General features: G+C 40.1%; 1 protein-coding gene and 1 long non-coding RNA gene across 3 annotated transcripts; one reads left to right on the top strand and one right to left on the bottom strand.

Annotated features, from left to right (window-relative positions):
* Positions 1–16,757: 16,757 nt before the first annotated feature.
* LOC136009194 (uncharacterized) lies at positions 16,758–32,970 on the top strand. 2 transcript variants are annotated; one of them, XR_010610387.1, is made up of 3 exons: positions 16,758–16,839; positions 24,312–24,389; positions 32,901–32,970. It is a non-coding gene; the product is annotated as an uncharacterized LOC136009194 (long non-coding RNA). The 2 variants fall into 2 exon arrangements; XR_010610386.1 differs by lacking the exon at positions 32,901–32,970 and adding an exon at positions 28,895–29,016.
* An 11,917-nt stretch (positions 32,971–44,887) lies between these two features.
* Positions 44,888–53,977, bottom strand: KLF6 (KLF transcription factor 6). The gene is made up of 4 exons (XM_065666750.1): positions 53,454–53,977; positions 50,019–50,592; positions 48,195–48,318; positions 44,888–47,765 (listed from the first exon to the last, which is right to left on the bottom strand). Exons 1-4 carry the CDS (start codon positions 53,553–53,555, stop codon positions 47,714–47,716), a joined length of 852 nt encoding a protein of 283 aa, XP_065522822.1. The 5' UTR covers positions 53,556–53,977; the 3' UTR covers positions 44,888–47,713.
* Between the last annotated feature and the right edge of the window lie 18,112 nt (positions 53,978–72,089).

The following is a 72,089-nucleotide window of genomic DNA, read 5'->3' as shown; positions in this document are numbered from 1 at the left end:
CACAGCAGAATCCCACAGACATACTAGAAACTCCCTGATTTGTAGACGGACACTTTCCAAACTCCCAAGCATTTTAAAACTGCAGGTTCTTGGTCTCTGGTCAACAAGGTGACAAAAAAGCATGCAAAGGAAGCTTAACAGAGACATTTCTAAACTGCTCTGAGACTGTCTGAAGTCTTAGATCAAGCAAGACTTAGAGATTTTTGAAAACAAAGGTTCCTAATGTCTTATCTTACCCTTACTGTGATATCAGGAACACCTCAATTTTCAGGCCAGGTGGATCCTCCAGCAAGTTCTCCTTACGTATCAGTGTCCCTTTACGCAGCACAGCACCCTGTCGTTAAGCAACTTTTGTTCTCTGTGCTTATACTCATATGGACAGTAATTTTAGCCTAGATCAGATCTTTCCCAGATCCTTCCATACTCCATAGTAGCGTCTGTATAGAAAGAATATTTTTCTACAGGGGTGGGCCAACATGTGAGAGGCGGTCAAAAGCTCTTTTCATGCCTTCTCAGTGTTGACCTTCAATAAAGCTTCAAGAATCTTCCCTGTGTAGACCAGCTGCCTTAGCTGAATTCAGTGCAAAATGTTAATTCAATATAGAGACATGCCAGTCTGTCACAGCAGTAGGATCAGTGCTAGTGGAAGGAAAGAAATGAGGAATCTGATTTGGATTCTACTCTTCTGCAAGCTGCTTTTCCAAATGCAACGTCTCCTATTTCTGGTGTCTCTTACAAGAGCAGGATCAGGGTATTTTAGCTGAAGTCAGTAGTCACTTGATATGTAATCTCTTCTAAATATACCGTTTCCAGTGGATTCTGAATTCTGACTTTTCCAAATCAATCTTGTTTTGTGCGATCTCTTGTTTGCTGTCTGTGGGTCTAGCCTGTGAATGTCATGCAAGAGAGAATAGTTATTCAAGCGTAAGCGCTCCATTAGCTTGCTTAATTCTTGCTTCTTTTTTCTTGTGATTATCGACAAAAAAACCTACATATCCCAATGGAAGAAACATAATGAATAAATAAATTATCAACTATACAAAATAGATTTAGTACAGAAGCAGTTCCTTGGCACTGAACAAATACAGTTGTTCTTTCTATATAGCAATGTTTCAATAGGAGAGAGTGATCTAAAGTAAAACAACTGATTAAAAAGTACTCTTCATGTGACTTTTTCAAGGTGTACTACTATCATACTGTAATTTTATGGTGATCTTTGATTTTCTTTTCATGATGTTTTATTTGACACAGCTGATGAAAAAAATCCATATATATTGAACATTGCACTGTGATTGAGTCTGATGTCAAGCTGCAGCCATCATCTCAAATTTTGTCTCTCTAAGGGTAAATGCCCATAAACAATATTTGATGTTTAAAGCTTCAGACTCAGTTTGATCTTGCAAATCAAGAAAAACCCTTGGGTGTTACTGCCTCCAGTTAAAAAAGAAAGGGCTTTTTTGTTAATTACTGTGGGCTTTCACCCAAGAACAGAAATATTCCTTAGTTTTCCTTGCAGAAATAGTAGTTGAGCACCTCAGAGAACACTCGGCGCTGATCAATAAATTCCAAGGATGGCCTTATATCATAGGAGTACCCCAGTGGTGATGCATGATCCCCAGGTGGTTTTCCAACAGTCAGGACTGTGACACTGTGACTGTGTCATCTGATTAGGAGCAAGACTGCACTGGCTGCAATAGGGTCAAGCTGGCAGGTGGTGTTGCTGCTGAACTTTCAGAGTTGCTCTGGGGTTCAGATTCATAGTCACACTGTACAAACAAAGAGCAAGTGAAACCTCCAGCAAACTTTTGTTAGCACCTTCTTTAGTTTTTCTTTCCAAGCTCTTCCTTCCCCTGTCTTGTAGTTCTTGGTGAGATTAGGATTTTATCAGCTCATTTAGTAAGGAAAATTTGTTAATTCTGATGTTATGGTACACCTTCCATGTCATGGATACAGAAACTGGAAATTAAGTTATTTGCCTAAAACCAAGCAGTCAGTGTCAAAATAAAGATGGTTGTCACCTATCAGGTTTAAGTATCAGAAATCCATACCATTCACTGTAAATGACTTATCATCTTTCTTGGCCTTTAAATCTAGTTTTCTCAGAATGCTTTTTTTACAGGGATCCATATATTTTCAATATATATGTAACTGTGAGTCCTCAGAAGGAAACTACAGGAAGGTCTTGAAGGAGGGAGATGACTTGTGAGCTCACTTTGTACAGAAGCCTAAAGATAGATGGTATTCACCACAGTCCTAGCATCACAATCCTGACAGTTCAAATTGCACTCCTATCAAACAGATTGAGTTTATTTATCATTATTCATGCAATCAATGTCTTTTACCAGGTCTGTGCCTCCATTGTTATTAGCTGTTCTCAGGTCTTGGACTTGTTAAAAGGGGGAATAAATGTAATTCATGGTATTGACTGCAGGTGCCATGGCTATTCTGTGCACAATTATATTATGATTATCTTAATAATTAATAAGTCCATCTATGTTCCATAATAGCATCACTGAGAATCTTCATGATCAGAGAGTTATGTTGTCTTCTTGCCCTCATGCATATGACACATAACAATTAGTCCTTGGAACAGTAAGTCTGTGTTATGTATAGCTGGCTTAACACGCTTGTCTAGATGCTGACCTTACTTACAGCAAATTAAGATAGGAACAGCTCCACTATGGAGAAAGAGTTGTAGGAACAGCTCTTAATAAAGTACAGCATAAATAATAAAGAGGGGAGAACAAGGAAGAAAAAGATTGACAGGACAAACTAATTTGCTCAACAAAGCTCTGGCAAAGTGAGAAGCAGAAAACAAAAGACAGATCAGCACTGAATGAGAACTGCTATGGGTCCCTTTACAAAGATGCTGGGATTTTACTCTGCTTCACCTTGCAGAACCTTAAGAACTGTTGAAAATATCCATAGCAGGCACAGGCCTTACTACCCCACATGTTTCAGTTGTATTATTGGAAGCAGCAAGCTAAGAATTATTTGCAGATTTGAGAAGATTGGTGGAAAAGTCTAAATATCAATGTGTTGTAAAAGAAAAAAAAAAGATTAAAAGATTTAAGAAGAAAAAGTGTTACTGAATAGCAGCATATATACAATTTGAGATAAATTTGTTGCCAGCGGGATGTGGGCTTTTATTGTTTCAGGGCTGGGTTTTTTGTTTGTTTGTTTGTTTGTTTACATGCACATGTTATTCTTTTCCTATATTAGATATTTGGGAGTGTCAAACTTGCCATCGTAGACCAAATATGTGGCTTAGAATCAAATATCTGGTCTGATATTGTATATTGCTGCAGACATGTAATGGTCACAACCAGTACCTGAAGACACAGTACAGAGAAACATAAAACAAGTAATCCAGAGAGAATAAGAGGAAAAGCTATTAGGCAATACCCCATGTCAATACCACACATGTCAATTCCTCCCTCTCTGAGAAAGTGCTGTCGCCGAAATGTTACTGTTCCCACTTAGGACTCACTTACTGCTTGCACTTAGGACTAATTCAGCAAATCAGTGACATGCATTAAGTCAATGGGGTTTAAATATAAGTTTAAGTGTTTTCCTGATTTAAGTCTTTATGTCCTTCTAAATGGTTGTGTAATTCCAATACTTAAGTACAGAGGAAATCCATCAGCATAATGGACAGCAAAACTGGACTAAACACAGAACAAACCACAGTGATCCCAAAATCAACCAAAGAGAAGAGAAACAGATCTACTATGAGTAGAGAGCAAGAAGATTTCTGAACCCATGAAATAACAAAAGATGGAAATACAGTCCCAGTGATCTCCCTGGAGAGACATCTAAACAAGGGAAACAAATTATGGTGTAAAATTCATCAGATAATTTAAAGAGCTAAAGGACTTTAAGAACAAATCAGAAGAGCTAATCTAAATATATATATATTTTTAAGGATAAACCATGAAAATGTGAGGAAGCTAAAGAGCAATTAAGGAGGAAATTTATAAATATATATATATGAAAGAACCTAAGTGTATTCTTGGCACTGATCTCCTTTTACTCCAAAGGGTGCTTGCATGTAACAGGCTCCTTATCTATCCAAAGAGGTCTCCTGGCCTTCCTGCTGCACTTCCTTTTAGTTGGCATGCAACACTCCTGAGCTTGTAGCAGTTGATCCTTGAATACCAATCAACAGTCTTGGGCACCCCTGCCCTCTAGGTCATGTATCTGTGATACCTATTATATCATATCACCTTAGATGTGTGCACATCTCTGATTCCTCTTGTTTGTTCCTCATACTACAGGTGTTTGCATAGAGGCATGTGTGTCGAGCTGCACTTGAAGCCGGCTCATTGGCTGGAGTGGCTGAAATATCTCTACATAACTCTGAGCATTTATTATAGGTACTGGCAACTGACTGGGAGTGTTGGGTTGGAATGATCCCCCTCTCCCCCAGTACTTCTAGTTCAGAGCTTTTTTGACCAGCCTGGCAAGCCTCCTACCGAAACCACTCTGGTCAGACCATCTCCATCAGCCTCCAGTAAACCTGGCCTCCTAAACAGAGTCTCAATCCTTTTAAAATTTTATGTTAGTGATATAAACCTTTGAAAGGATCTGGTAGTGGCTATTGTTAGTAACAAAATATTGCACCAAACAAAAAATTGGTCTGCTTTTTAGAACAATTCCAAAATATTTAAATTGTCACTCATCTTGTGCACCATGTTGGCATTCTTAATGTCAACTATATAAAAAAATAAAAAATAATTCAGAAATAACAACTTAATGTTGTAAAACCATAAAGAGCAAATAAGATTAGAAAAGCCATTTCCTTTAGTGGGATTTGTGAGCTAAAGGTTAACTTCCAATTAGAGTTTAAAAGGAAGAACTTTTATTCTGCATTGGTTGAGGCTTTTAGCAAATCACATTTATATGTGAAGAACGTTTGTATATTTCCTAATAATTTTCCATTGCATTAAAGGCTGTAAGCATGCTGCTAGAATTTGTACAGCCAATTTGGACATAAGATATTATCAGATGCTATTGCTTTGCAACTGATTGGAATCATGTTACTCTTCAGTTGCCAGGTAAATCCTATTCGCCAACCTTGTGCTGCTACATGTAAATAATATTCAGTAGAGGAAGATTAATTCCTGTGTCACATTCATATCGCAGCAAAACAGCAATAATAGTATTGCATTAAAAATAACATAAAAGAAAAAGATAAATAGTGCGAAACAATAACCGACATATTTAAATAATAGCAGGCCCAAGGGATTAAGTAATACTTTGCATTTTTATAGAGCTTTCAATATAAGGATCTCAAAACACTTCACAAACATTAACAAAATAAGCCTCCCAACACTCTTTAGGTAGGAAAATGTTATTATCCTCATTTTACAGATGAATAAGCTTCTTTATGAGGAAGATAAAGCCAAGCGAAGTTCCCAAAGCCACAAAGCATGTCAGAAGCAGAATTACTAAATAGGCTCCGTGCTTAGATTACACAGAGTGTAGACAGAGACCTTGACAGATAGATGAGAAGCCACCTACTGCCTTGAAAGACAGGTCACATGTTATGCAGTCACCATCTTAATGAAAATTGTAAACATGAAAAAGCTAAATTTTCATTTCTGAAGTCAAAACTAGACTGTAGTGAGAACCTGCCATCACAGTGCCTCCAAAGACTGCCCATGGAATCTCAAGGCAAAGCTTTACTCATTGTATGGTTCACAGCATACATACCCCAGGGGACCTATCTTGAATTCACTAAAGGCTTCTCCCACACTGCCCACACTGCTTTAATCTGCCTCACATGAACCCAAATTCCATTTTTGCCAGTCTGCAGATTCTTTTTCCTGTTTTCAATTGATAAAAAATAGTCTTTTTTCCTGTCGGTGATGCATAATTCAGAGTGGGTGCAAGCAGACCATGAAGCAGATGGGGTTTTTTTCTTCCTGTACATACCCTTCTCTCAAATGATCTGTTGATAATAGAAATTAGTTTTACAGATAAATACGGAAATTTATTCTACAGGTTTAACTGCAAAATCGCTATGAAACTTGGATGATATCTGATCTAGTAGAAAAGATAGGAAATAGCTCATATCAGATATCAAGTGCCCAATTCTGAAGAGCAGTTGTACAGAAAAGTTTGGTTATCTTGTGTTTTCACAGCTGTAATAAAGCACAGAACCTGACTTCTGGCATAAATAATGGCATTAAATTGCTAGAATGAAACTAATAAAAAAAAAGTCAGATCCAGGTGGTTTGGAGGTTTTTTTGCAGGGTAAATAAGAATAAGCAGCTGGGGCAATTCCTTTGGGGCCTGCTCATTTTAGGTGCAAGAGAATATGGAGAAGTTAAGAAATAAATGTCTTCCCTTCCCCTTTACTCTGATTGATACAGTTCCCACTGTCACTGCTGCTCAGTCACTGTCAGGGCAGCAGAAGCTTCAGTAATACCACCAGAAGAAAGAGTGTGTATATATATATCTATTTATACTACTGCTATATATAGATACACATATGTATGTATCTATCTGCAAACTAAGCTTTAAAGGCAGGGTCACAGGAGCTCTCAACCCCTTCTCTGATATCTGATATTCTAACCACCTTTCACAGAAGGGGAAGTCTGACCGTTCCAGGCATAGTTGCAGAGGAACCCCTGAAAACTCATGTTCCTAGATGTGCTCATGTCGGCTGCTCACATGAGGAAGTGGGTTTTCACAACAGATTTAAGCAAATCTAACAAACTCCATTAAAAGGAATTATCAGAAGAACAGAGTGCTTTTCAGCCTGATCCATACCTATGGCACAGTCACTGAGGACACATGGCCAGAAGCAGAGATGGGGACAAGAACATCTCTTTACAAAGCAGCCCACAGTCATAAAATGAGGTGAAATAGACAGAGATATGTGCTCATCTATAGGGATATGATATAATAAGTCTCACAGAAACACAGTGGGACGGCTCCTATGCCCGGAGTGTTGGAATGGAAGGTTGCAGGCTCTTTAGAAAATACAGGCCCTGCAGAAGCAGAAAGGGAGTTTCAATTTATGTCAGTGATAGGCTGGAGAGTATGGAACTCTGGCTGGGGACAGGTGAGCATACGACAGAGAGTTTGTGGATCAGGGTTAAAGGGAGAACAGCGATGGGGGACATTACTGTGGGGATCTGTTACAGACCGCCTGATCAAGAGGAACCTGTGGATGAAGTACTCCCCAGACAGATATGAAAAACCTTACGCTCACAAGCTCTTGTCCTCATGGGGGACTTCAATCACGCTGATACCTGTTGGAGGGACGGTACAGCACAGCTCAAGCAATCCAGGAGGTTCCTCAATTGTGTGGAAGACAACTTCCTTCTGCAAGTAATAGAGGAGCCGACAATGAGAGGTGCCATGCTTGACCTTGTGCTCACCAACAGGGAAGGGCTGGTTGGAAATGTGATGCTCCAGGGCAGCCTTGGATGCAGTGATCATGAGATGGTCGAATGTGAGATCCTCAGGACAGTGAGAAGAGCGTGCAGCAAGCTCACTGCTCTGGACTTCAAGAGAGCAGATTTTGATCTCTTCAGGAATCTGGTTGGTAAGGTTCCATGGGATATAGCCCTAGAAGGCAAGGGAGGGCAAGGCTGTTGGTTGATATTCAAGGATCACCTACTACAAGCTCAGGAGTGTTGCATCCCAACTAGAAGGAAGTGCAGCAGGAGGGCCAGGAGACCTCCTTGGATGGATAAGGAGCTGCTGAGGAAAATTCAAAGGAAAAAAGGCTTATAAAAGGTGGAGGCAAGGACAGGCAGCCTGGGAAGAATAGAGGGATGTTGTCTGGGAAGCTAGGGACCAGGTTAATAAAGCTAAGGCCCAGTTAGAATTAAACTTGGCTAGGGATGTGGAAGATAACAGGAAGGGATTCTATAGGTACGTAGCAAATAAAAGACAGACTAGGGACAACATGGGTTGTCTCTGGAAGCTCTCAATCAGGAGAACTGACTAACCTGGATTTGGGGAAGGCTGAGGTTCTTAAAGACTTCTTTGTCTCAGTCTTCACTGGCAAATGCTTTGACCACACCACCCAAGTCCTGGAAGGCAGATGCAGGGACTGTGAGAATGAAGACCTTGGGCCCACTGGAGGAGAGGATCTGGTCTGAGACCATCTTAAGAACCTGAATGTGCACAAGCCCATGGGACCTGATGAAATCCATTTGTGGGTTCTGAAGGAGCTGGCAAACAAAGTTACTAAGCCACTGTCTATCATATTTGAAAAATTCTGGCAGTCAGGTGAAGTTCCCAGCAACTGGAAAAATGGAAATATAACCCCCATTTTCTAGAAGGCGAAAGTGGATGACCCGGGGAATTACAGACCAGTCAGTCTCACCTCTGTGCCTGGCAAAATCTTGGAGCAGATTCTCCTGGAAAGCATGCTAAGGCACATGAAAAACAACAAGGTGCTTGGTGACAGCCAGCATGGCTTCACTAAGGGGAAATCCTGCCTGACCAATGTGGTGGCCTTCTATGATGGGGCTACGGAACTGATGGACAGGGGTAGAGCAGTTGATGTCATCTACCTGGACTTGTGCAAAGTGCTCGACACTGTCCCACACAACATCCTTGTCTCTAAATTGGAGAGATATCAATTTGATAGATGGACCACTCGGTGGATAAAGAACTGGCTGGGTGGCTGCATGCAAAGAGTTGTGGTCAATGGCTCAATGGCTGGAGACCGGTAACGAGTGGTGTCCCTCAGGGATCGGTGTTGGGACTGGTCTTGTTCAACACCTTTGTCGGTGACATGGACAACGGGATTGAGTGCACCCTCAGCAAGTTTGCCGATGACACCAAGCTGTGTCGTTCAGTTGATACGCTGGAGGGAAGGGATGCCATCCAGAGGGACCTTGACACTCTTGTGAGGTGGGCTGATGCCAACCTTATGAAGTTTAACCATGCCAAGTGCAAAGTCCTACACCTGGGTTGGAACAATCCCAGGCACAGCTACAGACTGGGCAAAGAAGAGATTCAGAGCAGCCCTGTGCAGAAGGACTTGGGGGTGTTGGTTGATGAGAAACTGAACATGAGCCGGCTTCAGTGTGCTCTCGCAGCCCAGAAAGCCAACCGTATCCTGGGCTGCATCAAAAGGAGCGTTACCAGCAGGTTGAAGGAGGTGATCAAAACTTAAACAGGGGAAGTTTAGATTGGATATAAGGAGGAAATTCTTTCCTGTTAGGGTGGTGAGGCACTGGAATTGGTTGCCCAGGGAGTTTGTGAGTGCTCCATCCCTGGCAGTGTTCAAGGCCAGGCTGAACAGAGCCTTGGGTGGGATGGTTTAGTGTGAGGTGTCCCTGCCCACGGCAGGGGGGTTGGAACTGGATGATCTTAAGGTCTTTTCCAACCCTAACTATTCTATGATTCTGTGAAAATATTTGCAAAGCTACAGTCTCATTCTCTGAAGGGCTGTAAGACCTTTTCCTCACCCATTCCTTGGCAATTTCTCATATTTAGGAAAATGTCCTACTTCTTAGACTTATTTTCAGTACACACATACCTATATGGCATTCTCTACTCTAGCTTCAAAATCCCTTGAGAATGTTTTTCCTTCCTCTGGATGAAATGATGGACAAAGGCAATAACAAATTTCTCATGACATAATGTTTTCATTAAGTAGCACAACTGTCAAACAGTTCGTTCACCGACTATTTTTGACTCAAGAGAAAATATATTTACTCTGACAACAACAAAAGCCAGTGTTTAAAAAAGGTCTGACAGAGTAGATATATTTGCATTTTATTATTTTTGCAGAAGGATACTTTTTTCAAATTGTCAAAAAGCGTGCAATATTCTCACAGTGTAGAACACTAGGCATGGAAAAGCTTCCTAAATCAAAGTTTCTTAATAGAAATACTGTTCTGAATAATCCATTGTTTTCTTACTAAGTCACTATTCCAGTAAAAAGCCTCCAAAACTGCAATTTCTAGCAAAAAAGAAGCAGGAGCAGTACCATCATTACTGATTACTTTTTTCCTTCAACAGTGAAGAATTATGGCATGAAAATTTCCATAAAAACCTGAATGAATGAATAAATGAATATATGTATATATGTATATATACTGAAAACAAACAAGCTCTGACTCATGTTAAAGGAAGGAAATAGAGGAAGTCTGATGACGAACAAAAAATCTGAAAGAAAATCTTCCTGTACATCTGATGTGCATTTGAACACAAAGCGTTTTTTTCGTCTCTGGGTGCAGGGATCTATTATTTTCATCAATACACACTGCAAGACCTCAGCATGTGTGAGAGACTCAGTTATCCAATCTTACATGCTATAAAGTTTCTCCAAGGTCAGGAATAGAAAATACTATTGAGGCCACCAGGGAACTAGCATAAGAAGCTCACTGACATTGAAGAAACAATCTGTAATCCCAAGAAACTGTCATGTCCATGTCATATCTAGCATGAAAGTAGTGGGATTAAAAAGCCAGAAGATTTCTACATGGAGAGAGAGCAGCTGGAGCCATATTTTCAAGGGGATTTTTTTTAAATACTGATTCCTAATGCTCCACAATGAACATACCTCTTCCCTCAGCATGCCATTAGCTCAACACAACTCCAGCTGCTGATAGTACCCTGACCCCAGCTCACAGCTGGAAGTGAAGTGCAAACAAAGAAGGAAAGAAACTAAAAAAAAGAAGGAAATGTTGTTCTATAGGTTTGTGCTGAGTTTGTCTGAATGAAAAGAGAACCAAATCAATGGCTGTAAAAAAACCCCTATAGCTGGACAGAAAGAATGGAAAAGAAAGGAGGTGAAAAGAGTAAGAAGGAAACGGGTTTAGTCTAGAACCAGCTGTAGAGTTATGCTGAATCCCAGGACCAAGCATGGTCTTTTATTACTACTAAAATATAAATATATAAAAAATACTAAAAAAATAAAAGCATAAACCCAAACCCATATTTTTTAATATTTTATATTTTTTGTTGCTGGTAGTATCAAACTGTGTGGAGAAATCAGCACTTTGGAAGGGAGAGCCACCCTGCAGGAAGGCATGGACAGGCTGGAAGAGAGGAGTAACAAGAACCTTATAAAGTTCAACAAGGACAAATGTAAGGTCTTGCACCTGGATAAACACAATCCAAGTGCAGCACAGGCTAGGATCTACCTGTCTGTGGAATAGGTTGTGGAAAAGGACCTGAGGATCCTGGAGGACAACAAGCTCAATATGAGTGTACAGTCTGCTTCTGTGGCAAAGAAAGCCAACAGGATACGGAGTTGCATGAACAAAGGCATCGCTAGCAGAGATAAAGATGCCATTTTCAGTGCTTGTCAGGCCACATCTGGAATACTGTGCTCAGTTTTGGTCTCTGCTGTACAAAAAATATGTGGACAGGCTGGGGAGGGTCCAGAGAAGGGCTCCAAAGATGATTAATGGACTGGGAAACCTGCTGTATGGGGAAAAGCTAAGAGAACTGTGTTTGTTCAGCGTAGAGAAAAGAAGGCTCAGGCGAGACCTTATCCCCATGTCCGAGTAATTAAAAGGTGGCTGCAAAGAAGATGGATACTTCCTTTTTACAAGAAGACACATGGAGAAGATGATGGGTAATCGGTACAAGTTACTCCTGGGGAGATTCCAGTTGGACACTAGAGGAAAATTTTCACAGTGAGAGCAGCCATTGCAAGAATATCCCCAGGGAAGTGGTGGATTCCCCAGCACTGGACACTTCTAAGACTTGTCTGGATAGGGTGCTGGAACATCTAGTCTAGACAATGCTTTTGCTACCAAAGGTTGATCCAGATGATCCTTGAGGTCCCTTCCAACCTAGTATTCTATGATTCTATGGAATACAAATATATATATATATATATGTCTGCATACACATATATGCACACATATAGATATAGAGATGTTAGGTAGGTAGATAGGTAGACAAATAAAAATCGAAAAAATACATGAATTTGTAGTCAAGAACAAATGCAGTCTGCCAGGTTAGGAGTGGATCTTCACCAACAAAGAGCTTCACCTAATGCCCCCCCAAAATATAGTTTCAGGAGATCAATTAACTTGGATTTTTCCTTTTGCTATTGGAATCTATTAGCGTTTTATGCGTATGTGTTGAGTATTTGGCTTATTTTCAGGATGGAAATCATTTCCCTAACTTGTTTCAGAAGGATGGCTGTCTGAAAAGGCCTGGCTTTAACAAAGATGGGGAAAAGGATGTTGAACCATCTGTTTACATGTTGTTTGTGCTTATTTTGCACCTGCAAAAAGAACTCTGTTCCCATGCTTGCCCAAAAGTGTACCAGACCATAAACAAACAGTTACATGAAGAAGAATTAAAAAATGAGCTAAAGTCTTTGTATTTTTAGGAGGCTAACAAACATTAGCCCAAAAGCCAATGAATTACAAGCACTGCAGATGATAATGGAGGAAACCCCTAGCTGCATCTAGGTCATATCACTGTTAAACAGATATCAGGCCTATAACCAGAAATCATCACCGTGTAAAAAATACAGAGCATTTAATCTAGAAATTCATTAGTTTCACCAAGCAAGTATGGTGCATGGAAAAGACGTACTTAGGGAAGGTCACACAGGGTGTAGAGGTGAAACTTCATTGACCCGGGCAGAGGTTTCTCTACTTACAGTAGTGAAGCTTCTGGTCTAGTTTTACTCTGTTAAAACTCCAGTACTTACTTCACCCAGAGTCTCTTCACTCATTTTGGCATTCACAAGAGCAAACAATGGGGGAAAGGGCAGTATTTATGAGCCGCCTGAATTATAGCGGGAGGATGATATAGTTATAGGAGATCTGACTCTTCAATAAAGGCAGCACGACCTGCTAAGATTCATCTATGAATGGCTATTTGTCATGTATGAAAGTGAAACATTTGAGGACTGTCAATGTTGCGTTCACAACAGCCACAAGGGCAGGGAGACATACAGCTTTTAGGCCTTACCTTGACTGTAGGAACTCTTAAATAGCATTGACTGTCATCAATTTGGGGTTTTTAATGGTGCAGTATTTCTGATTATATTCAGAAAAAGCTCTTGTCACATTCTGTTGGACCAGGTCTCATGCTCTACCTACGTACAGATATTTTGCTGGGGTGTTTGGCTGTTTTCTATCAAACAGTCATAAAACTGACTGGTATAAGCTACCCCATCTTATAAGCAGCTGAGTAAAATCTCAAAACTTGTCTTCTTTGCTTAAGAAGTTATTACCTGTAGGCAAATAATAGATTTGGACTAATCGGAGGTAATATAAAGCACTGAATAGAAGACATGTTAGGATTACTGTGAGGTGAGCTATGTGCAATCAAGACACGATCACCGACATTAAGTATTTTACCTTGCAGTAAAAATATAGTCTCATGTTTGATGAAGAACCCCTTGGCAACAACCACCAAGGAAAAGAAAAAAAGGCTGTATCTAGTCTATTTATGAATTAATTAGAATATTAAGTAATGATGGAATTTAGCAACTTAAATGACAAATATCCCAAGGCTCCCCCCCATCCATCCCTAATACCGTTTCATTGTTTCAGCCTCCAAGAAAAACAGGATGCAATATGCCTTTTGTCTATGATAAAGTTTCCTAATACAGTACAGTAATGCAATTTATTTTCATACAGCATCCTGCATATAAAATATTACATAACCCTTTATGAGAAGATAATGCATTACAGACTCAGGCACATTACTGCCTTGCAGGAAGAAACTGAAGGATAATGTTGTGGGAAAGGATGGAAGAAATACGACCTGAGGTACAAAAGTAGTTAAGAAATAAAGTAGTAAACGTGTATTCTCCTTGTGCCCTTATTATCTGCATGAGGCTAGCTTTAGCAGAGAGCAGGTCAGTGTTATTGCAGATGCAGTGTAACACAAAGTGTGATGTACACATAGGAAGGGATGTTTCCTATCCCATGGGTTTATTCTATAAATAGATATGAAGGATGACAAGGTGAATCATGGTCATATCACATGAATTCCCCAAGATCAAACAGGGAGCTTGCGGTTCAAGTGTGGAATGAACATGAATGTCAAAAGTTCCAGATGGTGCACTGCCCAAAAAAATGCTTTCCATGATAGATGGACTAAAACTGTAGACTCAAACATCTTACATTGTCTGAGGAGACCCACCCTGGATCCAGATTGTTTCCACTCGGAGCCACCTCTGAGTGTTGAAATGCGAAAGCCTAGAGCAGACAGAGAAAGAAGGCCTTTGTGCAAACTCCAGACTAAAATAAGGAGATTTCAGATTTGAAAACCAAAATTACTTTCAGGAGAATTTGCTTATTATTCGGACTGCTGGAGTGAGAGTTATTCCTGATTCCTTTGAGGAAATATGAGTGAGCCAAAGCTGAGGCTGTGGCTAATCTGAAAGTAGACAGATGGGGAGGCAAGCAGAGTGTGTGAGGTGAAGCAAGTCTTTGGGGGATTGTAAGGAAAGAAGAGAAAATACGCATTCACTCCAAATGAGGGGAAGGCACCTCTAACCAAAGTTGTGGCAAATATTGATAAAGCATAATTATAAAACCTCACAAATTCCAAATTTACAAATGTAAACTCTGACAAACCTTGCCCAGAGAGTTCAATATTACTTTGTGCTCTTCAAATGTGCTTTCTACAGGAAAGGAGTTCTTAGGGAATTCAAACTCTCTGTTGAGACTGTTGTCCTTCCCAGCATTTAGAATTCAACCTTAGGAGAAAAATGGTTAGGGATGTAAAGGAGGGGGAAAATACAGGGACGTGTACAGCTACGGTGTGACTGGCTTCACTACTGTACGGATACACAAGCTACTGAGCATATGTATACCAGTGGGGGAGAGATGAGGATTTTAGACATACTGTTCTCCTTCTGTAAATCCATCCCTTCAGTGTGGTCTGTTTTTCAAGAGCTCAGGGTCTTCTGGGAACTGGGATGATTAAAGCTGGGTTTCTGCCATGGCTTCCTGTGTCACCTTGGACAATATATCTAGGTGTGCTCAAGAGGATGGAAGGAGGCAAACAGGAGCTCCTCTGCCTGTGTTCTGAGCCTGTGGACGTAAGCCATCTCCCATCTGGAACCCATATGCCCACATGTCTCCATGCTGACAGACATCCTCTGCTTCAGGAATGCCCAGATATTATTATGTCTCTTTTACTCCTTCAGCAAAAGTCACTGCCTCAGTAGTAAGCTGCACAGGCGCAGATGCATATCTGTGTCTTGGCCAGTCCATCTCACATTTCCATAGCCTGGGATATGCCTGCTTTCAGTGAGGTTGAAGCTAAGATGCTGAACTGTGAAATGGAGCAGCTGATGCACAAGCACATCTGCTGAGCCAGATGCAGGGGCAGTAATCTCTGCTAGAAGTGTAAAGCAGACAGATGCTGGCAGTAAAGTTTGAAGAGGACACAAGTAGATTCGCCCAAGAAAGACTGTCAAAATCCTAATTAGCTCACTCACAATGAACTAACGCAGCAATGACGCTTCTGCACCAGAGCTGATTCTGGCTGCACCCATCTGTGTAAACATGCCATAAATCTCTCTGATATTTTTTCCACCCATCTGTGAAATGGGACCCTATCACTTTTTATTTTATATTTTATTTTAATATTATTTTCTGTATATGATTTTAGCTCTTCAGGACTTGGTTCTCACTCTAGCCTTGCTCATTACTGTAACAGTGGAAGAGATACTTAATAGCTGTCATAGATGGGTATTCTCATTGAATTCAAAGGGAAAACTGACATTGGCTTTAGTGGGAATCAGAAAGGACATTCAGAAAACCACGAATTAGTCAGTTTATTAAAATTATGTGAATTGTTAATACGATAATGATTCAAAGTGCTGTAACACTGGGAGAGTTTTCAAAGGTGTAGATTTACCCAAGCCTAATCTGAATGTTTATAGATGTCTTATGCACTTATGAAAATGCAAGCATTTCTTGTGCTCTTAGGATAGAAGTATATATATCATAGCCTGCACTTTAAAGAAACTATAGCTTTCAGTCTTATGAACATTAACCTTCTACTCCTTTCTCATGATCCCTCCCACTTCCCCCCTCCATCTTCAGAACTCGAAGATAAATAGTCAAAAAGGATGAAAGCATGGACTGAAAGCTGAAAAAGGACATCAGAGTTGTCCTGGCTTTCTATATAGTTGCTGTTGTTTGAGGTAGGGTTAGGGCAAGTTTTAAGTTTGAAAAAAAGAGAGCAAAGCATTGCAGCTGGAAAGGAGATGACAAAGCAAAGGATGGGGAGCAAAGAGAATGTGGTTACAATGATTTTTTGGTGTGGATACTGCCTGGAGGGGCCTGGGCATATGGATAAATTCTGGATAGGAGGGAAATGTTGGCTGCCAAAGCAAAGTGACAGGACAATAGGACAATTTTTGTGTAAAGACTTTGGTCTGTGCAGTAGTCTCTTTGTCTTTTCTGAAGCTCAGGTTATGGTTAAGTTTGCCTTTAAGGTTAAGGCTGAAAGAAAAAAAAAGAACCTAGAGTTCCAGTTGGAGAGGATGGAAATGGGAAAGGACTGATCAGCTAGTATTGCTGTTGCTGGTCTCTCTAATCAAACATTTCTATATTGGCAGGTCACTCTGCCTGAAATTAAAAACAGCTCCTTATTTCAGAGTTACAGCTTTTTCCTACTCTGAGTGCAGCTTTGAGTTCATGCTCTGGTTCAGCTTGCTTCAGAACACCCAGGGTAAAACATTTGCAGAGTGAAAGTACACTACAATGTGCCCAGGTTTCGCTGTTGCAGTATCATGCAGTTGTTATAAGGCTGACAAGTCACCTCCCTGGAGGGGTCCTGATGGATATTATGTGCTGCAGAAGCCAGTAAAATGTACAGGTAGTCTAAGCTTGGAATCTCAAGAAAAGCCGTACTGAGCAAAAGGTGAGAAAGTTTTTTTTTTCACTGAGTACCATTGATTTTTCAGGATATTGGGCCACCTGCGTGAATATGTAACGGTTCTGCAACAGCACTGAACACAGTAACTTCAGCTGTCCTGGCGGTCCCCAGTCTCATTTGCTCTAGGAGGTTGAAGCAGTTATGAACGGACCACACAAGCACTGACAGTGATCCTTTTCTACTCAGTACAGTACAGCATGAAAACTGAACCCCCAAACAGTTCTGATCAGATAATTAATTCTGTGTTGCGCTGCCTGCATCCTGGTCCAGAATTAAAGTTAGCATGTCTCTTATTTGGCTCTAATCACTATGTTTGCTCTGTACTATTTATTCATATTTGCATCATTTATACAATATTTTGCTTGTATACCCAGCTGTTTTACAGTTAAGGACCTCATCGTACTGAGACAAAAATCCATGCTGCTGGCCCTTGGGAAAACTGGGAAATTAAACTATGTGTGAATAGATTTTAAAACACTGAACTCTATTATACCTTCCCTTCCCGTTGATGAATGACAATGGGGTTTACTTGCTGAATACTTACTTATGAAAGGCCACTGTTTATTAATACCTCCCTGTATAAATATTAACATAGCAAACCTATAGGAAAAATATGTGAAGGGTCATCTTTAAATTGTAAAAAGTCAGGCTATTCAGCACAAATGTCTGTGCTTCATTCTATTTGGAGACTTAAACAGCCTCATCACCATAGTATCTGGAAGGTGCACACAAGTGTGACATGATTAGCATCTGTCATGTGCAGGTCTTTCTATTCCTTCTGCACTCCCTGGGGAAAAGTGTGCAAGGTTTTTTTAAAATATACGATACGTACACCCTGCTGTGTGTTTATATTAGCAAAGGCAAGGTCAAAGATAGGTACTTTACTCCCATCTTTCATTCACCTCATTTTAAAAGACAAGAATGCAGAAAGCAGTGTTATCTGTGCCATATATATATGCTTAGATACTCTGGCACATTAATTGTTCCTATTAAGGATGTGAACAGGGACTGAATAGAAAGTGGTTCAAATGTATTTTATTTCTTAATATGCTGAATATGGCTGCTTGTTCTCATTTCATCTCCTTTCATGGCATTTAAAAGAATAGTAAAGATTTTTGTGGAAAGAAATAAATGTTTCCATAGTCTATGGGTCATTGGTACAATAATAAATGTAATGGTTCCCACACAGCCATTACAGGCTGTTCTGACAATGCGTATTATTAGGCACCTTTTGTCTGTGAGTTATTGCCATGATAGATTGCAACAGCTCTTTTGAACATTTTCTCACATAAAGCAAAACCAGCAAAACTGCCTCAGGTCTCCTTTAGAGGAGGCGCTAAACTTAGGATTCTCCTGTCCCTTTCAGTTTTGTGTGAAATTAAAGATTTGATGACACTTACTAAACATACTTGAGGATGAGCCTGTCACCCCAGACGTTTTTCCCTTCTCTGTGTCCCTCCTTACCCCTTCCTTGGGACCAAACCTTTGCTGTTGGAACAAGGCTGTCCTTGGCTGTTTCCATGACTACTCCCTTAGCTGAAGGAAGGATCTGAAGGAAGGATGCAGGGACAGACGCCAGGATTCAAGGAAATAAATATGCTCCCACCTTCATTCACTCTCTGCTGAAGTGTTGCTGCCTGGTGTGAAGGACACCCCTAAGCTCACAGAGCAAAAGCATCTACAAGATATGCTCCCTCCCTTTTCCCAATTCACCACTACAGGCACACTGGGACCTTTGCTAAGAGATTTATAATATTTCTATTCCTAATTTAATAATGATAACCAATAACAATAGTAATAATAATAGTAATAATAATGTTATTCTTATCCAGGTAGGGGAATATCTGGTTTTGAACCTTACTCTCTTCATCAGGGAAAAAATTTTGCGCAGGGGAAAAATCAACATTTGCAGAAAATCTCAGTGAGCATCAACAGCACAAGTGCTACAATCCTGAGGAATCCTTAGTCCAGTAACTTGTAAGAGGTTTGTGACTAAAAACAACCACCACCCATGACCTACGAACGTTTCATTGCAGAGGATATATTTATGCAGCTGCCACTGTCCCTGTAATCCTGCCAAAGAGAGGAGTTGCAGTGAGAGAATCAGCCTTGGGCTGTGCTGTCATCTACAACTCAATGCAGGTCTCCCCAGTCCTTCATATTTGGCTCTGCCTCTGTCCTGCTTTTCCTCATAGTGTGGCTTTTCCACTATACCAGAGTTAGTGGTGATGGTACAAAGGTTACTGAGCCCCTTGCCCCAGACAACAAGGCAAGATTATGGAGATGTGCGCACGGACAGTGTGCGATGCATTTAATGTATTTTCAGGGAGTGCCTGGATAGTGCTTTAGAGATCAGCTTTAATTGATTTTTTTGGCCAGCCTCAGTAACGGAGGGGAAACATCTCTGTGGGGTAGTTTCTGTTGTTCATTTCAATTGCTTGAAGAATTCTGCATTGGGCTGTTTCTGAACACCAGGTGAACGCAGTGTCTTTTCCTTCCTTTCTCTTCATGCCCCTGCTAATGCATTTTGGCCTTCTATATGCATTCCCTTTGCACCCTTTTTCTCCTAAGATAAGTAGGCAAAACCTGTATGCAGCATTCAAAATGATGCTATCACTGGTTTGTATAAGGACATATTTTCTTTATTATCCTTTTTTTCTTTACTCTGTCAGTCAACCATTGCACTTTCCTGTTTTCAATATGAAATGAACAGACATTTCCATTGAGTTGTCCAGGGAGACCAAATTCTTCCTGAAAGGGTATGACTAATTCAGAGTCAGCCACTATGCTCAAGTCACTAAACGCACCTTTCTCACAGTGCAGTACTGTTTACCTTTCCCTAGCTTAGACTTTGATTTTTTTCTCAAACAGAAATGGAAAGCCAGTCTTGAAAAGAAAAATGAGGGAAACAATGGTCAAGAGATGAGTGATAAGTGGTTAGATCATGTTTACTGTCTAAGAGTAATGAGGTGGGGAGAGAGAAGCACTAACTGTTCATAAAATAGTGAGTCCAATAGATCAGACACTCCCACTTGTCCTGTCTTACACACTTTTTGGGTTGCTACCAGCTTTTATCTTCCACGGACAGCATCAGTGGTAACTTATGCATGACAACATTTCAGAGCCTGCACTTTCATTCTCCTTTCCCTCTTCACTATAAAAAGCTCTTTGTAAATTTATGCAGAGACTTTATCATTCACTGAGTCTTAAAACCAAAAGGTACCTCCCTGCAGGTCATCAGATCCAGGCTTCTTTCAGCTTTGGCATATTACACACTACCCTTCATAAGCTGCTCAAATTCCATATTGCTACTAATGTGTACTTTTGCTCCTGTATCTCTTATCAGAGGGCTGGTGTTGCAGTTTTACTCCTGTGAATAGGTATGAAACCTTCCTACTGCCTATCTGTATTTAGTCTAAGCCTGATGATATGCAAATTTGTGCACCTGGTTGCCATTCAATCTTTCTGCCGACTTGGCAGAAGGAAGAATTTCAGACATGGATAAGGAGTTTATGTGCTCTGAGCAATGCCTGTGCTGTATGTGCTGCGCTGCTCAGACACTTCCATGCCTGTGTCTAATACCAGGTCTTTCTAATTCTTCGATATAGGCAGCTTTAGGGGGCATCAGGAAACCAGCAGCAGAGCTAGAAACTGCTATTTCTAAGCAACAGTACAGCGCTTTGCCCAGTTGTACCTGTTTACAAAAAGTTTACAAAGTAAGACATAGTCTTGACTTCTAGGAATAGGTATGAAATAAATCATAGTAATCAAAACATGCAGCAGTTAGGAAGTGTAAGGAAGTGTACTGACCTATATTATCCCCGTGCTGTCAGGGCATTGTGTATATTTCCTGTTTGAAACCTTTATAGGCTCCTTGTGCTCCCTTGAAGGGACAGAGTCTGTGTCACCATATATCCTTGGTCTCTTGCTACACAAAGCATCTGTGATTTTTCTACAACTTTTTCCAGCTAGGGACAGGTAGAGGCAAGAGACAGACCAAAATCTGTTCCCTAACATTTAAAAAGGTCAGAAAGAGAGAGAAGGAAGAATAAAATGAGGAGAGGAAATAATAATTACTACCTAGTGCAGTTCCCTTTCCAAAATCCAGGCATCAAGGGTAACTATGACAGCTGTAACATTTCCATTTCCTCCTGCTCTATGTAGTGCCACTAGGGCAAGTGAAGGACAGCAGTGGTCCTGGAAACACTGAAGCATGTAAATTCAGTTAGCATGACTGCAAGAAAAAACAGCAGTGAGCTACGAGGGCAAAGAGTGAGATGTCACAGGCAGCCAGCACAGACACAAAGAGGCAGCAGATTTTTGTGCATGATATTTTTGAGCTGGCATTTCCAGTCACATTTCCCTTATGAATAAAGCGGTAGGATGTGCTGAGAACAAAAAAACTGCAAGAAAGAAGCAGAAAGCAGTGTGTCAGCTGAGGGACTGAAAAGTTGCAGTCTCCTGCCACCACCTTTACTACTGCTAAGCACTATCATTGAAATGGCCCTCTCCCTTTTCCTCACTCACTTGCTTTCCAACTCAAGAGATACAAAACTATGCTTTGGGCAGGGGTGCAACCTTAGTGGGCGGAATCACAAAAGCAGACATGGATTGACCTAGTGTGACATAGCTAACTTTCTCATATGCACTGCATAGGAAGGGAAAGGAAGGGAAGGCAAGCCAAGGAAAGGAAAAATTATTTGTTTTAATATAGATATCCAATTCTGTCTCCATCTGAGGTTTTATTCTCCACAGAATAGCGCCCTCTGTGTGCATTTATACTTGAGCTAAAGGAGATCCTGAATGAGGACTTGAGAAATCTGGGTTCTTTCTCTGTCTCTAAAAGAGATTTGCTGGGTGACTTTAAGCAACCTGGGGGATCTTGTCTTAGTGCCTCAGTTTCTCTCCTAGAAAGAGTGATATGTTCTGATATAAGCAACATAAAAATTTTGAATATCACATGTATATTTTTGTGGTGATAGCATTCTGCACCCTGCATATACTCATTCTGTATAAGAATAAATAAATGGCCAATTATACGGCTCAGAAGTTCCTACAATACATTACTCATTCTGAAATATTTTAATGGACTCAAATAGCACAAAAAAGGGGCTTCGGTCTCTGCAAAAACCATCTTCATAAGCAGGCGCTCTCCTGAGATCTCTTTTACCAAAAATATATTTGGCTTCTTCTGTGGACATTTTGAAACATTCCTTGTAAACGATTCAGAAGAGGAAAGCAAAATGAATAGGTGGCCTATATGCTCTTAATGTGGAGCAAGTAATGAAAACACCTCAAACAAAAGTGTACCTTCTTTGCCCCCTTAAAACAAAACACTCAAGGAGGTGAACAAAGGTAAGAAAGAGAAATGACACCCTAACTTAAATTCCCACTTTTAGCAGAAGTTAAAATTCCATGAATTGTCCCATCAATCACCATAGAGCAAGCAAAAGAGTGTCTCTGAATGCCAGCATCTGGTATCCACACAACTCAAGCGAAGGGCAAAACCAGAAGCCAAGCATGGAAGCAGACCGAGAGCTAAAGGAGAAGAAATCATGTCAGCCTTCTTAAACTTCAAATTCAGGTGAAAATAACAATAAAAATAAAAAAAAAAAATCCCTACAAAGAAAACCCAAACAAGAAAAAAAAAAAAAAACAACCAACAAAAAAAACCCAAAACCCAAAAACCACACACACCAGGGGAAAAAGGAAAGAAAAAAAGTAACCAAAAAACCAAACCACGGGAAAAAGGCAGCAACAACAAAGCTGGAAATTCCATATCTGATGCAATATCCTTCAGTGTTACAATGCTGCTAGAGACCCTAATCTGTAGATACTCACTAATGAAAAAACTTGTGGATTGCTTAGATCCAGATATGGGGAATGACTGATTTCCTCCCCCTTTCCTCCAAACTATGCCATGTCTAGGGATGTAGTATTCGGTTTCTTGACTGGAATTCCCAGAAACTGTGCAGTATATAACTAAGAAGCCTGATGATTCCCCATGACTTGAGGACCATTCGGAAGTAACATGTGCCACAGTGTCATTTCATATGAGGGTTCAGCTTGATTCTTTCTGGTTTGTCTTTAGAGCTCAGTAGGGGAAACACAAACCCATAATGGGGAAAAAAAAAAAAAAGTAACTAAAGCCTCTTTTCCTTCACATGTTATCTCTCCTGAGCTTGTGGGGAGCCATGGCTGGGAGCATGGTGTTCAAGTAGGTACACATTGAATGGGAAAATGGATTTGTAAGGCAGTTCTTCAGACAACTGTGAGCTGCCACTGCTCACAAGGATACTGTACACCAAGGACTAAAAAGGGAGAAAAAGAAATCACGTGATCTGCTGAAAGGTTGTGAAGGAAGATGCAGGGGTTTGTAGGGGTCTATTGAATACTCAGAGAGTAGGAGAAAAACTTACTTATGGATTTTTCTGCGTTGTAGGGTTAGCAAAGTGGGCTTTCTACTGAGGGATTTCTGCAACCCAAGTTGAGCTCAGATTGCCAGGAGTCAGAGAATTGGGTTAATTTATTCAAAAGGAAGGGATAAACAGGGCTGAGGGTTATAGATGCTTCTGCATGTGGTGGATCCACTGAGAGGATGTAGCAAAAGGGTGGGACAGCAAAATAAAAAGCAGATTATCCCCCTCGTACGAAGGGACAGTCAAAATTCCTTGGAATTGGGATACGCATGATGCAGAAAAGGATTTGGGGATTTTAAGGACTAGAGCCTTAGGTCTGATATAAAATTAGCTCAAAATAGATAATGACTGCTTACCTTACACAAAATAAATATAGACCATAGAACAATAGACCTTAATTAGGTTTATTCTTCTAAACAGCCACATTAAAGCTAGTGTAGCAAATACTGTTTTCTTTCCTGTTAAAAAAAAGCTGTAAATTTTTCATTTCAGTTCTAAGCATATGCACAAGTATTCTAAGAAGCAAATCTTAGCAGCTTGTTATGACAAAGTTGCTCTGACTTAGGAGGAGCAAATGAAAGAGAGTTTTCAGAGATTTCTTTTCAGGGTCACAGAGCCTTCTCCTTCAAATCCTCAGATACGTTGGTTTGCTTATCCACAAAACACCCCCCTTACATCCAAAGTTAGAAGTTGTACCCCTTGACTGCATGCCTAACCTTACACAATACTAACAGGTCTCATTGGTTAACTAAACAATTACATCATGCATATTCTACAGTGTCATTGCCTGCAATGCTGTCAAATATTAACTTGTCAAATGCCCTGCAAAACACAACTTCACAGATGTCTTTCAAGGACACTTGCTGCTACAACTTCCTTATTATCTACTTTATAAACCTTTCCAACACAACTCATTAATTCATTACAAGGTTAACTGCTCTTTTTACTTCATTAACTGAAACAACATGATTTTTCTTGTGCTCTAATAGAAGATTCAATTTAATAATTTCATACAATTTATTTCATTCATAATCCCAGACAATACTCCTATACCTGTTACCAAGTCAGATGTTGTAGAAAGAGCCTACCCTTATTTCCCTGCAAGAAAATATTAAGGTAAGGCTTCCTCCTTTGTGTTTGTAATTTGAGATACTTTGCTGCTAGTGTTCACTTTATAGACAATATAAACCTGAGGATATCTGAAATCAGTGAAGTTTCATGTGCAGCAAACAGAACTAATATCATATGAAGTTCTTGTTTTTCTGCCCAGAGTTCTTCAGGTATGTGATAACCCTAGGAATCAACATCAGCAATAAAACTTCGTGATGTAAAACTCATGGGAATATATCCTCTATTGCTGTAAGCTGGCAAAGATCCATTTAAATCTCTACAACAAGAGAAAATTTGAGCCAGGGAGTAGCAGTAATGTACAATAACCCCCTCCAAGGATTCCTAGAAAAAAATGCTATTAAAACAAAAATAAAAAGCAAGGTTTCATTTCAAACTCAGAAAAAAGTCTGAAAAATGAAAACCCTCTTGAAGTTAATGCTGCAGAGAACATATTTGATCTTTGTGGCCAGGGTGACTTGACCTATGATTTTATGGCCTGAGAGGGGGGAGTTTAAAGCTGAATCAAGGAGAACAGCAATCATAGTGCATTTCTGGGGGCTATTAGTGCATTCCCCTGACAGCTTCCACCACCACTGTGTCTATGAGGACCTTGGAGCTGCTTAAATGCTCTTCCCACTCCTGTTCAAAAGATTGCTTTTTAAAGCGCCCTTTAAGCTGGTAATTTATACTGTAAAGAGGGATTCAAGGCCAAAAAATGCATCCACAAAGTAAGAACTTGAAGCAATAATGTTATCTGACCCCATAGATGCCACCATTAGATGCTGTTGTTTAATGCACAGTGAGTGCTTTATTTTGGGCTGGTTTGGCATTCAGCAAAGAACATTTACAACGATTATTAACCCTGTGTTCTACACTTCCATTGCAGTAAATATTTTTGCTAGGTATTATATAATGGCAATGGCTGCATTGTGTATGTAAATTCTTCTTGGGAGCTGACCTCTTACTCGATTAAACAAGTATTTGGAGTTTACTTGCATGCGCTCTTTCAAGATCATCTTCCTCTTCTAATTTTCTGTGAAAGATTGTTTCCTCTCCTACAGTGAAGGATATTAGGGAGCAGATTATTTAGATTCAAGGTCAGCATCCTTCAAAGCAAGTAGCCTGAGCTATTGCAAGTAATCCTATGACATGCAAGGGAATTGCCTAATATGAGTAAGATTGCAAAATCAGGTCATGCCTGAACTGACGATGTTGGGAAACATGAGGTATTTCCTTCCCTTAAATGACCTTGTGGGATGTTACATGCCCAACCTTAGCCAAGAATGCAACTGGGGAACTAGCATAAGTTTTCAAAACTAGGCTCCCACTTAATGGTACAGACTGTGGAAAATACCACTACTTGCAGGCAGGACTAATTACTCTAAATAAAGGAACTGTCTAGCTGCTGCTCATGCCAAACAACATGACATACTCACCTGTGAATTTTCCCAGCCCAGGAGAACCACAGTGGTTAAAATAACTCTTTGTTTCATTGCATGAGAATGTAAAAGTGAGTCATGGAGCAAACCTACTGAGAACCTGATTAACAAAAAAAAAAAAAAGGCAAACAAAAAACACAGTACGTTCCATGAATGGTGATGTATTAAATGCGACAGAAACTTTATTAGAACCTGTATAACCTGGGGGCTGAAATCTCACTTTAGGTGAACTGCCTGAGCTATACTGAGCATGCATCAATCCTTTGAGGTTTGCGGTATTCAGTTTAATTAAAGTGAAGGATTTTTGCAAGACAGCCCATCGGGTGCTCATCATACTGCTCCAAACTGCAGAACTCGGGGTCAGACCTGTACATTTAGTACATGTACAGCAAATGCCACACCATTTTGTATTCCTAATTTCCAAGATTGTATCCTTTAAATGTAATTTGCTAATCTGGCTGTGAAACCTGTTGGATTATATTTGTCTTTATTCATGCCCCATCTCAATGTCTTGTTGTATGTGGTGGGATTTTTGCAGTGACTGTTTCTGGCAAGCATAGCTCTGTTCTGTCCAGCAGAGCCCAAGTATAGATCCCTCAGCTAGTGCTCAGTCAGTAGCACCATAAACTTTTCTCCATGACCCTTACCCTGAGCTACTTGACTTTGTTTCTATGACTCGAAAACCTCTTGGTAGTACAATAGTGTGCAAAAAGCTAACCCAGAGATCTTTCACATGGCACAACAAATAGACACAGACTGAATGTGGAGGCAGTGTTTGATGGCAGGCTTCCCAGCTCATATACGCCTCTCTCCCAGGATAGAGAGAGGCTCATCCTACGCTAACAGAACCACATTACTTAGATTTTCCTCACAAACCTGAAGTCAGATTATTAATAAATCTACCGCATCTGCAAATGGCAAAGAACTTGCAGCCTAATTGTACTGCTTCCTTGCATATGGTCTAAAATGCTGAAGTGGTGAAAGGCTTACGCTTCTTTGTGTGTATTTTGCAGTGCCAGGGAATTTCGCTTTGCAACCAAATTGCAGCTATGCTGTGCACAAGCTGCCTGCGTACACCCTGAAGCAAGGCAGCAAGGCTTGAAAGCAGCCTGGGATCAAAACGGTGACTACTACGCACCTTCTGCATTTTTGGCCCGAGGATTGCATAGAGAACAGGCCTGTGCTTTGGTGAGATCAGGACTTCTCCCTTTGTTATTTAGAATCCAGTCCAGCAGTTCCTCCATCGTACAATTCCCATGGCTCCCCACAACTAGTCCTTGCATTAATTGGTTCCAATACCTCTGTATTAAAAACTTCCATCCTATTAAGACCAAGGCTTGCTACTTTCTTGCTTGCTGAAGCAAGAAAGGCTTGCTGAAGTCCTGATTTCACAAACTCTTTACATGTGTCAATCCCACTGAATGTGATGCAGATAAACCTGCATTGTCTAGTCATTTCTCAGGCCCACAAAGCACAGCTAAATATAGAAAACATATTCACACAGGAAATGGTCTTTTTTTTTAAAAAAAGAAGAGTCACCACATGTCCACACTGTCAGTGCTGAGTCAGAAAGTTCCTCACAGGAGCAAAACCCATGTGTCATAATAATGGTTTAGTTCAAAATCCATGTAGAAGTTTTAGTTTAACATGTGTTTTTTTACTGAGACAACTGAGACTGCAAACCTGAGTTTTCATTGAGGTGGAAGCGAAGAAGGACAAAAAAAGGAGAATGGCATTTCATTAAATCGATAGTGACTTAAATCAATAGTATCCCTCTGACAACAAAGGTTTTTTCAATGAAAGTTGTACACTGTATTTTAGTTATATTCCATTAGAGAAGTAGAACATCATAGATTTGATTTTTAACATCACATCCTATTGTTTCAAGAGTACAGCTCCAAATCTGATGCTTTTTGAACTGCATGAAATTATCTTAAAATGAAATATGAGTGTAATTACAAAGTGCTAAGCGCTCTCCTAATGCACTTGTTGAATATACTATGCCGGTAGCATAAAATATGTCATAATTGATAAAATTTAGAACATGCTTCAGTAATGTCACTTAACTCTTAAAAGCAGGAGAGAACAAAAGAGCTTCTGTGTACCCTTCTTCTTGCAGTCATAAATGTTTCATTGTTACTTTGGGAGGCTAGATTGGTTCAGATTATTTTAATTTTCTTTGCATCAGCAATACTAGAGCAGATAGGGAATTTAGTGAAGTTAAAATGAATGGCAATATTCTCAGATAGTGTAAATAAGCATTAGCTCAATACAATCATGTGACTTTACTTAGGATTAAAATCTAAAGACATAGGTACTAAATTGCAGCACCTCACTCCCTAATTAGCTGTTCTGCTTGTGGACAAACAGGGTCACCATTGATTCAGCTGTGTGACAAACTGTTAGATTCCTTTTTGGTCCCCTTTTGTTTTGCTCACTAAGTTGATAATAGAAGCAATGCCGTGATCTCCCTATAATACACCATGAAAAGAAAAATTAAGATTTCTTTTGTTGACAGAGGGTAGTAGAGCAGCGAATGACACAGCAGCTGAGCTGGGGGATGAAATGTCAGTGTGTTCTAGCCAGAAGCTGTTAATCCAGAGGAGCACTACCAGGGCTCACCTGCAAGGCACCTGGAAGTGCACCGGCTGGAAAGGGAAGCTGAAAGTGCTCCTCTCCAGCATATGAACTCTCTCGTGTCCATAGCATGACAATCATCTCAGAGTTTCAAACTTAAAACAGGGTTTGAAATGAAGTCTAATGAACCACCTTGCCCTAATTAAGGACTTTCTTTTACCCACCTTACAGCTAGTGGTGCCATGTTCTCAAACCTGTGCCTGAGCATGAGCTCACTAAGGATAACAAGCAAAACTTAAATTTATACTGAACCTGAGCAAAGCAACATCTAGATTGGATTACCAGTTATTTAATTAGGGTTGTCTCCAATGTTTTTAAGCAGAATGAATACAAATAACACATTTAACAAAGCAATAAACCAAAATATATAAGGGCTCTTTAACAGGTTTGCCAAAAGTGTTCACAACATGTAATTTTTTCTTTGGTTACATCTAGGATAGAGGTGTACTGCCTATCCATCGTTCATACAGAGAAAACCAGGACATTGATAGAAGACAATCTACAGACTGTGGAATTCTTTATAAATGTGTCATCAAATGTCACCCACATCTTGCACATCAGGAACACTACAGAACTGTAGAAAAGCGCATGCTGGACTGGACCTTTGGAAATCACCTAGTCCAATCTCTTGCTGAAGGAGGTGTTAATTTCAAAATTAGATGAGGTTGCTCAGGGCATTTTCCAGCTGAGTTTTGAAAGTCTCTATGGGTGGGGATTCCCTGATTTCTTGGCAGACAGTTCAGTGATTAGCCATTCACACTGTGATTTTTTTTCCCCTTTTATATTTATGAGAAATTGCATTCTCCTTCCCAAATCAGAGAGTCTCTCAGAAGTGGAATTTAAAAACAAAGAGCTCTGGTCTGACCTTTAAAGCACAATCTTGGCCCTTAAGTTTCACTCATATATTCCAGGATTAGTGTCAAAATTGTATTTGTCCAAATCATCCCTTTCATAAGAAGATCCAGTCTTTATCTGCAGGCATCAAAGTTTCCCCTGCTTTCCTTGGCAAACCACTGCAACAGCTAATCATCCTCTTTCTTAAAATTGTGTGTCTTTCTCATTTGAATTCGTCTGATTCCCTCTTCTAACTACTGGCCTTTTTCATTTTTTTTCACTTCTAAATTAAAAAGCCCTTTAATTTTCAGCATTTGTCCCTGCCCTCTGATGGTATGACTTAGAGACATATTTTGCAATACAGGAGTGGCTACAAACGCCTTTTAAACATGTGAATATAAAAGGCTTGAGAAAAACGAGCTCTCAAAAACAAATGGTGATTTTTTACTTGTCTTGTTCACCTGCAAGGTGTGAGAGAAATGATAAGGGTTTTTAGGAGCCGTAATCAGGTTTTATTTCAGCGTGGTTTTTGTTCAAATAAGCAGCCTCTATCTTCTTTGTGTGTCTTAGGGTAAGGCATCTATCTCTGCATGCTTTCTAATTTTTCAATTGCTATTTTAACATATGGCTGCCAGAACTGTACAGAATCAGCTTTGCTACGCAACAAGGAAAAACTGCATCCCTCCTCCCCCTCATTTCTGTTTATCAGCCAAGGATCATACAAGCCTTCTCTTTTTTCTTTTCAGCACATTATTCTAGAATTTAAACCAAGTTGCTTTCAAACTACATGCCTATCTTTTACAGGGGCACTGATTTCCTTTGTTGTAAATTTATGATCTGCCATCTTTATTCCTAGAAATAAGTTCTTTCATTTGGTGTATTAAAATGTGTATATGCAAAAGGGAACTTCTCCATCAACCTGTTCTTATTATTTACTATTCTTTCCAGTGTTGTCTCATTCATTTATTTTTCAGCAACAGGTTTATATTTACTCCCAGATCATCAACTGAAATGATAAACAGCACTGGACATAATGCCGATACCTGTCAAACATGACTAGAGCATTCAGTTATGATTACCCGTAGATGACTGTTATTTGAGAACAGCCAGTTAATTAGTGGTTAACTCGTTGAAAGCATGATTTATTTGAAATTAGAGTATCTTATGGAACCAAGCATATATATCCATGGGCCAAAATTACCAGTGAATGTCAGGTAGGAACAAGCATACTAAAGACTAATAATGATGAGCTTATAAATATGTATAGCCACATTATTATTATTTTGGAACATTTCCTTCTACTGCTCTGAGAAAAATCAGCTCCCTGCTTTACTTCCAGATGATTGACAATTCAAGGGTCACACATTGGCCTGTTTCTTTTCCTAAAGGAGGAAATCTAATTTTAGTCTGAAAGAGACTTAAAAAATCCTAGAGCAAGAGGTCATCCAGCTTTATTAACTGTTCTTTGGGCTAAAATCTTTGATGAAGAACTATGAATCTGGAGGTGTAAAAAAAAGATTCTTGTAAAATGTTGATGCCTACACGGGTAGCATCTTAGATCTTATGAGCACCATTGAGTCACATAAAAAAAGAGTTCATCAGTTTTATCAGAGATTTCTTTAGGCAGCAAGAAGGGGACGGATCCTGAGAGTTTGTTGTTGTGAGCAGGCAACATGTGGCATCAGAAATACTTCTTTTGTTTCCCTTTAAGTAGTGAAGGCAATGAGGGGATTCCAAAAGATTGAAACTGATGTAGAAAATTCATTGAGTGTGATAATTCAGCAATCAACCCCCACAAAAACAAAGCAAAGCCAAGCAAAAGAATAATGAATGTATAGGCAGAACCTACTGACATTTTACTGTTATAAGTAGATTTTGTATTTTTATTGTCACAGTGAAGAAACCAGGAATATAGATCATCCCAGAGTAACATATATGTGCTTAGGCATTTACAAAGCTTACTGGAGTTATTGGAAGGATTACCACTGGCTTCAGATGGATTACGCTACTTTTGCAAAATATCATAGAATCATAGAAAGGTTTGGGTTGGAAGGGACCTTAAAGCTCATCTAGTTGCAACCCCCTGCCATAGGCAGGGTCACCTTCCACTAGACCAGGTTGCTCAAAGCCCACAGCTTCTCTGGGCAACCTGTGCCAGGGTCTCACCACTCTCACAGCAAAGAACTCCTTCTTAATATCTATTCTAAACCTCCTCTCTTTCAGTTTAAAACCATTCCCCCTTCCCCCTTGCAAGCACTACATGTGCTTCTAAAAAGCATCTCTCCAGATTTCCTGGAGGCCCCCTTTATGTACTAGAAGGCTACTGTAAGGGTTGCTGCTACACAGATCTGCTGTACAGGGTGCTATACAGATAAATTTCATTGATCCATAGCTGTTACATGGAAATTCACAGTCTGACATCCTGCAGAAACTAAGCAATTGATTTTCACCTGAGTTCCTGACCTACTTAACACGGCAATCTGAATTTAGATTCTAAACCAAAACTAAAATCTTTCATGAGTACTTTGCCTTTCAGAAGCCTAGTGGTTAAATGATTCTCTTAAGATTGGTGAGGCTTAAATTCAAATCTTATCTTTTTATGATTTCAGAAATAGAGATTTAGGGGTCAAAAAAGCATTAAGAAAATAACTCTGCAACCAAGTGAGAAAAAAATCCAGTCCCTCTTTCACTTAGGATTTTAATTGATATAGGATGAAGAAATTTCTGTTGGATACTAAGTTTCAGCACCATTCCAAAAAACTCCAAGGAGAGCATTTGCTTTTTTGAACTGTGGAAAACCCTGGTGTAAATTATTGCTGCAGAGTGGATTTCAAAGATATATAAATGTGGATCTCACACATACCAAGAGATTATCACTTCTGCTGTTTGCAAGAAAAGATGAAACTGACAGATAAAATTAATTCCAAGAATCATTTGCAGCTGTAAATCTAAAAAGGGAGAAGATATTTCCTTCTAACCCTATATTTGCTAAACAACCTTTGATGGCATAGCAAAAGTCTGAACATTTCTTTGTCATTGCCTACTGTTTAATACTTCACACAAAGCACTGACTTCTTTGAACCCCATTTTTAGGTGTCTTGTTCGGCCCATAAATTATAAAGAGTTCTGATTTCACATGAGAAAAAGCCATCTGAAAAATGTTCCAAACCTCTTTAGACTTTATAATTTTTTTTCTCCTTTAGCCTATTTCGCCTTAACAATGACTTTAAAAAGACAGTTTTAAATGTTGTATACAACAGTTTAAATGTTGTATAAATTGACGCATCTACTGAGCTACCCTGGTTCACGTTAGATGAAAACAGAACTCAAGTCTGGAAGTGACAGTCCAGTATCATATAACCAGGCAATGTTGTAGGAAAACACTGTGAACTAAGCAAGGCCAATGGCCTTAAGAATATTGTGTGAATTAAGTCTGCAAAGTAAATTGACCTACAAAATTAATAAAGCGTGTTTTGGTGCTGGTAGGGGTTTTTAAGGAGAATTAGATTCTCAGCAGGTAGTTGAACTGTCATGTTTGGAGATGTGCTGATTTAAATAAGGTGAAGACATAACTGAGATTATTTTAGAAATTATTCTCCTTTCTCAGCTGTTGCATCTTGGGGTGGAAATGAAGAACATGCTGAACTCTCACTGAAAGGAAGGAAAATGAGTAGAGGTTGAAGATTATTCACGTGTTCTGAAGAGATTTTACTGACCATCTTTACCTGGTGTTTCCACATTCTTCTCAAGGGAAATAAAAATATATACTTTTACAGTACTTACAAAAGAGTTTAGAAGCATGTTCTTTTTCTCTTCTTGCTTAAATTTTAACCTTAAAAATTGACAATATGGTGCAAGTCCACCTCTGGAAGAAGAAAATGTCATTTCCTGAGGGTGAGTTTGTCAACGGCAAGGCCAACTCAGCGAATGCTGACTCACTTTTATCAAATGGGTCTAGCATCAGATTAAGGAAAAATAACATGTGGAGACAGAATGGTATGCAGCATATATTTTTACTCACCTATGCTACCCATTGTCTTAAATCCTGACTGCATTCAGCTGACTCATTAGACCCGCCAGTAAAAATAAAATGTTGTGAAACAACTAAGGTGCCACATAGTGATTCATTTAATATCTCCAACAACCTGAATACTCAAACAGGTTTTTTTGTTGGTTTTTTTTTTTTGCATTTTTTAAGTCAATATTAATCTTCCTGTTTATTTTAAATACACTTTTCTTGTAAAAATCAATGACAGGGAGCTAAGTAGCCTAAAATGCAATGTGTATATCTATATATGCATATGTACACAGAATCATAGAATAGTTCCAACTCCCCGCCATGGGCAGGGATACCTCACACTAGACCATGTCATTCAAGGCTCTGTCCAACCTGGCCTTGAACACTGCTGGGGTGGAGCATTCACAACCTCCTTGGGCAACCCATTCCTGCGTCTCACCATTCTAACAGTGAAGAATTTCTTCCTTATATCCAGCCTAAATCTCCCCTGTTTAAGTTTGAACCCATTGTCCTATCACTATGGTTCCTGATGCATATAAGTATACATTTCTATATACATTCAGGCAGACAGATAGTCCTTATGATACTGACTATTCAAGAATGAGATTTCTGAGGAAAATGTGTTATGAGTGAGTATAAGGAAGGACATGAAAATTATAAAAGTGTGTGTTGAAGTTTTAGGTGACTGACCTCAGAGTCATATCCAAGTCCTGGCTTATGAAAATACACCAGCTGTATCACATCTAGGCAGACTTAGGACCTTCACACTGAAACCCGAACCAGCTGCCTACGGTGGGCACCCTCAGCTGGTGACTGCTCAAAAACAGAAATGCCTTGCTGCCAGTTTTGCCCTAACTCTTCCCCAGGTAGGTGCCTGGCAGTGGGGATGAGCCTGCGACTGAGTCTCCAGGGCTGGTGCTCTGAGTGCAGAGCTCTTGGGTGTGGGAAATGCCCCTCCTGCTCCTCAGTGAAAGCCCGAATATGTACTTGCAGGCTGTATATTTCTGTGTGAGAGAGATGCTCTGAGACTGCTGTAGTGACTGCGCGTCTAGATCAACATTAAGCTTCTAGATATTTTACAAGTATAACCCTTTGACAGCTATGTCTTCCCCAGAAAACAGTGTAAGTCTGCTTATTATATATGTGGCACACATATAATGCACATCTTTGAACTGGTGATGATGGCAGATGTTACATAGGCAGGTGGGATCACATCCTGCTACCACGTCAGTTTTATGTGGTTCTGACACCACTGACTTTGATGGAGATACCCCGAATTTAAACTGGCACGAGGGGAAAGAGCCTATGATATTTCTAAGGAGCTGATGTCCTTAGACACTCAGTTGTACACTTGTCTTATTATTCACAGATGTATTGTAATGGTTAGATGTAATACTGAAGTTCTAGCTTTAGTTTAGAAAACGTATGTCTGTCCCTGCTTTAGTCTATGGATCAGCCGTGACTGACAGAATACTTTTGCTGTAGGTTTCTGTGTGCAGCTATTTCTCATAACAATGAAAAAAGAAAAAAAGAAAACTGTGTCACTTCAGTAATCTGATTCTATTAATAGTTAAATGAGAGTTATTGCTATTGAATGTATTCTATAAACATGGATTTTATTTTTTTCTGCATCTCACAAGCAAATAAACAAAAAAGGATCCTTAGTCAAAACATTTGAGAAATCCTTTATCGACCAAAAATTATATTTGCTGTGACGTTTTTTGTGGAAACACACTGCTTCTGATTTTATGTTAATAGAGCATTTTTACACAAAGCTTTCCCCAAAATATCCGCCTTAAGGAGAGTCATGGGTCCCTGTACTACAAAAAGAGCAGGAGGAAGAAGGTTTCTTTAATGTATACACAAGCTATTTCAAACCTAGTAAGTTAAAGAAAAAGGTTTGTGACAAGAGTGAACTTTGAAATCTAGTTCCTCCTGCTGTTCCAGTTAGATTCCTTGCAACCTGCTTTTGCTGAACCAGCATTTCTAGAAACCTGGACCAGATTCAGCACAGTGGGGCACAGGTAGGCTAATTTAATTCCCTTAGCACGTCTGACTGTTTGACATTCTTTGTTTCCAAGCCTTAACAACAAATATATACCTTTTGTGCAATTCTTTCTTAAGATGTGGTCTGTCATTAGGAATCCACAGCAAAGAAGCTGGGACTGACAAAATCACCAGGAAATGCTGATGCAATAGTGATGCAGATGGTGATATACTGTTTTAGAGTAAAGTTAATCTGGAAAACCATGTATGTATCCACCAGAGTGGGAAACGTCCACCCACCGTAGCTATGAAAGCAAATGCAGACGAAGCAATGAGGAAGTGGGTTCCTGTGAGTTTTCCCCCATGTAAGAGCATGACCACCATGACAAATGCTGTTTGCAGGGACATCACTAGCCCAGTCTTCCTGTGCTGAGGATGAGGAGGGGAACCACCTTCCACACTGTGCTTCCACTTTCATGTCTCACAGGACCCCCACAGCATTCCTACATGACAAAGGGAGCATAAAGAAGGACTTCCCCATGTAGATGGTAGGACTGATTGAACTTTTAATATAGTGTTAATCTATTGTTGTTGCTGGGTATGTCTGTGTCCTGTCCCATCAACTGTTTCCCCCCTTCCTAAGATTTTATTGAAAGCAAAATTGTTTTGCCAAAATAAAAGCTTAAGTCTTGACTAATATATTGCTAGTTTCACAGCTTGAAATCATAAACAGACATAATTTGAAGAAGTGGCAGACTGGAAAAGGTGAAAGATAGCAGCGCAAAACCCTGAGGACAGGTTTTACCTACTTTTTTTTCTGAGGAATTAAGAAAGAAAGATAGAGGAAGGAAGATAGAGGAAGAAAGAGAAAAAATGTACATATTTCAATCTTGAATTTAGAAGTGAAGAATATAATGTTTAAAAGTATTATTTGTCAATTTTTATGATTCTTCTTTTCTTCTTTTCCTTCCTCCAACACTCCCTCCCGCATGTCAGCTCAATCTCTTTGTGTGTGTAATAATAGATATCCCAGCAAGGTACCATCTTTGTTAGCACGGTTCTTTAGCTCTTCTAGGCTGCAGTTTTCAGTGGAAAACTCTGCAGCATTATGATATGATAGCTTGAATATTATTCCCCTAAATGATTCATATAATGATTGTGGCTACTTGCGGGCAAAATAAAGTCATCCATTATGTCCTCAAGAATTGCATGACAAACCCTACTGGCACTAAACACTCATGTTACTCTGTATCCCATACACTGTTTTACTCACTCACATTTCAGACTGATTTCTGAGCAGTGATTCAGCTAAGTCCTGCCCAGCTTTCCATGCTGATAACATAAGAAAAAAAAGAGAAAGCAGCAACATTAGAGTCATTGTATTATCTCAAAGACAAGAAAAAGCCTCACTGTTTTCCCAGTGCGGTTTTGTTGACAGTTCCTTGTTGTGTCCATGGTATTGGAATATGATCATTATTCACAATCTTGATGACTGGTTTTAAACACACTTCCCTCAAAAGTGAATTGACAGTGAAATTTTCAGCACATGCAATTCTTTCCCAGGGTGCTGTGTTTATTGTTCTTATTCTTCAGAGGTTCCTGTAGAATGAAGCTGGAGGCAAACGCGCACTGGTGATACGTTCATGGAAAACAAGGCAAAGGGAAACACCATTTGCTTAGCAGGAAGATAATCCTGAAGGATGATAAGATCGCCAGAGCTGCCCTCCCTTCCCAGGGGCCAAAGCCCCCACGTTCAACAGCTAGGAGGCAGACAGTGTCCCTCACTGCTGCCGAAATGGCATCTGTGTAAATTCTAGGCATAAGAAGATTCACCACTTGGAAACTGAACAACCTCCAGTGGCCTTTTATTGCCTCAAACCCATCCAACTTGAACATGATTACTTAATTATATCTCAAACTGGGCAGACTCAAATCTCATTTATGACATGATCCTTTTGGTGTATTATAGTCTTAACAAGCCTTAATTTTCCACTCTGTCTTCCTGTCATAGTTACTTACTACTTCTAAGAATAATGAGATAAAAATGCTAGGTGGAACCGCAGAAAGGAAAAAAAAAAAAAATCAGAGCAATGCTTGTGTGGACTTCCCACACAGGAATAGTTAAGGATGTTCCTTAGACACTTCTAAGACTCAGCTCCTTCTCTGGGCTTTAGGTGAAGAAGAACCAAGTGACGATATTTTGGGGTGGTTTGTTTTTAATAGCTTTTTTCCAGATATTGTCAGCCTGAAAGATACGGCTTACACCTTCTGGCCCATGAAATCAAGGAAACTCTACTGATTTACTCTAGCAAAGGATTTTATTTGTATACACTTGCCTCAGCATGACAAATTCACACCATTTTATAGTATGACCTTGAGTATCTATTGCCTTTGTTATTTTTTAGTTTCTTTCCTTTTTAAAACAAAAGTTTCTGACTTTAATTATAAAGAATATAATGAAAATATGTTCTGAATGCACCCTGCTCAACCCAAAATACATATTTTTTTTCTTTAAAGTCTTGTGTTACTGTTATTTTAATTTCCAGATATTTAAGGCAATCTTCCACTTACTAATTTATTTTTTTTAAGTGCTGGTTCCTAAATTGTGCAAGCTTGGATCTATAACTCATTGAATACAGCCATCAACAACTTCAATATTGATATGCTGAGGTCACTTTTATTCTCACAAAGTGTTAAATTCAAAAGAACTCTGACAGTTGGATTTACTTTTTGCCTTTAATGTTTTCTGGTGGGTTTTTTCATCTTTTTTTTTTTTTTTTCATCGGTTTCAGTAGCATAGACTGATTCTGTTCAGTATTTTCATCTGGTTTTATCTTACACCTTACTTTAAGGCTGATATATTATTATCAGTCTTACAAATTACTCTTGAAGGACACTTTTATTGGAATGTAACAGCATATAGAAAATAAAAATCCTATACAAGAAAATCTTTTTTCTATTTATGCATGTGTGCATATGTATATAAATTATAACAGAAAATCTGAAGATTCTTGAGCTCCTTATAGCCTGTAATTTTTATTTTTTTTTTTAATGCCTTCATGTTAAGAACTTAATTTTAGCTTTAGAATGTAAGATCATACTTACATGGATTGAAAGGACACAATAAAGTATATGGGGGATGAAGAGGGTACTGTCTCTTCTTTTTCTGGTAAGGGATACATAGTCAGGGAACAGGAGGTGAGGGTCAGCAGGCTGTTTTCATGGCTCTTATTTCAGAATCGAGGTTTAAATCTTCTTTATATAAAACTATCTGCACACACAAATATTTGCCTGTGCAGACTTCGGGCACTACCCTTTGTGACAAAATCAGCCATATCCCACAGCTCTTGATTCTTTTATGAATCTTCTTCTCTCTCCTGACCAAATGTGTTAGTTTTTTTATGATCTCATCATTATCCGAAGATACTTGAAGTCTAAGGAAAAGGATGTTTTTTAATATTGAATTATACAGTACCAGTTGTTTGGTGACTAGCAGTTTTAGCCTCTCAGGCTGCTATATAAACAGTAGTGCTTAATCTGCTTGAGTAAATGAAAGAATACACATTCTTCTTTTTTTTCCTTCTTTTTTAAGTTGTCCATTATAGCTAAGATAAATAATTTCCTGTCACAGAACACAAGAGACCAGAGTCTGAGTAGATCCCATCTGCGTAAGTGCTGGAAACCTTATTGCAGAAGTTTCCTTTAGTCAGCTTCTTTGCTGCGTGTTACCACATAATTTTTACCTACAGGCATCCAGGCTGGTTTTACCCTATGAAGCATCTGTGGTCTGGACTCTGGGGATGGAAATTAGAAGAAGCTCCAGAGGACTTCACAGGCACTATGTAAACACTGCATCCCTTTGTCTTTTTTCTGCCCTTTCCTTCGCCAGTGGATCACAGGCCGGCCAGCAGCACTCCTATAGCAGGAAGCACAGCGCTATAGATTTCACCTGCAGTGCCTTGTTAGACAGATCCACTGTGGCGTTCAATGCCTGTCTCTTCTGCTTGATTAAAGATAATAAGGGGCAAGTCACTGACAATCCTTCGAGGCAGGGTGGTTTCTGGAGATAACTAGGGGATGGATTTGTATCATCATATTTATATTTAGGATTCGATTAGTTTTTGCTTTATAATTCTAGCGATATTTTTAGTTTAGTTTATTGAGCATTAGAGCAACCCTCCCTCCAGTGACCAGTCTAATACCTCCAAAGCCCCACAAGGGCTGCTGGGACACTAAAGACCATCAATCCTTATGAATAATGCATCTATTTCCTACTGAGGCTCAAATCTCATTAATACTATAACATTTTTACATCTCTTATTTACTCTTTTTTATCTTTAGGATTAAAGATTAATTCTTAACTTTTTTTTCAAATTAAGAAGAAATCTCAGTGCATCCAAAGAATTTCACATAGAATATATCAAAGTTATTGACAAAATAAGGCTGGTGGAAATAGAAAATAAAATCATGACATCATAAGAAATATCCTAATCATGTAAGACAGGGATAGGAATGACAAGGTCTCACCTAAAAATGCTCACAGAAATGCATTGAAACCTAGTGTTCTGCATGGTGATTTCTCATCCTGGTGTCTAGAATATGTCCATCTATGACAGGCAGATGGGACTGAATGGAATTATGGTGGAATTATCAACAGCATCATCTGTCTGACCAAGAAAAGAAAAACCACTGAGATCATCAGAACAGTTTGCAAAACTTCTTTCTCTCTCTTTGGATGTGGGTAATTCCAAACGAGCCATGGTCTAACTAGGCAGGATGTAGATGGAAGAGTCTCTCTACCTGTAGGTTCACCACAGTAAGATCTCAGCTTCCTCTGCATGTCTGACTATTACTGCTACTACTTCTACTGCTGATGAACAATTAATTACAGCGAGGATCTATTAAAATCCAGTTGCCCTCAGTGTCCTTTTCATAGTTAGCAAAAACAAATAAAGGAAAACCCAGAAGACTGAGTAACTTGCATAGCTAAACTCAGAAATGAACAATAGCCTTTGACTATCACTGCATGTTCAAAGATAAATCTTATAAATGAAATAACATACGGTAAGATGCAGTAGATAAAATTCAGAAAAATACAGCTTTGCATGCATAACTAGATTTTTGATATATTCAGTATGAAATCCAAAAGGTAGCACATTACAGGAAAAATATATTACTGTATCCAGTGCAGATCTGGTGCTTTCTTGAATTATTACAGTAGTGTTTGTTACATTACAGAATTCAGTGAATACATTGCCTTTCCCAGCCACATTAGATCATTTGCCTTTGTCCAGAGCTGACCACACACCCTGCTTTTGAAATACACAGAGGCAATAAAAAAAATATGGAGGTTTAGCAAGTGAGGCACTGAGGGACTAATATTCTGCAATGCTAATTCCAGCTAAATTTATATTGTATTGAAAGAAAGTGCTGTTAAAGAACAGCTTGGCTTACATCAAGACATGTGGTTACCAGATTACTTTCTATCGCCGCTCAAAAACATTTAGAGAATTTCTCATTAAAATTATTTAAAATGAAACAAGTCAAATAAATCTACTTAAGCATGTTGTTGAATTGCCTCATTTGTGCTGAAAAAATGTTGCTTATATTTTACATTCTATTTTAACTGTACATATAAGGCTTTACTCACCCATTAACAAATACATCACCTCCCAATTGCTTTCTATACCTCCTTAAATGTTAAACAGAAACACATATACCATCTGTTTCCTATCATGACACCAATCCAAAATGGCTGCACTAGACACCTCCGCATAATAGATCATCCTAAAACACCTTAGCAGTTTTGCTTTATGGAGTTATTTTTCCTGTGACAAATTATAAACCTATATTTCAAGAACACGACCAATCTGTAGCCTCAATTGCAAATTCTGAATAATTTCTCTTTATTTTAACAAAATGTGCTAGCTTGTATCTGATGTAGCACTTTTTTTAAAGCCATAGGCCACCTTTGTTGCTATGGTACCCTACAAATCCAGTTAATTTCTTCAGTTAATAATTTTGCAACTAATAATTTGTGGAGTGTTCAGATTGAAAACATTACACTTCGATACAGTTACTGCTATAACTTACAAAATTATTATGTAGCTGTTGTGTAACTGAAACTGCAGAACAAATTACATGGTTTACTGTCAGCCTGCAATCAAAAATAAATTTCGAGAAAAAATTGCATTTCTGTTAAAAAAAAAAAAAATCAGCCTTGCAGGGCTTGCTCCAGCAAACTCCAGCTATCAAATGTTCAATAGGAAATGGACAAAATATAGTCAGAAATGCCACTGAATGAAAATTTGGTTCTGAATGGATTTCAAACGTACTTCCTCCTCAGGTTCAGCTCTGTGAAAAAATGCATGTGTCAGAGCAAGCTGAATTCAGTGAGGAATTTCTCCTTTACTTAAATGAGCTTTTGACCAAGGCCTCACAATATTAATGCATGAACCTGAAACCCTTATTTCCCAGGGTAGCTCCAATGAATCCAAGACTGATTATATCTCAGCAGACCTATGTGCAAAAGCAGTACTCTATCTGCTCATTCTCCCTTATATGTAAGAGCTCAAATGGTTATGAGACAGTATTGCTACAGATTTGATCAAAAATAAATGCCATATATCCAGGGACCATGAATAAGGGATGAAACAGCCTGTGTAGAGGTAAGAGCTAAAGGGGAAAAAAGTAAAGATACTATTGCCTTGGACTGTATAATCTCAGGAGTTTCTTGCCATGTCAGAGGCTTTATTTCAGAAGTACCTGTAAATGCCTGTTGGCTACACAATCCCATGGGATGAAGCAAAATCAGGCAGACTTCTGTGTGGGTATGAACTGCGCAGTAACCTCTTGCCACCAGAAATAAAGAAGTGGAGTATTGGTTTATTGCGTACTCTATAAACCAGTGCTACCTGAGGAAACAAAGCTGGAAAAGCTTGAGAAAGAAGTCTTGTAGAGATTTCCTATCTGAGCCATTTTGTCTCCATGGAATTTTTGAAAAATGGAGGAACAAAGAGGAAATACATATCCTTTTATCCTTTAAAAGGCAGATGGGAAACCTTCGCCTGTATCTTCCCCTCCCCCTACTCCTATGCAGTTAGAGCTCCCCTTACTGTTCCAGTCTACCTTAACTCTTCTCTCCAGACAAGGTTAAGGAGACTTCCAATGGATAGACCATGAGGTTTTCCTCTTATTAATTGTTGTCTCTCCCTGTTGTGTGAATATGTAAGATCACGTACTCCTTTGGTGCTGCATAAACAACACTCGGCTACTTTTTGACACAATCACCATAGTGTTTTTCTTTCTCCTTGTTTGCAATTTTGCTGCTGCTGTTTGTGTGATTTACAGAGGTTGTTTTGATTCCTCAGAGCTTTCAGTGCAATTAAAGAGCGAACGCTCAAGTAGTTGAGAAGAACAGAAGAGGTAAAAGATGGACAGAAAGACAAAAGTACCATGAATGACTCCTAAAGAGGAAAGAACAAAATACAGCTTGTCTTGAACATGCTTTAACAGGCACAACAATTCTAGATTCCATTTGCAACAGATCATAATACGGTTTAAAGGTGAGAGAAACAGCAACTTCTAAACAATAGGAGCATCCAATTTAAAAAATGACAATCTCTTGTCTATTGTGAACTTCAAGGTCACGCTGTATTTATAATACACAGTTGTTCAAATAAATTGGCAAACTGTGATATGCCCTACTTGCACTGACCACTTGTATGCCGGGATTTTTCACACCCAAGAGACAAAAAAACCCAAACTCCAGATCCAAGCAAGTTCTGTTTGGGGATTTTAAGTATCTCATCCTGACCCAAGCATGCACGTATGCATGCCTAAGTGCACAATCATGCCATATCTAACCTTTGCAGCAAGAAGTTAATGTGTTGGCTCACAGGCTCTGTCCTCACTTTCACCTTGCTAACCTCTGTTGAAGCTGTCGGAACTTGCTGAGGCTACCAATCCAGGTCCATACCTAAGCCACCTAACTTCTTCGCCCTCGAATTCACACCCCTTCCCATCTGCTTGGCATTTCAAAATCTGGAATTAAGCAAGCCTGCAGTGGATGTGCATGTTGAAATGCACTACCCCTTAAATGGCTATTGCTCTCTGCTTTGTAGTTTCCTTGTTGCCCAATAGCTCTGTCACTAGAGCTTTTCTGTCCTGGATACTGCTGTTTTTTCACTACAGTCTCTCTGAGAAATGAAAGAGGGAAGGATTTCAATAACATCCTTAATAATGGAGTTATCAGGCCTTTTCTTTCTTTTAGAAGGTATGGTAAGACACAGCCCTAGATGACACACACCCAATAAACAGGAAAATAAATTCCAATCCTTGTTCTGTGTTACACACCCATTGAACATTTTGGGTGGAGAACCTCCAATGTCAAACTCAGTTCTTTAAAGGTATTTCCATTTCTATGTTATATACAGATGAGGAGGCAAAATGTCAGAATCCCTTAAACCCTGGTAGCCTTCTCTATTGCAATTGCAACTGTAACTAAGTTTTCCAGGACACATCTGTGTTTCACTATGTGAGATACTGTACCGGTGGTAAAATTTAATATATCCCTCTTGTTGCAGGTCAGATTTTGCTTAAGTTGCCATTTCTTCCTTGCCTATAAGGAGGCATATTGTCTACTCACTAGTCAGCTGCAGGTCTAACTGAGAATAATGGCGAGGGTCTCTCCTCCACATTACTTTGGCCTCAATCTGTATTTATTGATTCAGTTCTTTTCTCCATCAATTTTAAGCCATTTCTCATCTAAACCTATGAAACCTTCAGTAATGGTGAACTGAATTCACATGGTAAAAGTCAGTTTCTCAGCATACAAGTTTGCCTTTTATGCCAATAGTTTTACCCAGTGCTTAAGGGATTTTTAACATCAGCATTAGTGAAGCAGAAGCCACAAGGCAACATGAAACAAGTTCTGCATGTGTCCCAAGCCAGCATATGTGCCAGGCACGCTTTGAAGAGCCATTGCTCTGAAAAAATGCAGTTCACAGAGGCTTGCGTTTGTCTGGTTGAAGGTCACCACCAGCATGTGGGTCAGGTCAGCCCTACAGCTGACTCAGGATCTCTGCATCTGAGCCAGGCAGATCTCATGCATTCCTTCCCACAACTGAGTCTTCAAGGTTTCAGACTTGCTTCCCCGATGACTGGGCAGTTCAAAGGCTCACACTCTGCAGTAAAAGTTAAGGACAGGTGGCTCCAGCCCAGTCATTGCCTTTCTCTTTTTCCTTCACTTCAAATGCCCACTGACTCTCCTTTCCCACATGCAGAACTTGTCCTACATGCATTCACCTCTCCAGGACAAACCATTTTGAATAAAGGTGCAGTAACAATTGTGTTAACTTCATTCCGCTGAGGCAAAAACTAAGTCAACAACAGTCTTTCAGATATGGAAGAACTTCTAGTTTCTACTGCCAATATTATTTTCTCATCAGGGCTTGTCCTCCACAAAGCAACCTGATTCAAAGGTGTTTGTACCTGCAACCAGGTGACTCAAGGCAAAATGTCAGCATAATACTTGACATCCTTTGATGTGTAGGACTTCAGAGGGGAGAAAGATGAAACCAGACACGTGATGCTGATAAGAATTTCTTTTTATGTTATTCCAATAAAAAATACATTCATACAGAAATATAACAATCTTGCAAAAAACAATTTCAAATAAAATCTTGTAAAACAAAATTTTTACAAAAATCTTACAAAGAGATTCTTTAGATAACAGGGTGCTTCAAAAACAAAAAAAGAAATTTCACTAATAGAAACATTTTCTTCTTAAATTTCAAGCAAAAATGTTTTTTTTTTTTTATTTTTCAGCTTGATTGAGGCTCAGTTATCACCTGAACAAAATGTACTTACTTATTAAGAAAATTACAGGCATTTGACATATGGCACACAGCCCCACCCCATCCACACAACTCTGATGGTATTTCACAATTGAGACAAGCCAGTGCAAGTTTAATTTATTTTGTTGTTGTTGTTTGGGGTTGTTTTTTTTTTTTGTTGTTGTTTGTTTGTTTTTGCTTTTGTTTACTTTCTTGTTTATAAGAATTATGGCTAAGCCAAGGACAATGCAAACAAGGAGTTAAAAACACAACAAAACCCAACCTTAAATAGAAATCCGTTTTCTGGAAAATTTTGTTTGGTTTGGGGAAGAAAAAAAAAAAAAAGTGCATTTTCAGGCAATTTAAACCAAAAATGAAATGAGAATGATTTAAGCCTGTGTGTTCCTTAGAACCAGATCACTTGCATATACTTTTTTTTTTTTAAACCACTTATCTACATACATTTCCAGGAAGATATACCAAAATATTAGCATAGTAAGCAAGACCAATAATAAATAGAAAAAGAAACAGGTCACATGTTTCATTGCATCAACTGTAGTGAGCTGGTTTAAAAAAAAAAGAAAATACTGCTTTTGGACAGACAATTTCTACTCTAGGAAAAAAAGAGTCTTTATTTTAGCTGAACTATGTAAAATTAGAGCTCAACCACCACAACGACTAGCTCACTCACAGCTCCTCCAGTAAGCTGGAAGGCCAAAACCCGAGTGTACTTCATCTGCACACAGCTAATATTCTTTTAGCATGCCAATATTCGGTTCATATCATTCTTAAATGGCCACAGATACGCTATTCCAGACAACCTAATAACTACAAAACACAGTCAGCAGTCTGAGAAGGACTGAATGCCAACAAAGCCTTTAGCATACAATTAAGCTAAAGGTAAAGCCTCTAAAAATGCTAGATTTTAATTAACTGTATCTTTTACTTCTTTGTCTCCTTAATGATCATATTGCGGGGGGTAGAGGGAATATTTTGATGGGCTGTGGCATTTTCCAGCTATGTGTTCTAATTTTTTTCCTCTTAAAAAAAATATTTATATATTATCTATATATATACACACATACACAGACTGTACACACAAATATACATACACAATTATTTTTCTGCCCACTTTTAAAAAAAAAGTAATATAGTTTCTTTCTGTATGACCAACAGATAGCTAGATATATAGATGTGAAACTTGTGCCTTTTAAGCAAATACATCTTTTAATACTTCTGTATCTTTAATATGTATGAAAACTCGACATATTAAGTACAGTTGGGGTGTGTATATACACAGTTGTTGTGCAAGGTCAATATAAAAAAAGTCTCAAGGTGGCAGAACTGGTCAGGTATTCAATTGGCATATGCATTATACTGTAACACAGTCAAATTGTCTAAGTTAAACAAATACTGTATTGACATGAATGACTTTTCTCTATATTTGTCTTTTTGAAGGAGGACCCTGGAAGTAACCTTTTTTCCCCTTATATTATACATTTGATACAGTACAATGCCAGGTGAAAAGAGAGCCTTAATAAAGCATGCATCACCCATACCCCTGTATAAGACCCCCTGCAAGAGAAGGTCACTTGCATAAGGCACCATTATTAAGGTCAACAGTGCATTAACAGCTAGAAAACCAGAAGTTAGTCCTCAAGGCATAAATAAGAGAAAAATTAGCTGCATGAGAAAAATCAGTTTCTAACCAATAGTGGTTTTATCCACCCAACAGAAAAAATTATTCATGTTCCATACATTATGTAACATTAGACCAATCGTATTTTAGCTGCTCTTAACTGGAATCAAAACTGCAGTCCTGATTAAAGAATGGAAAAGCATATAGTTCCCCAGAACCATGCAATAACCTTGGTATTATAATGAAAAGTTATAGTTGTGTTACATTTGTAAATACACAGCTTATACAATGGATTACAAATGAGCTCTGTAGCAAGTAAAACAAGCTACTTGACACATTGCACGTTTAATAGCTGCACCAGACACCTAAAGCTCCTCTCACACAGGAACAGGGAGGTACCCCATCTCCATTCTGGCATCCTGACTCTTTTTATTCCCGCCCCCCTTTCCCCTCTCAATTTCCCCTCTAAAAAGGTGCAGACACCCCTCCCCCCACCCCTTGGAAATGATTGGTGGTCGTCCCATCTCACAAGATATTCCTCACATACAAGACATTCAGACTATTTTTTTCTCTTACAGTTATAAAACAACCACAAGAAAAAAAATGTGCCTCAGCATACAGTCATCGAGAGATCCTCATCGCATACAGTCACCCAATCATTAACATTCTCAGTGCACATGCTCACGGCAAAGGCTTAGGAGCCACTCAGAAGGTTAGATACCAGTGTATGAGTCCAGGAAACCCCAAACATCACGCACCGCGGTTGCTATGCCGTTTCTTACATGACTTATTAGCCCTCAAAAGACCTTCAAGAAAGTGAGGTCCTGGAGGCAACTGGGTAGGGTGCAAAATGGCATGCTTTGGCTGGAACACGCATCCCTTCGCTCAAGGCTCTTCAACCTTGACGCCTCTTAGCCCGCAGGATTCACCTCTTGACCCATTCAGAGATGTCTCTTCATGTGAAGGGCCAGGTGGTCAGACCTCGAAAAACACCTGCAAAGCAAGAGCCAAGTTTTGCACTAGCCCACTGCTGAAGGCAAGGCATGCACAACACAACATGTATGGCTGAGGCATCCCCCCATTGCCCTGCTACTCAGAAACAAGGCAGATGGAGGAGGGATTTGGCATTCCCTGGATACATGGGAGCACTCAAGGTGTCTGTGAGCACCCAGAAGCTCCACAGATGAGTGGTAACAATAGGGACTTGCCAAAACTTATCTGAAGCATTAGGCTACAAGCCACATCCCAGTGACTGGTAAAACGGGAAGGTTTTGTCCCAGTCTAAATATAAAATAATCCCTTAAAAATACCAGACATAGTTGCATTCCCAAATGATTCCTTCACATGTCAAAAGCAGCCTAGACTCACCTTCCAACAAGCATTAAAAATAACTATTTAAAAAGGTGCACTTCAGTAACATACCTGTCACAGTGACTACATTTAAAAGGCTTGGCACCAGTGTGCTTTCTGAAGTGTCTGGTTAATTCATCACTTCTTGCAAAACGCCACTCACACCCTTCCCATGAACATCTGTAAGGCTTTTCCCCTACAAAGAAAGCAGATTACACGTTAGTCATGACTTCATTCAAAGAAAGATAGGTGCTATCCCATTCATTTTCTATGTAAACCTCCTCCACCCCCCAAAGACAGCCAATTTTATTTAAACTATCTGAATGCTTCAGAACATGTAGGCAAAGAAGGCCTGCAAAATTCACCCACGATTTCTACGTAACTATTTTGCTGCAACAGCACACCAAATACTCTCATTCTTACTAAAAGAAAAAAAAAAAAGTGATTAAAAATGCTCACAGGAAACAAAGAAATCCAACCTTCTACAATTCCTGCCCATCCATAATAGCAGGCTTACTCCCAAACAGGTATCATGCACCTCATGAAGATGATTAAAGACAGCACAGCTAGGCTCCAAAATGCAATTAGGCTACTGTATTGCACCAAAGCCCTTTGTCACTCACTCATCTGCATAACACGCAACCTCTTTTCTGCTGAGCCACATATTCTTGGAAAAGCCTGCATGCCACTTTGAACACTGCTATTTCAGCATTCAAGAAATACCACTTCCATTCACAGGAACGTTCTCAGCCAGACAGCACCAGGACAACAGTTCTGCAACACTTCTGAGGCCGGCAGCTATTTATGTCTGCTGAACCACCACGGTTTCAGTGGAAGTTGTTCTTTCCTCCTGAAATAATCTTGTTTTATCTGACTTCTGCATGACAATGGGAACATCCGAGCTTGCTCAGACTTCCCATAAAAGCCACAAAATGCTGAGCTCATGAGTCAAAACAGGATCTTTTCCTTGAATTCTCTTTCCACTTGCTGGGGGGAAAAAAACCCACAACGTATAGGTCTTTGGATTGGTACACCAAGAATGCCAGGCCAATTCCTCATGTTAAATGATGACAAGCCAAGGCACAGCTCCACCAGCTCCACATATTTAACTGCTGTCATAAAGACATGTCAAATAATAATGCTCAAGCAAGCAAATCAGCATGCTACTTCAACCATAAAATATTTATAAAACCCCTGAAGTGTCTCATTCTCCTCAATCTCTTTCCCAGTAACACACAGGATTGCTCAGTTTAGTACAGGTTCCATAACAATAAAATACTGTTGTTCAGTATTTTGGGATGAAATTATACAGTAGATCATACATTTGTAAGCCCAAATATGTTAGAAGGACTACTGTGGTTTTCCAAGATTTTGGCTGGTAACAATGGCACAGAAAAACATTGAATGATTTGCAATTATAGCTATACTTTACATAATCAAGGCCTTGGGATGTCTGAACAGACCCAATGCAGACCAAACCATGAAAACAGGGATTTAGTGATTGGACTGATTTTCAGATGACCGATGTTCCGTTTTTCGCAAGAAAGTCTCAGCTCTCTTTTGCTTTAGAAATAAACATCAAGAAAGGTTTAGCGTCTGCTTTGGCGAGATCTTTGTTCCCGAAGACTGCATACCGCTGCAGCTTCCCGACTATTGCCTATTTAGACGAGTGGCTCCCATTTGCTATGACAGCAGACTAATCTACCACCAACCGTCTTGGCTTCAGCTTGCTTACGGAAAGAATGAGGAAGTGATGTCCATGCTGGTAAGCCTCTATTATATCATCTCTCCAAACCTGGGCTCCCACCCAGTGATTGTGTAATGATGTGACACCACCATCATCAGGGGTATTCCCTACAGCACTTGCCAATTCTTAATAAGCATATGGTTACTAACCTGTATGAGTGCGCTGATGTGCTTTCAGATGTGAACTTTTGGTGTAAACTTTCCTGCAACCGTTAAAATGACACCTGTGAACACGCCTTCTGCCATCTGGTGAGGTGTCACCATTGGAGGGTGTACCTTTTTCTGCAGTCTTTCCAGCAGTACCGGTACGAATTTTCCCTGGTGAATGCAACTCACCCGGGGTACAATTCCATATCTGGGAAGAAGGCTCCTTGCTCAGCTCAGGAGATGAAGGGGGAGTGGAAGTGACAGATGAACTCAAGTTTCCTGAACTGGCTAAAACATCGCTTATAGGGTCAGAGGTAAACTTTGTTGTGGGCGAGAGCTCCTCAGAGCTGTCTGAAGATTCGCTGCTCACATCAGAATTTAAACTGTTGGTCTCTAAGTTCTGACTAGTAAGATTGTCCTCCTTTGCGACACAAGCGTTCTTCAGTTCAGATTCCTCCTTTTTCTCACGTGCCAGAATAATTTTGGTCCAGAGATCCTCTTGGCTATCAAATTTGATCTCAGATGCAGAAACGTAACAGGGCTCACTTTGAAGATACCGTTCCAACTCCAAACATGTCTAGGTGAAAGAGAAGGAAGAAAAAAGATGAAAGTTACAACCTTGCTTAAAAATAAACTCAATTGTAGTTTACACTTCAAAAACATGCAGGAACGTAGTGCGTTCGATTTGAGGTTTCTAGGTTCAAAACAAATTAAAGGCTCCTCCAGCCGTAACTAGGTGACTGTTACGATGAAAAGAAATCTGTTTTTGAGGCCTGGGCAGGAGTTCAAACACACAGCTGAAGGTGCAAGTCAGCTTTGGTTTCCAAAATAGCATTCTACTGAGTCAGTCAAATTATCATCACTCTCATCATAAAATCTGTGTTTTCAGTAAGCTGACATTGAAAAGGACCACAGAGAACCACAACAAATAATTACACTTTGCTCTCGCGCCTCATCTAATTTCAAGTTGTTTTGTATCTCACACAAACATGAGGCTGAAAGGACCCAAGTGAACACAATGTGCTCTGACAGGCAGCTAAAACTCAAACGCTGTGTCAGAAAACAAAGCCACATTTCAGCATGGCTGCGGAGCTGCTGGCCCGTCTTCTGGGGACATCAATGGAGCAGCAGACATCCTCCCATTTCCTGTGCATGAGAACGCAGCACACTCGACTTTCAAAGAATGTCATTTCCAAGCACACTGGCATGCACGCCACATAACTCAAACTGCTCCCATGCGTGTTTGCAGGAACATGGGGAACTTCAACAACAGAGGAGAGGGGAGAAAAAAGTTCCAGAATATAAATGTTTTATTCTATAGGATGCAAAACGGGAAATTACTCTGAGGTCCTGCTGGGAGTCCCACAATGAACAAGAACTTTATCTACTGGCCAAGAGTGCACTGTATGAGTCATCTCTGTCTTTCTTTCACGCAATGCCAAGGGAGACTTCCTTTTAAAACCCTGACCATCTGCCAAGAAAGTACTCTGTTCAAATATACATGCAACAGTACATGGACAACTTCTCCCGCACCCCCCCCCCCCCCAAACCACATTCCACTCCATGAAATGAAACAAAACACAAAACAACCCTAAATGGGTGAAGCTGTGGTTTTCAATTTCAATTCACCCTGCTGACTTTCTGGCCATCTTCAGAGAACAAACAAAAAAAAAAAAAGTGGGTATGAACTGTTATGGCAACAAGCTGATGTTTTGAGATTATTCTTTCCACTATAGGAAATGATCCACATGGAAGCTTTACACAGAAAATGGACACATCAAGTTTCCATACCAAACTATACTTATTTTAGCAAGATCATCTCTTCCAAGCCCGGTAGCAAAACCTGATCCCAAATGCCACACATTCCCTTCACAGCCTCTTCGCATCTGTCCAAGAGCAGAGCCGCCATGGGAGCTGCCTCCTTTTTCCCCCAGCACCGCTCAAAGTAAACTGGGTCACATGTTCTGGCCAGGCTAGAGTGGAGCAAAATTAGGAAAAAAAAACCCCAAACAACCAAACAAAAACCAATGAATCAACCCCCACACTAAACCAACCACTGCACACAATATTTATGTATTTGTCTATAATTAGGTAACTGGCTCGTGATGCATGTTAAAAACAAAAAAGGTTTCGTGAGGGACAACACAATAGTGAATTGAATTCCCATGAAAACAGGTAGAAAAGCATTTATTAAGATCTTGTTAAACTTTCATATTCCCGGCTAATTTAAATTCCTCATTAGGTAGATTAGTAATGGGGACCGTAGTGAAGCTCTCTCCGAGTTTAAATGCCTCTGAAGGCTACTGGGAATGAGGGCTGGCCCCTCGCCAGAATCCCAAATGCCTGAAGGAAACTACTTAGCTCCATTTCAATCACGTACGGTGAAGCTGTCTCTCTGCAAGGGGAAAGGGGGAAGGGAAGGAGAAAGGGAAGTAAAAAAAAAAAAAAACTCAAAAGGAAAGGCATTGCATACAATTAGTGTGCATGTGAGGGCTGTAACACTTTGCATTTCAACGTTCTCCGAGAGGCTCCTGCGTCCAAGCCAGCAGGTACTTGGTCCTGTCGCCGGGTTGAGCAGCTCCCGGCCGGGGAGCAGAGCCCGGAATGTCGGCGGCCACTGCCGCTCCTGCCACCCCGCTGCTTGGGCAGGCTCTGGAGGCGGGGGGGGGGGGGGGAAGGGGAAAAAGCAGAAAAAATAAAATAATAAAAAAAAGGGATAAAAAGGCAACAAAATATGCCCATTAAAGGGAAGGAGCCTCCGTTCTTCCTCCTTCCCGACCAAGGCAATTAGCGAGAGGGGCTCGCTGTCATATGACTGACAGCTCACGGGCTCCGCAACGCTCCCTGCGCTGGGAACGGCTACGATACACACACACAAGTATGGATTATACATGCAGACACAGAGCTACGTGTGCATATGTGTCCATGCACTACTGCAGGGCTTCTTACTCATCACTGCCAGGAAAAATAAGAACATAAAAAACAATAATAAAAAGAAAAAAAACAAACCCCACCACGGTAACGTGCGAAGAGCAGCGCTCGGCCGAGGCCGGGATCTCGGGTGACAAGACCCAGCTGTGCAGCCTGGACCTGGTACAAGCGGACAACTTTTGCCAGGACTCGTTGTGGCTGGAGCCGGCGGCAGCGAAGCGCCAGTATCGGCCCGGGCCAGCTGCGGGAGCGGGGAAGCTGGAGCTGCGCAGCTCTTGACATCCACCTCTGCACTCTCCCCACAAACCACCCGTCTTAGTTAAAACAGAAACACCTGCTCCAAAACATTCCCTCGCATTCACGCTTAATGCGCCCCAAACTCGCTGATGACACTTGGCCTTTTGTATTTTCTTTTTCTCCTCCTTTCCATTTTAAATCCGGTCATCGTTTAACACGGCTTAAACCCCCCAACCCGACACCACCACAACCACCGACACCCTCGTTTACCTGTTGCCAGTACTCCTCCAGGGACGGCAAGGCCGAGAAGTAACCCGTGTCGTGCACAATCTGGAGCTCCTGGAAGATGCTGCACATGGGGAGCACATCCATGTCTCAAGTTGCAACAACAAAGTCAGTGCTGGTTACCAAAAGCACTACGCGGACGCCTCCTGGGTGCGCAGGGGCTGAGGGGTGCGTGCGGGGGGGTGTCAAACCTCTGCTCTCGGGCTTCCGAGCCCCCCCCCCTTCCTCCGAGAAGAAAAATAACAGTAACAGCGGTGTACGTATAGATATATATGTAGGTATGTATTAATTCCGTGAGGAGCTTAAAAAAGACCCAAAGTTTCATGCAAAGTTTAATCGCACGGCGCGGCAGGTCGGCTCCCGGGGCGGTGCAGGGCGGCGCGGCTCTCCCCCGTCTTGCGCGGCCGACGGCGGATGTTCCGCTCCGCTCCTCCGCGCACCACAATATTTGCAAACACGGCGCCGGCTGCGAGTGGAACCCCCCGCGAGCCTCCCCCGGCCAAGCCTCTGCCCGGCCGCGGCGCCCCGCCCCGCCCCGCCCCGAGCGCCCCGCCCCGCCCCGCGCGCCCCGCCCCGCCCCGCGCGGCTCCGCCCCGCGTGATCCCATGACGCCCGCCCGCCCGCCGCGGCCCAATCTCCGCCGCGCACCCCCGCGCCCCGCGTGCCAATGATGTCAGAGCCGCCCAATCGCCGCGCGGCAAGCACCGCGGCTCCTCCTGGCGTGACCGAGCCTGGCCGTGACGGCTCCCGCCATTGGCCCGATTCGAAATTCGCCCCGTCCTGATTGGCGGGGCGGGCGGCAGGCTATTTTTAGCAGGGTATATAAAGCGGCGAAGAGGCCGGTTTTTTTTTTTGGGAGGAAAGGCGTGCGCTCGCGAGGCGGCTTTGCGCGGAGCTCTGGAGGGGGAGGGGAGCAGGCAGGAGCCGCCGCGATCGCGGAGGGCGCTGCGGAGCCGGGCGCGCCGTGAGGCGGCTGCTGTGAGGGGGCCGGAGGGGAGGCTCTCTCCGGCCGGAGAAACCTCGCCGCAGGACGGGCCGTGGCCCCGTGGTTGAATAGCAGTCCTCGGGCCTTGTGCCTGGCTGGCGTGTTGGGATGACCTGTCTAACCGGGATACCAACCATGATACCCCACTCCCCCTCCACTAGCATCTTCGCCATGAGGCTTCAACGGAAAGCCTATACATGCTGTAGATCTCTTGGGGTCTGCTTTCCCAGTGAGCAGGAGAGCTAGAAAATTACCTGCTTTGGCCTCTGAGCAGCAGTTGATGCCGTCAATGGTGCTTCAGTAGGGTAGCTGGATAGCAAAGCATAACAGGTTGATCTTCATGTCTTCATGATGGAGAGAGGTTCCCTCCACAGGCTGGGGCCATGCAGCTGCCCTGGGGATGGGCGCTGTGGCAGGCACACACCTGGCATACACCATCAGACAGTGCTTCTGCAGGAAGAGTTTACCCTTCCATGCCTGCTTCCACCCGAGCACGGCTATTTATTTGTGTATCTCTTAACATCAGCTTTTTACAGGCTGGACCTACTGATGATACAGGTTTCTTAATACAATTTAAAAAAACGTGGGTGTTAGCATTCCAAAAGTGTCCAGCACATGGAGCAAACACTGCTAATGTGTTTCTTTTATTAAAGGAGTTATAATTTTCCACTGATGTTTCCATCATAATCTCTACTGTTATTTCCATTTCACCACTTTTTCTCTGTATCTGTTGCTAGTTACCTACAGATGGTGACTTGTATTTAATATGTTTCTTCTGCGTACTGTCTTCCGTGAGCTACTGAATACTGGTGTGAAAACGTCAGTCTAACTTTGTATCCCCTAGCCTCTCATAAAGTATTAATACGGTGATTCCATAAACAAACAACTGATGTTCACGCTTAGGTGTTCCTGAGTCTGTAAAAAAGCAGAAAAACAAAAACCAAAATAAGGTCAATTAGAGTGTGATTTTATGTGTAGAAAAACAAGCTGGTGCTGAAGACTGAGAACATCTAAATCCAGAGAACTAAGCTCCCTTGGTTTAGTCAGTAATTCTTCACTTGGCTTCACGTGGCCAAACACATAAATACGTATCCAAAATTGCCTTCTGGACAACAGATAGTGCAGAATGATTTGTGTCTACTTGTGGCCAAAACTGGATCCTCTGAAGAAAAGTGCAGAGAAAAAAATAAATTCCCTCTTAAATTGATGAATTATGCACCTTACTTGAGGCTATTTTTAGTTATGTGGAGTTAAATATTTTGTGGCCTGAAATGTGGTGTGGGCTCCAGTCAAATATAGCCTGGTAACATAGCTCTGGAAATCCTTAGTGTTTGTTTAACTGACCCACTCCCTTTACAGAAGATTTTATTTTCAACCACAGTGTCAGTGAACACGACTGTCCACTTGTTCTGTTTTACACCTGACCCTTTTTATCTGTGTTTCGTGAAAGAGAGATCTGGGCTTGTCAGAGACTGAATGAGATTTACTGTGCCCAGGTGGGGTTTGAAACATAAGTATCTTGTTTTGTATGGTTATTCTCAGGCAGGCAGTATCTCCTGGTGAAGGACAACTGGAGATAGCAGATGTAGACTGATGGATATGCAATGCTAAAAAGAAAGGTCCTTTACTAAAATGCGTTGTTAGTTGATAGGTAGTTGACTAGCTTCTGCCAGTCTGTGGTGAGTTGAGCAGGATGAAGATTATTGCTATAGTAAAAAACAAACCCAAGTCAAAGAAAACTGTGGCACAGATGTGACTGTGGTGCAGTAAAAGCTGTTTAAGTTGTATCCTGATTAAATGCTGGCTTTGATTAGGCTGTTATCAATGGGTGTTTAAAATCAACAAAATGTCACTGGATGCGTTAGTTCTAGGTTACAACTGTAGTAACAAACTTTAGTCTCAAGTAACAAAAAACATCATTAGAACTAAAAATCAGTCCCAGATAAGAAAGAATGGGTAAGACTGTAATGTGAAGTAAACAGATGTAGTGTTTTTACCAAGCATGTTTTTAATCAGAAATTAAAATGAAATGGTGAGTCAGTAAGATACTGTATTTTAGGAGACTGTTCCGTGGAACACAAGCTCAGGGGAAACTATACTGGCACTTGCAGCAGCCAGGTGGAACAAAGGGGTGGTGGTTGATGTGAGTTGAAGGGAATTTATTGTAGTCTACAGAGGATAATAAATATTAGGACAAATTTTAGTAGGCTCCAAAATGAAATGAAAGAATGAACTTGTGAAGATATTTGAAGATACAATTTACTCCCTAATGACCTTCTTCAAGCTATACGTGGTTGTAAAGTTTCAAGTATTGATTTTATACAACTGGGATTTTTTGAATCATATGCCAGTGTGGAATTTACCTTGGAAATCTTAAATGAAAACATGTTCTAGCTTAACAAAACCCAGACTGAAATCTGAAATCAGTCAGTCCCTTGAGACTGCACAACTTTACTTGGATGTGCCAGCCAGAGACAGAGACCACCTGATGTAGAGCAGAGGCCTCTTCACATGTAATAGTGGTGAGGGATGCTGAAGGATGTGCACTGAACAGGCAATGCTGATGGGTGGGGAAGGAATACAACTACTGAGTTCCTTGGGTAAATTTCTTGTGACTGCCATACAGCTAATTCAGCACATGTGCCTGCAATGGCATATAGGTAGTCACAGATTTGCTTCCCATCCTGCAAATGCTTGGTGTGTTTTTAATGCTGTGTGATCTAGGTCATTCTTAAAAGTCGCAAAAATCAGTACAACTTATGTAGGATTACTCCAAATGTCGGTGCTCTACCTGCAGAGTTGCACAATGACTTTTAAGTCGGGCTGTCCACAGTTTAGGATAATCAGCCAATTTACCCCTGTAAAGCCACTGATTTACAAATATGAGCAGAGAGAAAAAGGCCTGTGTGCTTTAATTTTTTGTTTGGTTCATTAATTTTAATAAGGTTCTGTCTGAAAAGCAATACTGCTGCATTAAAGGCTCCACCACTTCTCCGTAGTAACTGCTTTTGTTAGGGGTGGTGGACTGTTCCTGGAAAGCCTCTTCCCTGCCATAGCGGGTGTCAGACAGTGTTTTCCAGTTGGGTTGAGCTCCACGTGAGGCAGGGGGAGCACCTGTTCTGTTCTTAGAATATTCTTGCATTTTTAGAGGACACATTAACATGCTCTGAATACAGCTTTAAGAATGAGAAGGGGAGAAAACCTCTGGAAAATGGTTCATGCACATCCAGATGCAGGGAGGTTAGATGAAATGGGCAGGAATCAATAACTTGTGGTTTGATTAGGATAAATGGACTTTATTGGGGGGAAAAGAGGGAGAGTGTCAACTGCATGAAAGCATTCTCAGATAGCAGAGAACACCACTTGAAATTATCTGCTTCTGAGGTGGTAAGTTGCTAAATCGAAAACTAGCATGCAATGTGATTTTACCACAGATAAAGTAAATGCTCTTTGAGGATATATAAATAGAACTGTTATGAGTAGGCAAGCAAGTGAGGTGATTCCTGATCTGTCAGTCTGGCAGAATTAGCAAATTACATTTTGGACCACAGGCTAGCCTAAGACACAGTGAAAGGTTAAAAAAATTAAGACATGATGACGAAAATACACTAAAGAAGAATTTAGGTAAATGTAAACTGAACTTGTTCGGCAGACGTAGAAAATAGTTAGCTAAGGTGATGTGTTGCCCTACAAATACTGCTAAGCAACCGGAATGTAAGGAAAGAAATTGTTGTCATTACTTAATGTGAACAGAACGTGAGTCAATGATCCACACTGAGCCAAAGAGAGGTTTCTATTTTATTTTGGTTTTTTTTTTTTGTGGTTTTTTTTTTGTTGTTGTTGTTGTTTGTTTGTTTGTTTTGTTTGTTTGTAGTTTTTTTTGTTTACCTCTTCAGACCAAACCTGGAGCTATGTAATTTCTACAGTTTAACTGGTACTGAGCACCCTGGAGTTCATGCTTTTACGCTCCCGTTTTCACTCTGATACTCCTAGACATGCCTAAGCAGTTGATGAGAAGGGAGCACTCTGGGAAGTGGTCTGTTATTCCCCATCATCACCCAGAAATGGCATTAGAACAAAAGGTATTGGCAGTCAATCCTTTTCTGGGCAGTACTGTAGAATATATTCCTTAGGTCTGTGTGCCCTCCCCTTGAAGGCAATTACATTTTCCATATCCATAGCTGGCATTGGAAAGGTGATTCTGTCTCTTGGTGCTGTAATTATGAGTTACTGTGCTCTAATTCCCAACCTATTTGCAACCAGTTGATTATACCTGTTTTGTCATGTGCTGGTGTTGGCTTTCTGCTTTAAACAGGTGTTTTTCTTCCCTGATGCTTAGCTACTGGATATATTTATAAACAAAACATATATTAACTTTCAGCTTTTTCTTGGGTTACTATATTAGGAAAAAGGCCTTATTTCCACAAAAGGCTCAGCTGAACAGTTCACTTAATAGTACTCAAGAGTATTATTAGGAGTTACAAGTCTTAACTGAATAGGTTTTTTTTGTGGTTTCTAATATAGCAAATAATCACGTATGGGGGTTTCAAGTATTTAAAATCACTCATCCTTTACAGGGTGAATAAAAACACTTCAAAAAGTTAACAGTTTTCATTTCTTGGTATCCGAACTTTAGGATTACTATTTTTCTATCAGTGCATGAAATCTTCCATGATTTAGAAGACCTGGATTTCTATTAAAAAAAAAACCAACCAAAAAACAACAACAAAAAAAACCAAACCCTGAAACCCAAATTTCTTTCTATTCTTTCTAAATTTGATTAATTAATTTATTTTTTTTTTTTCTTAGAAGCCCATTTTCTTTGCAAAGTGTCTTTAGGAAAGATGAGGATTAGGGTAAGCATCCTTATGAGAAGCAGCAAATATGGGCAACTGGAACTTGTCTGATGGCATTTAGGAAATTTAGGGACAGCTTCCCCAGGTGGAGGAGCAGAAATCGCTATGGTTAATGCTGAAAAAAGCAGCTTGAGCTGAGGAAAAAAAACAACAACCCCAAAAAACCCCTACAAACAAAAAAACCCAAAAGCCTGTGTCACTGGGCATTTATCATTTTCATATGGGCTTTTCTTCCTTTTTGCCATTACTAATTAGTGGCCATTATTTAACAGTGCATTAAGCTGGGAAACTTAATTCAGACAAATTTTGGAAGCTGTGAGAAAAGGAACCCAACGTAAACCAGTCATTTTGTGTGGTGAGAGACTGAAGGACTAATGACTGTTAAAAATAACTGGACTGTCTCACTGGTGGCTTGTGAGGCTTAGTAAAAGTGTATAGAATTAGATTGTAACTGCAAACTTTCATAGAAGAATGCACAGAAGTATTTCTTAAGCAGTGATGCCAATTAGACATAGGGCTGGCTTGCTCGGAGTAGTAGTGAAACTGCCTTTTCTGGAAATCAGTCATGTCAAGACTAGACAAGGAGTGTGGAAACCTCAGCCGAGAACGGCAGACCTTTGCTTGGAATGAACTGCATGGCCCAGGATATCTTTTTGAACTTGTAACATCTCTGCTCTAACTTTATGTGAAGTGCCTTACATGCATTGTAAACTTTGCAAAGGGTTTCTCTCTCATGTCACAGTGCCCCTTTTTGTGGTGCATGGGAGGAAGAAATCCTGCCTCACTGCTCCTGCAGCAATGGAGAGATTTCCTCTTAAGAGGGCATGGGGTGAACCTTTCGTCTCTTGCAATTTGACTTGTTTGTTTGGTGACATAGCTCAGGAGAGCAATCTAATTGTGTCCCTCGTTATGAGAAGTGGGAGTCAGTGCTGATTCCACACACCCCCTCTCAATAAAAGCTGCAAAATTAGATAAAGTGTCTGATATATAAATGTGGCAATACACACGTATTCAAGATCAAAATGAACTGTGGCCTTCTTTAGGACACAAGGAAATAAACATAGTCATTAAAGAGTCAGCACCGTTACTACATAGTGAACCTTTACTCACTGTTCCCACCTATTGTTATTTGAAATATCCCATTTCCTGTTTTCAGTAACTGTTGCCAGTGGGCAGGATTCAGATCTCGTTCACATCAGTGTAACTGTGGTAGCTTCGGAAGATCAGCAGGGAAAAGGAAATGAAAAGCAAGGGACTACTGTGAAGTAATCTTGAGTTTCCACTGAAGTGTTTTGGGTTTAGTCCCAGTCGGTGTCAGACCTCAGCCTGGTGTGTGGGAAATCAGGGAAATTACTATTTGCTGTGTAAGCCCCAAGGCAGACCCCATCAATATACTCACATTATTGTAATTATTGCTATTGTACACTAGGATAGCAGCAATAATAAAGTAAGGATATTTACTCTGTAGGTATCTGAGATGAATAGGTATATATTTATACCTATATACACGCATAATAGCTAGTTACTTCTTGATTAATGGAAGATTCTTGGATCCTCACTATGAGACTGCACAGTTGTAAGAAAAACATAAAAAACTATGTAAAAAGAGTATTTTTCCTGAGAGTTATATTCCAGGCTGGTGAGGAAAAAAAAAACACAAACAAAACCAACCAAATGAACAAACAAGAAAACAAAACCCAGCAAAAAACCCCAAATCAAACCCCAGCCTTTGCTCAAAGTGCAGGAGAAGGGATTTACTATCCAAATGCTATAATGAGGAGACAGAAACACAGATGTAATCGGAGGATCAGACCCACAAAGATGCCTCTCAACTCTCAGTCATCTTTCTCTGCTGTGAAATTTATTGGAATATAAATGCCTATAAAGTGTTGTGAATCCTTGGCCAGTATTATCTCTGGGTCTCAGTTCCCAAGCTATACAAAAAAGATACTACTTCCTTTCTTCAGTCTATGCCAAATGTAAGCTGTGACCCAAAATCGCAAAGGGAGATTATGGCAGAGTCGAGAAATGAACTCGGATCTTCTGAGTCCTAATCCAAGCTTGTTATCATAAGCTCATCTTTCATCTGCTTTTGAATAACAACCAAAGTGTTAACCCTATTCCTATACGTTTACAACCTGATGGAGTTCTTATCTATGGTGGTCATTTCATTTCCTGCTGGCAATTTCACAAGCCTTTGAAAGCTTTCCCCCACCCCCACCCTTGTAATTTTCTTTTTCCTTTTTTTTTTTTTTTTTTTTTTTCTCCCCAAGAGATAGGCCACTTCCTTCAAGATTTCTCCAGCAAAGCTTGCCTGTCTTCTTTGGACGTTTATGCTGTGTGATTTTTACCCGGTGCAGGAATCATCTATTATTATTTTTTAATTACATGGTGTTCTCTGTTTTCTCTACCTGCAATTTGTATCTAATCCTTCCCTCTCAAAAATCTGTAGATATTTGTTTTAGAAGATGTCCAAGAATATTTTTGATAAATAAAAATATTTTGCTTTAAATAAGCACTTTTTGCTTTAAGCGCTTCAGGCAACTTGCTGTTTTGAAGGGGCAAGCAATTAAGTGAATATGCATGCACTAAAGCCAACTTCGTTTTCTCTAGGTATTCTCCATTCTCTTGCAGTTTTATGAAATTTATTCATGTGGGAATTTTTATTTTGTTTTTAATCTCATTTGGCATTCATTTGGAAATCATGGAATTTAGACACATACTAGAAATCAAAAGTAGTGTCCTTTGAAACAAATACATTGCTTTGTTGATTTAACTTGAAGGAGAAAATTTTTAAATTTTCTTTAAAATTAAATTTAAAGCTGATTTTTTTTAGTTGACCTTTTTAGCATCATCTGATTTAATATGAAGTCACACTTTTGTTTTATAGCATGCTGATGGTCCTTTGAGATAATTTTGCCTACATGTTGTAAATTTAATTTTAATAGAAGTAAGAAGTTCTAAATGTCATTGTTAAGAATGTCTTCAGTGCAGCCGGATCCTTAAAGAGTTCATCTGATTTTTTTGGGTCTTGTCCACCTGAAACCTAATCCACCAAAATGAATGTGGAAATAATTTGATCCAAAACATTACACACATGAAAAGAATTAGCCACCCACCCTCACATTTAGCACATGTGAGCTGCTAAACATTTACATAGTAGTAACCCAAACTGTGCAATAGTAAAGCGAATAATTGAAATATGATGCCTACTGAAGCAGTCATAGTAGGAAAAAAAAAAGAGATTTATACTTCTGTAGTTATTATTATCATTGTTTATGTTGTGGTAACACCTAAATGCAACAGCAGTGCTAAATCCCATTGGGCTACATGTGGCAAGAACACATGCTAAATGACAGTCCTCATCTCAAAAAGATTAGTTAAACATGACTTTAATTAGGGCTGATTGGTCCCTTTACAGAGTGTGTTTCTGCTGCTAACTATTTCAAGATACAACATATTAATTATGACTGCACTTTGCCCAGTTTCATCAATAGCTAATGTCAGGAATGTCTGTAGGGAGAAGGATGTAACGTGGCAGTTACCCAGGATTAAGAAGGGTCCCAACTTGGCCAAGTCATGTAGCAGTGGGAATAGAAAGGAGGAACAGGAAGGCAGTACTGCAGAAAGGCATGGCGAGCACAGCGCTGCCGCTGGCTGAGGTTGGGGATGCTTTGTGTCATTGTGTTTGAGCACTTGGGTTTTGATGAGAAGTGCTAGAGTCATGAGTTGACTTGGAGACCTCATGGTAATAGCCAAGCTGTAAAGGTAGATACAGCCACACAGACAGTCCCTTTCCTGACCAACCTGTTTTCAGAAAAGATAAAACAGAAAAAGCAGGGTAAAAGGAAACTGCAGTGTTCCCAATTTACAGACCAGAAGATCTGAAATACAAAATTTGTCTATGCAGGAAGATTAACGCTGCAGTAGGATTCTCAGTGGAAATGTTTCTTGCTAACTGACAAGCAGTATCTGTGTCCAGATGAACAGATGGCTTTTGCTTCACTGTGACTCATTATTGCTACATAGTGGGAATGTCCTCTGAAGTATGAGCTTTGGGGGTTTCTATCCTTTACTCCTCTGTGTGGTTGCTGGGCCCAAAGCATTGTGGAATTGCTCTCTAGCTTTTGGCTTATGTTCATAGTATTATTTTTTAGTGGTGAAACAACCACGTTTCTTTTAGGGAGGTTGTCTCATAATTTGGAAGGGGATATGCTTAAACGTGAACACAGGAAAAAGAATAACTAATCAAAGTGTCGTGGAAAGCAGTGTGGGAAGTGAACCTCTAAAAAGTTAGGTATTCTAAGGTGCCTCCTTGTTTGAAGGAGAGTAAAAACTTATCTGAGTGCTTAAAGACACGAACACACAATGGTGCATGTGTGCAGATAATTAAAATACCACCAATTCCCTGCCTCCATGAATTATAACTCAGAGTAGGTGGTGTATCTGTACATTTGTAAAGTATCAAACAGTGCTATATATCCTGCTTCACAAATTAAAATAACACAAAAATTGAAAATTCAAAAAAATGCAATTGAATGTAAATAAGCTCTCCTGGAGATTTTTCAGAAATAGAAACACTGCTTGCTCAAGTGAAGTTCCTTTTAATCCAGTAGCTTTCAATCTTCCCACATCCCTGTGGGATGAAAAGATGAGCCATGTGGCATGCTTGGAAGGTTAATGAGTGTGGACTCTGGGTATAGTTTCAGGTTGAAAGACTTCTTACTGAAAATGTGTTATAGAAAGCATTTAAAAAAGGGCACTAGTCTGAGCACTCTGTGATTTACAACAATATTTCTAAACAGAGAATAAAGACGATATTTTATTAGGTACTGTCTACACCTTTGAAATGTTGTACTATGAATATCAGCCACAAGTAAACAGCTCCTGCAAATGCTAAACTCAGGTGTAACCAGCTGGCTTCACGAAGTCTTGCTTTGTCAGACAGTGGCATTCAGCAATAGCGCTTGTATCTGAATAATCATTGGTGTAGCTTCACATTAAGGGCCCAGCACCAGTAGCTCAATCTGCACATTGCCAAAGGGCAGGACACCTGCAATGACTTCTTCAACCAGAATAAGTGGTTGTGCTTGTCTCGCCAAGGAAAGAGGTCTTTGCCAGGACTGTTAGTTAACCCTCAAGGTGCTTCCCAAGGTCTACCTCAAGACACAAACCTCCCATCTCAAACTGTCACCCAAACTGTCCTTTCGGGTAGAGGAATGAAAGTCCCATTAATTAGTGATAAGGAAAGAAGGCAGCCCTACTGGATCAAGCCAATGGTATGTCATGTTCAGTATTCTCTCTTCCACCACAATAAAATATATGCAGAAATGTCAGAAATTCAACTTCAGACCTTGTGGTAATGAAGGACTAGATTGTAATTCTCCCTTTAAAATAACAAGGACAAAAGCCCAATGGCAAAAATTTTAGTTAGGGAATGTGTATGAGCCTGTCCACGTTCTGCAGTCAGTTCCCTTTGTATTCCCTTAGCATTCAGAATTGTCAGGCTCATAATGTTAGATGCTGTATCTATATGCCTTTAAAAAAAAAATCCTTTATAGACCTGTTATCTATGAATTTGTCTAATCCCTTATTTTTCTTTAGTGTTATTTTATTGATAGGTGTTTGTTTTCTGTGATAATGGGGGTTTGGACTGTATATCTAGGTAGGTCCCTTTGAGTTACCTTGTGTTGCAGCTCTGAGCAGAAACAAGTATCTACCCTTACTGGACTCCTGTGATTGCTTGTGTCACCCTTTGCACAATGAAAATCCTCAACTGTGTGACTCTTTTCATGTTAAGATATATTTAGCTTCTTAACAGCAAAATATTATGTATCTGTAACATAGAAACTAGTATTTTGATGGTATCACAAGTTCTTTAGTTGTCAAGTAATATTTGAAACAAATATGTACGCATTCACTTTTTAAGATACATAGCAGACATATTTTAGCCTTTAAATAGGCTTTTTGCCTTTTGAAATGACCACTCAACTAGAGTTGTTAGTTCAGTTCTCACTTTCAAGCGCTATCAAAAAACAAGGACCAGTGGCAATTACCCAGCATCCGCATGTTGCACAACACAGAAAAGGAAAGGAAGTTTAATGTAATTTACAGTGCCATTGTTTAAAAGACAGTCAAGATTGTCCTTGCATGAGTTTCAGACAGCAGTTCTGGAGGCAGATCTGAGCTGGCACTTACTCACCTCCAACACACCTTTGTCTTTCATGGGAGTGGATATTCCATTGTCTGGTATTTTCTCTTCAACAAGAGTGGTGGTGTGGCCAGGGTGACTGTTCTGTGTCATCACTGGTATTTTGCCTGTACCTGCCACGTGTCCTTGGATGTCATATTTCCTGTACAGCTTTACTTTTAGAGCCATGACTCCCATCCTTATTCTTTGTGAGATTCAGATAGTCATAAAGAAGTCAGGAAATGTCTCTCTGGGAAACCCCAAATATTTGTTAAAGGCCTGATTTATTTTTTTTTCCCCTTTTATTTGCCTTATTTTTCTAACTAAGATTTCCTTTTCTTTTTGGTCTATAATATGTCACGTTTCTCAAACTGAAGCTACAAATACTTTCATATAGAGGCAGAAGGGTTGTCTGCTTTCACTTCTGTTAGTAGTTAAGTATCTTCTGTTGCAATAATTTTAACAAGAATTGTATTGGATTTATTGAACTGATTCACAACATGCATTTATGACCATTACAGTGCCTGCTCTGCAGGATCTTTATTTTTCAGAGATGGAAACACATCATTGTGTTAAAAGCCGTGCATGATGATTGCTCTTTCCCCTTTTTATGGCTAACAGGAAATATTTTCTGCAGTTTAAACTGCAGAACAAGAAATAGGCAACTCAGTTGAGGAGTTGGAGCAGAAAAGCCTGTTAATATGATTTTATAACATTGAGTAAATGTTAATAATTTGTAGTGGTAAGTTTAGAATTCATGAAAGACTGTTAGCATATGATTATTTTTTTTCTTGAATGCGAGAATTAATAGTTGAAATCCTATTTGTACTGGCAAAAGATCCATGTGTGCAATTGACATCCACATTTTCTGGTAGGGGGTGGACTTGTGGCTCATCGGTGAGACAATATTGAAGGAAATTCTAACCTTTTCCAGACATGCACAACCTCAGATCACAATCACATCAAGAACCAAGGCAAGGAAGGATTTCATGTCTTTAAAAGTCAACTCAATATAATCAATTTTAGTTTGTCAGTAAGTCTCATGAACTCTGCATGTAAACTGGAAAGACTGAAGAATGTTTCTGAGCTTTCAGATTCAACAGTGCAGCCTAACTTCCTATTGGTATCACTGTACCCTATCTTAGACTGTATTTTTGCTAGGAATAGAACCTTGGCATGTAAAATAAAGCTGGAAAACCAATGCTGCAAGAAGTTCTAGTCAGAATGATCACAAATTGGGAAATGTAGGGCACAGAGGAAACTGAAATCCTCTCTAGCCAGCAGGAAGCAGATTACTTTCTTACAGAGGTTGGTTTACGAACTTGTTGGCTGTGGAAGTCATTAGGTAAGGCAAGACTCATGGACTGGTAAATTGAGGAAAACAACTGGGTGTTGTAAATATCCTGGAACAAATATCAAAATATTCACAGAATCACAGAATGGTTGGAAGGGACCTCTTGAGATCTTGTCCAGCCACCCTACTCAAGCAGGGTCAGTCAGAGCAGGTTTCACAGGACCATGCCCTTGCAATTCCTTGAAGATTCATCAGGTCAGAGAATCAAAGAATCATAAAATAGTTTGGGTTGGAAGGGACCTTAAAGATCATCTAGTTCCAGCACCCCTGCCACGGGCAGGAACACCTTCCACTAGACTGGTCACAGTCCTGTCCAACCTGGCCTTGAGCACTTCTAGGGATGGGCATCCACAGCTTCTCTGGGAAACCTGTTCCAATGTCTCACCATCCTCATAGTAAAGAATTTCTTCCTAATTTCTAATCTAAATCTACCCTTTCCATTTAAAGCCACTCCCCTTTGTCCTGTCACTGCATACCCTTATAAAAAGTCCTTCTCCAGATTCCTTGTAGGCCCCGTTTAGGTACTGGAAGCTGCTCTAAGGTCTCCCTGGAGCCTTTTCTTCTCCAGACTGAGCACGCCAACTCTCAACTGTCTTCATAGGAGAGATGCTCCAGCCCTCTGATCTTCTTTGTGGCCTCCCTCTGGATGTGCTCCAACAGGTCCATGTTCCCAGAGCTAAACACGGTACTGCAGATGGGGTGTCACGAGAACGGAGTAGAGGGGCAGAGTCACTTCCCTAGACCTGCTGGTCATACTTCTTTGTATGTAGCCCAGGATACAGCTGGCTTTCCAGGCTGCAGGTGTACACTGCTGGGTCACATTGAGCTTCTTGTCAACCAACACCCCAAGTGCTTCTCCTCAGGACTGCCCTCCATCCATTTTCCACCCAGCCTGTATTTCTGCTTGAGGTTGCCCCTACCCAGGTGCAGGGCCTTGCAGGTGGCCTTGTTGAACTTAATGAGGTTTACGCAGGCCCACCTCTCGAGCGTGTCAAGGTCTCTCTGGACACCATTCCTTCCATCCAGCATGTCAAATACACCACACAGCTTGGTGTCATCAGCAAACTTGCTGAGGGTGCACTCAGTCCCACTGTACATGTCTCTAACAAAGATGTTAAACAGTGCCAGTCCCAATGCCAACCCCTGAGGAACATCACTTTTCACCATTATATAGTGGAAACCTCAGGGAATTGGAAATATTTAGGAAGAGCATGATTTTTCTACATTAGATTAGGATATAATTTCAGTATAGCACATTTTCTCTATTTAGTCTTGTGATTCATGAGTTTGTTTGTCTCCCCTCCTGACAACTAGTTTTGTGACCCTGTTAGGATCACTTTTAGAATGAGTTAGAAGACCACATTCCGAAATACTTTTTCTAACTAGAGATTCTGTGTCTTTCCTTAGTTTCAAGGAGACCTTGTTTCCTATGCAAACTGTTTCCTTTCTGTTTTCTACAGAGTTTCTGTACAGCTTCTCTAGTTCCCTGCTTATTTTCTATGCTACAGTACATGTTGAAGAGAAAAATATTCAGAATATGGTTTAATGAGTCTCTGTATGTTTGATATTTGTATTCCACCAAATGCCTTGTGTTTTTTGTAGGGAATTAATTTTGCATGCCCTAAATGAGTTTTCAGAAACTTTTAATTTTAGAACTTGAGACCATTAAAATGCATCACAGAAACATCACAAATGTATACAACTAGAGAAATATTTTTGTCCTTATGAAAATGTAACTTGTATTATCTTACTAATTTTACAAATCATGAATATAGTTAGTTGCTGCTGTGCCTCATAATAAGTTAAAATAATATCATGCACTACAAAGAATGGAAAAAAATAAGCCATTTTTTCTTCAAAACTCAGAGTGTTTTCTGCATCCTCAGCTGCTTGGGTCAATTTGGCCTGAGATGAAGCTGGGAGGTGCACACAGTAGCAGCAGGTTGCAGTTTATCTGTTCCTGTCAACTGCTGCTCCTGATGGGCTAAATCAGAGCTTTGGACTCCCTTATTTCAGTAAAAAACATAACATCAGGGTTGAAACTTGTCAGTTCCTAGATTAAGGCTTCGTGTACGATGGAGGCCCATTAAAACATGAGTACATTTGGGAAGAGCACATTCGAATGGAGGATTTGTAATTGTAAAACTGACATGTGTGTTCCATGGTTGTATGTTTGGACAAAGAAATGTCACTTCTCAAATTCAATGTTAAGCTATGAATAGATAGTGAGGCTTGGTCAAGCACTTCACAATGACTATGGTTAAAATCATCTAACACATAATGGTGCTCAGAAGGGACAGCTAACTGAAACCTGGACTGTGTTAGCCCAGTTGAAGCCTGGTCCAGTATGGTAGAAATACCTTTCTTAAATAATGTGTTACAGTACTTGGAAAATGTTAGGTTCTGATTGTCACTATATTTAATAGGTACAACATTAGAGTTACTTAAGCTTCTGCAATTTGAAATCACAGAAGCACACCCTGTGTTTAGTAGTTTTTGGCAGATGGTGGAACAAGATAGCTATTTTTTCCTGCAGAAGATAAAAATGCTGTTTGACAGAGCATAGAAAACCATGTTGCTTTAGCAGCAAAATTATGAAATCTGCTGTTTTAGTGGGCTGGAATTATAAAATGCTGCTTATGCCACAAGGAAGGTAACGGTGAAATAATGTTTCTCAAGATATATTTCGTATAATGCTGAACTGTAATTTCATCTTCACCTCAGTGGCTTTTCAGAAAAGTTTAATGTTTCACACATTTACAAAACCAGTGTGTTTTGATACCAAAGAAAAATGCTTGAGGCCTTACTGTGTTCTTGCAGTGCCTGTTATGGGAAATTGTCTGGAGTTTTATTTTTAATACCTAAAATTAGGCTCTGAGCACAGTATGGAGGCAATAGATAAACACTCTTGTTATAAAGGTTTTTAAGATACCCCTATGAACTTTTTTTTTGCTTACTCCCTGCCCAAAATAAAAGGCTGGCACTGCTATTTGTATGTTATTTATGCATTTGCATGGTATATTTGAGTCATTGTTATGTGGAGTATTATTCTTCACTGGTATTTTAAAAATATAAAACTTACAACAGATAAGGAAAATATTAGGAAGATGACGAAATCCTGTTCTCGGAGTGCTGCAGCTGGTGGTGTGTTTACTCTTTATCGTTAGAGGGAGAATTTTAGTTTGGTTTGAGCAGTTAGTTTCTTTTTGTGCAACCTCTGTGCAGTCGTGAACTGTGCTAAAAGGTACTTGAAGCAAAAATTAGTAGTGCCAGTGTAGCATTGGAAGGAATATTATTTTCTCTGTCTCCACATAGTTTTATGAGCTTGTATGGAATGCTAAAGATACACACGATAAATAACAGTGCAGAAGTGGAGAAGGAAATAAACTGTTCTGGGCTAGGCTGGATGCCAGATATTTAGAGAATTTTTGGTTTATACTGATTAGAGGAGAAGTAGCATAATATCATGTGCCATTTTTAAATAACTGATGGAAAGCCATGTAATAGGCCGTTACAACAGGGCACATATTTCCTTCAGCTGTAATGCCTGTGTGAACTAGTTTTACTTTAGCTGTAACGCTGATATCAGTCATGAATAATTGTCATGGAAAGTTACTGGTTCCGACACAAATCTCCTCACTCATCCTCATTCTCACGATCATAATGTAGCTGGTGCTACTTTACTCACCCACGTGGGGGAATTCTTGCCTGGGGGTTGGAATTTTGTACATGCAGCAAATTTAAGAGAGTTAAAAGGACAAGAGGTTTCCAGATGCCTTGAATTAAAGAGCAGTTATTCCTAACCATAAATGTTTAATTCCACTCCCTCAGCAAATCACTTTCAAAATAGATATTTATTTTCAAACAAAACCAGTTGCCTTGTGAAACGGCTGGTTAGGGGAAAAAAAAATGACCTAATGCTTCTGAATAAAGTGTCTGATCTCTTGTTGCCAAGGCTGAGTCACTTCCTGTTACAATAACAAAACTGTCATCAGCAAACTTCTCTAGCCACACAGTGTAGTTTGCCAGTGTATGGATGGCTTTATTTGTCCATGTTGTTAGAAAGTTAGTGCTGGAAAACGTACTGTACTAAATTTGGAGGCACCAGCTTTGCATTCAAGTTGCGTTAGTGTCAGATCTTGGTTGCACTTAGAGTGTCCTGATAGTATAATCTCTGATTTCTTGTGTAACATAATAATATCCACCCAGCTGTGTACAGTAATGTTGTAATTCTATCAAGGGATTCTGGACACAACATAATGCATTACTATCATCAGAGCTTTCTCAACTGGAATTTGCAGGATCATAGTCAGCTGTTTCTTATTTACAGGAATAAGATTTGAAAAGTACCTGGAAGTTCATTCCACTTGTCACTTAACAGATAACCTCTAGCATTTTCTTGACTGTGGTGGGTTTTAAAGACATGTTTAAGCTACCTGTCAAAATAATCATATGGTGGTTTTGGTTGCATTTGAGCAAGATTGGCACTTGCTCAGCTTGCAGGCAAAGGTGGTCTGCTTTTGCTGCACCGCTGATTCAGCAGAGCAGGAATTCATTAGGGCTTTTACATAACAGGTTGGAATTGATTTCCTGGGCAAAATGAGTCAGCAAAAGCCCTTTCTGCAGTTAAACCAGCTAGAAAATAAAAGCCCAATCCAGTGTTTAGTTTCAATACTATTATTGCTTCCCCTCCTCCCCCAGGCTTCAAATATAATTTGGGAGCAGTGTCTGGCAGGCTGAGTTCTGGGTGATCCGTCAGATCTGTATGTGAATCCCGGCTACTGACTCACTCTTTGCAATGTGAATGACTGTTCTGAAACTGTTAGTAAGAGATGGGGGGTGGGGAGTAGGGGCTGTCTTACATATTCTTTGGGATTTTCATCCTCACTTTCTGCCCTAAAAATTAAGTGCCATATTTGTTCCTCAAAATTAAAGGGCAGTAAAAAAATTAGCCTGCACTTTTTTTTTTTTTTTTGCCTCAGTTTCCCCTCCCATGAAAGAAAAAAGGTAAAACTTCTAAATTGTTTTGGTGTTTATAGAGAAGCAGAAGTAGACACACAGAAGACTGATCCTGTTGAGTAAATGAAATAGTCTTCCTAGGTTCTGGGTTTGTTTTGCTCTGTTTACTATATTTAATGTCCATACTGCAGGATCATTTATGCTAGTTCTTCCTGAGAGCTGTGTGTTGGGTAGTCCTAGATAGCCTGAGCTCTTCATACAAATCCAGAGGAGTCTA

Source organism: Lathamus discolor, chromosome 2 (assembly GCF_037157495.1).
Source record: "Lathamus discolor isolate bLatDis1 chromosome 2, bLatDis1.hap1, whole genome shotgun sequence".
NCBI lineage: Eukaryota > Metazoa > Chordata > Aves > Psittaciformes > Psittacidae > Lathamus > Lathamus discolor.
The sequence above is the reverse complement of the archived record's forward strand: the minus strand, read 5'-3'. Positions and strand labels throughout refer to the sequence as shown.

Excerpts from the sequence above, each read along its gene's own strand:
- KLF6 (XM_065666750.1), bottom strand. The coding sequence starts at position 53,555 with ATGGATGTGCTCCCCATGTGCAGCATCTTCCAGGAGCTCCAGATTGTG. Across the intron at positions 50,593-53,453 it reads TGGAGGAGTACTGGCAACAG|ACATGTTTGGAGTTGGAACG; the intron begins GTAAACGAGGGT and ends TCTTTCACCTAG. Across the intron at positions 47,766-48,194 it reads AAATGTAGTCACTGTGACAG|GTGTTTTTCGAGGTCTGACC; the intron begins GTATGTTACTGA and ends CTTGCTTTGCAG.